At 45.0% G+C, this 72089-nt stretch overlaps 2 protein-coding genes across 5 annotated transcripts in view; one reads left to right on the top strand and one right to left on the bottom strand.

Annotated features, from left to right (window-relative positions):
• The first annotated feature begins 22270 nt into the window (after positions 1–22270).
• On the top strand, positions 22271–45672 carry LOC147021690 (nuclear factor erythroid 2-related factor 2-like). Of its 2 annotated transcripts, XM_085891930.1 has the most exons (3): positions 22271–22517; positions 34462–35259; positions 44368–45672. In XM_085891930.1, the coding sequence occupies exons 2-3, from the start codon at positions 34594–34596 to the stop codon at positions 44722–44724; spliced, it is 1023 nt and encodes a 340-aa protein (XP_085748056.1). In that variant the 5' UTR covers positions 22271–22517; positions 34462–34593; the 3' UTR covers positions 44725–45672. The 2 variants fall into 2 exon arrangements, with proteins under 2 accessions (XP_085748056.1, XP_085748055.1); XM_085891929.1 differs by lacking the exon at positions 22271–22517 and having other exon boundaries at positions 34418–35259.
• Positions 45673–56226: 10554 nt separating this feature from the next.
• LOC147021689 (heterogeneous nuclear ribonucleoprotein A3-like) overlaps positions 56227–72089 on the bottom strand; it is a 17445-nt gene continuing 1582 nt past the window's right edge. The window contains exons 4-12 of one of the 3 annotated variants that reach the window (XM_085891932.1): positions 69619–69829; positions 67923–68060; positions 67787–67837; positions 67648–67695; positions 67423–67542; positions 67146–67280; positions 66910–66980; positions 65283–65316; positions 56227–57062 (exon numbers count right to left, since the gene is read on the bottom strand). In XM_085891932.1, the coding sequence (XP_085748058.1) occupies positions 66925–66980; positions 67146–67280; positions 67423–67542; positions 67648–67695; positions 67787–67837; positions 67923–68060; positions 69619–69829 (759 nt within the window). In that variant the 3' untranslated portion in view covers positions 56227–57062; positions 65283–65316; positions 66910–66924. Of the gene's footprint in view, positions 57063–65282; positions 65317–66215; positions 66704–66909; positions 66981–67145; positions 67281–67422; positions 67543–67647; positions 67696–67786; positions 67838–67922; positions 68061–69618; positions 69830–72089 lie in introns of those variants that run through there. The other 2 variants (XM_085891931.1, XM_085891933.1) reach the window with 2 other exon arrangements.

Raw genomic sequence — 72089 nt, 5'->3', positions numbered from 1 at the left:
GGTTAAACCCCCCACCCGTGACTAGCTCCCAGTGTTGTTCCGAGAGGGTCACAACTGAATTGTCCGTCCGGTGGGCGACGTGCCACAATTCGAGTTATGTGGCCGTTCCCACGCCGGCGGGCGTGAATTCGCAACAATATATATATATATATATATATATATATATATATATATATATATATATATATATATATATATATATATATATATATATATATATATATATATATATTGTTGTGGTTACCAGATTCGCAAACCACCATTCAGGTCCCTTAGGTGAGGTATCTCGGCAAGTATATGTGGAGTTAGGCCCAAACCCGTTGTCTAGTGGGAATACATGTCATTTAAGCGTGCTGCGACTCTTCAGGATAGCCGTTTTTCTTTTGCTATCTTTATTTTGGACCAACCGCCATGATTACCACCACAACCACAACATCAACCACCAACCACAACGCCGCTTCACCACAACCGCCACGACCTTCCCGTCACACCTCGCAACCGTCGCATCGCCACCGTTCTTGCCCCGCTGTGGGTACCGGTGTTGGACTCGTGCAGGGCGCGCGCCGAACAGCGTGTACAAAATCACGGATTTTGTGCTTCAAAAACGGATCAAAAACGACACACGCCCACTTTTTGCCGTCCAATCGGTGAGCGAGGGGCGAATTGGCCCCGCCCCCAGGGCGATCGATATATGCAAATTTATGGATCAAAAAGCCTTCACGCCCACTTTTTCTCGGGCCAATGGGGAGCGAGGTGAAAGGTCAAAGGGAGGGGGTCAAAGGCGAAGCTACGGGGGGATAAAAGGACCGTGTTCGTCAGTCAGAAAAGGAGTAGGAGAGTCGGAGAGTCCAGAGGCGGAGAGGCGGAGAGTAGGAGAGTAGGAGAGTCGGAGAGTCCAGAGTCCAGAGGCGGAGAGTCCAGAGGCGGAGAGGCGGAGAGTAGGAGAGTCGGAAACAGAGAGTCAAGACTTCGCGGGCGGTGGAGCTGCTCGTCGTGTGCGTTGGAGTCGGAACGGAGGGGACGAGCTGTGGAAAGGCGGCGACACCAGACGAGGGGGTGCTCGCGTCGTGCAGGAAGCTGCACCCGAGGGAGGCCGACAGCGCGACCTGGCCGAGGTGGAGACGCTCGTCGCGGGATAATAAAGATCCTCTATACCCCGAGCATCAGCAACCCCCTCCTGTTTCCCCCCGTGCTGAGATAGTGCGACCAAGGGGGCCCCTTTCCCACCCCCTACCAGACACTGTCCGCGAGGCCCGCGGAGTTGAGGTGCCATCGCCGCTCCTCGTCTCATCACCAGACGGGTAGGCGCGACCCGGTCTCGTCCTCAGGCCCGCCTCATCCTTGAGGGTATTTCTTTTCCTTGGTTTTGGGTATGTGTTGTCGGCGCCGTCTGTGAAGTAGAATTGTATAAGTGTTGCCGTGTGCTCGGTAGTCGGTATGAGCTCTGCATTGTGTTTTCGCTTTTGTATTTGCTTTTTGTGTAAATTGCATTGTGTCTTTTCTGTGTGCTTTTGGTGGAATTGAATATGTGTGCTTCCCGTGTGCCGCGAATAAATGTGCTTTGTGTTGAACTGTTTCCCGCTTCGCTTCGTCATTTCTCTCATTGAATCCTCATCTTGCTTCACGTAAAGGGTTGGTAGTGGGCTGAATACGCCCGATAATTAATCGAACCGTCGAGGTCGACGATAACACCGCTCGGTTATTCTGATAGTACGGAACGGGTCGCTTAAGTGGCCCGTGTCCGAAGTCGACCTGCGGCGAGGTGCGATCGCCCGGTCTACCCTCCGCGTGGGTACTTAGGTAGGTCGAATTTGGCGAGCAACCCTATCCCACGCGGGGGCTGATTGGCTCGATCGTGGTGAGACCGAAAGGTCCACCCGTGACTGGTTCCCGGCGTTAGTCCGAGAGGGTCACGACTGGATTGTCCGTCCGGTGGGCGACGTGCCGCGATTCGAGTTACGTGGCCGTCAGCACGCCGGCGGGCGCGAATCCGCAACACTGGTGTGTCAGGTCGTGCGATACAAATTCATCGCCCTCCTCGCGGCACTGGTATCGGAGAACAGGAAAACGGGCTCTCCTGTCTCCGGCTAAATTCACGGGAATCGGTCCAGGGGTGAGAGAAGCGACCCCCGATTCCCTCCAAATTACGAGCGAGCGAAATTAACCCTTCACGAGAAGCAAGATGGCGTCTCAAGGCGAGCGGGAGCCGGGGGTATTAGAAATGGATGTAGAATGTGTAGAATCCATGGTCCAGGATGGAATCCCCGAGCAGGAAATGTTGATTGTGCAGGAACACGGACTCGCCCAACTGAACCCAGGGCCCGAGGTGGGTGCGGCAGCGGCCGCGGTGTATGACACCTCCCCCCCCCTCTCCACCAAGACCCTTCCCCAACCCCTGCCGAAACGGCTCACTCAAGCGCACCCGACATGGCCCAGCTATGCGCCATGCTGGCGGCAATGACAAATGAAATGAAAAACGAAATGAAAGGCATGAACAAACAAATGATCGAAAAATTGGATGCGAATACACAACAAATGAACGGAATGGAAACAAACATGAAGGAAGAAATGAAAAAGCTACGGGGTGAGACGCAGAACATGGGCCGATGCCTGCAGGCGGGCATGAAGGCCGTGACAACGGAAATAATAGTGGAGACAAGGGAGGTAAAGGGTGAAGAGTTGGCAGTGACGGTAGCCGGGAAGGGAACGATAGAGGAGAGACTGCACGGTGAGGACGGGGTAAGTGACGCACACACACACACGGAGGTAGTGGAGGACAACGGGGGTGAGCTCGCGGAGCGTGTAGAGACCCAGTGCGAGCACCTGGATGGCCTCCTCCAGGAACGAGGGGAGGGAGTATTCCCCCTTGAGGCGAGTCACGACCAGGTGAGTTCGGTCGTGCTTTGCGAGGTTGAGAGGACGGGTGCTGTGGACAGGTGCTTGGAGAGCTTGGGGGTATAGAGGCCCCGGAGACCCTTGTGGGGACACGAATCCCCAGTGTGGTTGTCCCTGTGTGTGTGGTGCAAGGTGTGAGTGCGTCCCCGTGTGTGGAAGCGACCCCGTGTGTGAGTGGTGAGGTGGCGATTGTGCCAGAGTACGTGCTTCCCAGCACGCCGTGTGTGGATGAGGCACCATGTGTGGAAGAGGCCGTTGTGTGAGTGAAACGGCCAGTATGAGTGAGGAACCGCGGGTGAGTGCCCCCGCGTGTGTGGATGAAACGGCCAGTGTGAGTGAGGCACCGCGGTTGAGTTCCCCCGCGTGTGTGAATGAGGCACGGAGTGTGGGTGAGGAACCGCGGGTGAGTGCCCCCGCGTGTGTGGATGAGGCACCGCGGTTGAGTGCCCCCGCGTGTGTGAGTAGTATGGTTTGTGTGAGTCGTGAGGCACGTGTGAGTGGTATGGGTTATGTAAGGAAGACCGTGTGTGTGAGAGAGCGGTATGTGAGGGAGATGTCGGTTGGCATGCGGGAGCACGCAGCCGCATCTCCCGGTGTGAATGTGATGGTGTGGACTGTGTGCGTCGTAACACGCAGGTGTGCGTGGGTTGAATGGCGACGACGGCGACATGGGAGGAACGAAAGCCGAGTAGCGGCTGTAGTTGTTTCGGGGACCGTGCCGGGTTCACCCAGCAGTGAGCACGAGGTCCGTGCTGTGCAACGCACGAGACCACCACGTGCTCGCTTGCGAGAGTGAAGTCCCGGTCCGGAAACGCACGCGGTGGATTTGCCGATCCCGCGGACGGACAAAGTTTAGGCAGGTAAATGGATTTGGACCGGACGGGTTCTCCACGCGATCGTGTGTGTTAAGCTCCAACGGGCAAAGCACATGTGTTCGCGTGGGGAACCCCTCGAGACGTGGGGCTTGTGTTTTTTTTTTGCGCACGGTGACGTCATGGCTGCACGTGTGGTTGGAATCCGGCAGGAGGGGTATCTCTGCCGGATGGTACCGTCCAAGGAGGGACGAGGAACACGTGCAGCTGCATGACGTCACGGGCAGGTGTAAAGTGCGCGAGCTCTGAGTTGCCGCGCAGGTGCTGCGCATGAAAAAAAAAAAAAAAAAGAAGCAAGCCTCACTTTCGGGTGCACAGGATTCCTGGGCAAGGGGTGGAAGACCCCCTTGACCTGGGCACAGGATGAAAACTAGTTAGGGGGAAGGGTTAGCTTAGTTAGACCGACTTCATGGGGCAGGGGTAAGTCCTCATGGAGTCCGTGGAATGGATTAGTTAGAGGGATTTAGATGAGATTTAGGTTGGGAAATAAAATGATTTATTTGGAGACAGTGACAGACTTGTGGATGTGTAGAGTTGACGTAGTTTAGCGACGTAGTGTTAAAAGGAACGTGCTACTAGTTTAAGGGACGACGTGGGAGCACGAGTTAGTTAGGGGATGTAGTTATTAGGATGGCAGAGTTCAGCGGTGAGTGTGTTGAAGAGTTGTTGGTGGGTTGTGAGGTGAGTACGTGTACATGTTGAGTGAGTGAGGCCAGCGGGTCTGTGTGAGTGGAGCGAATGGGGACTGCATGGTGCGATGAGTGATTGGGGGGAGGAGTGACTCCCGCCCAAGGGACCCCGGGGTCAGTATAAAGTGAGTTAGCTGGGTTAGTCAAATTGAAAAATGGAGGTCGTTTTGCTGTTGGTGGGAATGTAGGCTCGAAACCCATTTGGAGGGGTGCAGGAGCCCTGTTGACTGGCTTGGGAGCGTGGCTGCGAAAGGTGAGTATCGCTGAGTGGGTACCCCGGGCACCAGGCTAGTCGGCCGCGGTAGGCCATGGGCCCATGGGGGGCCGGGATAGAGTAGTGGGCACGGGTGCGCCTGCTTGGTGCGGGGGCCCGGGGCGCCATTAGCCGCGTGGGCAGTGTTGTGGGCACGGGTGACCCTCGGAAAGGGGCCCGGGAGGCCGGCCTGCCACGTGTGCGTTTCAGGGGAGGTGCCATGGGGGGCACTCCCCGGTGTTAGGGAGCTGGTAGGCTCGGAGGCAGTGTAGTGCCCGGGGGTGCCATAGCGGGAGAATCGGCAGAGGGTCGTGCCTGCCAAAGGGAGCCAGGTGTCCCAGCCAGGAGACCGTGTGAGGGCACGGAGAGAAAATTGGGGGGCGAGGCCCGAAATTGTGAGGACACCAACACAGGCGACGGGAATCTGGGTTATTAGAACCAATACTTTAAGCGAGAGGCGCTTGTTGAAAGCCCCGGGGTAGTTTAACAGTTAAATGGATAGGGTAGATTAGGAAATGTACCCCTCCGCACCATCCATCCCCTCGCTCTCGTTGTGGGCCGCTGGACCCACTTTGGTTATAGATCGCCGAACTCTGGGGAGGCCATTCTGAGGCTTCGTTGGGCCTCGACACAGGACGTTAGCTCTCCCTTGTTCCCCTCCGGGAAGGGAACGTAGGGGTTGGGAGTAGGCTAGGTGACAGGATAGGTTAGCCGAACAAGGACGATAAAGGGGGTTAGGGGACGATTTATAGTGGGGGAGTAAAAATAAAAACAACAAAAAAATAAGTTGGGGCTAAATTGGTTTTTCACAAATTAAGGGAGTGGGTATGTACAGTGACAGGCAAAGGCGATAGGTTGGGAGGGAGAGAGGTAGGTTGGTCCGAGCCCGCCTTCCAAGTGGCCAGCACCACCGCACTCCCTCCACCAACTTCCACTGACGGCAAAAGCTGGCCAGCTTCATCTGCTGGCTGCGTTGCTGCAAGGCAGAGGCCGGCCAACTTCATCGGCAGCTGTTGTTTTGCTGCAAGGCCCGTGCCGGCTGGATCGTCTGCAGCTGCTGTGCTGCAAGGCCTGTGCCGGCCCACTTCATCTGCCGGCTGGCTGTTTTTCTTCAAGGCCTGTGCCGGCCAGTTCATCTGCCGGCTGTATTTGCCTGCAGCGGCCTTCTTCTGCGGGCTGTGTTTGCCTGCTGCCTTTGCCATGCCATGCCCACTGCCCACGTTCACCAGCCCCGTTCAATTTTTGCTTTGCCCCCCCCTGTTCATTTCCATGTGCGCCAGGATCAAGGCAACAGTTTGCAAGCTGCGAGAACTGCCCCGTTGGCAGCTACAACACGGGCCTGCAGTGGCGGCCCGTGCACCGTGTTTGTGTTCATGCATCCATTCGTTGTGCTCATTGCGTGTGCCACTTGAGCTGGCACGGAGACTGCGTTTGTGCAGCCCATGCACCGTTGTGGTTCACTGCGTTCAGTTCAAAAGGGAAGGCCTTGGACTGCGTGTGAGCAGCCAGCCACGTTCCCTGTCACCTGCATTGTTTTGAGCCAGAGACTGCATGTGGGCAGCCTGGCTCCCTGCTAACTGCTTTCTTTTTGCAGAGTTCAATGATCCTGGGCCATGGTTTAGTATAAAATTTGTAAGTTAAGGTTAAGATGTACTGTAAATATGAGTGCGCCCCCGGCATGTATGTCTTAGCGCCGGCAATTTTATTTAAGTCGTCCGTGTGAGTGAGTTTGTTTAGGTAGTTACGCAGCCCTCAGGTTATTTATTTTGGGGACACGAATACCATAAATGTCGCACTCAGGGATCCGCAGGTAAAATGTACTAGGGGAAAACTACACATGATGGCACACGAAAATTTGACGACTCGGGACGAGTCTGTAAAAAGGGGAGGGGGTAGTGTTGTGGTTACCAGATTCGCAAACCACCATTCAGGTCCCTTAGGTGAGGTATCTCGGCAAGTATATGTGTAGTTAGGCCCAAACCCGTTGTCTAGTGGGAATACATGTCATTTAAGCGTGCTGCGACTCTTCAGGATAGCCGTTTTTCTTTTGCTATCTTTATTTTGGACCAACCGCCATGATTACCACCACAACCACAACATCAACCACCAACCACAACGCCGCTTCACCACAACCGCCACGACCTTCCCGTCACACCTCGCAACCGTCGCATCGCCACCGTTCTTGCCCCGCTGTGGGTACCGGTGTTGGACTCGTGCAGGGCGCGCGCCGAACAGCGTGTACAAAATCACGGATTTTGTGCTTCAAAAACGGATCAAAAACGACACACGCCCACTTTTTGCCGTCCAATCGGTGAGCGAGGGCGGGTGGCCCCGCCCCCAGGGCGATCGATATATGCAAATTTATGGATCAAAAAGCCTTCACGCCCACTTTTTCTCGGGCCAATGGGGAGCGAGGTGAAAGGTCAAAGGGAGGGGGTCAAAGGCGAAGCTACGGGGGGATAAAAGGACCGTGTTCGTCAGTCAGAAAAGGAGTAGGAGAGTCGGAGAGTCCAGAGGCGGAGAGGCGGAGAGTAGGAGAGTCGGAGAGTCCAGAGTCCAGAGGCGGAGAGTCCAGAGGCGGAGAGGCGGAGAGTAGGAGAGTCGGAAACAGAGAGTCAAGACTTCGCGGGCGGTGGAGCTGCTCGTCGTGTGCGTTGGAGTCGGAACGGAGGGGACGAGCTGTGGAAAGGCGGCGACACCAGACGAGGGGGTGCTCGCGTCGTGCAGGAAGCTGCACCCGAGGGAGGCCGACAGCGCGACCTGGCCGAGGTGGAGACGCTCGTCGCGGGATAATAAAGATCCTCTATACCCCGAGCATCAGCAACCCCCTCCTGTTTCCCCCCGCGCTGAGATAGTGCGACCAAGGGGGCCCCTTTCCCACCCCCTACCAGACACTGTCCGCGAGGCCCGCGGAGTTGAGGCGCCATCGCCGCTCCTCGTCTCATCACCAGACGGGTAGGCGCGACCCGGTCTCGGCCTCAGGCCCGCCTCATCCTTGAGGGTATTTCTTTTCCTTGGTTTTGGGTATGTGTTGTCGGCGCCGTCTGTGAAGTAGAATTGTATAAGTGTTGCCGTGTGCTCGGTAGTCGGTATGAGCTCTGCATTGTGTTTTCGCTTTTGTATTTGCTTTTTGTGTAAATTGCATTGTGTCTTTTCTGTGTGCTTTTGGTGGAATTGAATATGTGTGCTTCCCGTGTGCCGCGAATAAATGTGCTTTGTGTTGAACTGTTTCTCGCTTCGCTTCGTCATTTCTCTCATTGAATCCTCATCTTGCTTCACGTAAAGGGTTGGTAGTGGGCTGAATATGCCCGATAATTAATCGAACCGTCGAGGTCGACGATAACACCGCTCGGTTATTCTGATAGTACGGAACGGGTCGCTTAAGTGGCCCGTGTCCGAAGTCGACCTGCGGCGAGGTGCGATCGCCCGGTCTACCCTCCGCGTGGGTACTTAGGTAGGTCGAATTTGGCGAGCAACCCTATCCCACGCGGGGGCTGATTGGCTCGATCGCGGTGAGACCGAAAGGTCCACCCGTGACTGGTTCCCGGCGTTAGTCCGAGAGGGTCACGACTGGATTGTCCGTCCGGTGGGCGACGTGCCGCGATTCGAGTTACGTGGCCGTCAGCACGCCGGCGGGCGCGAATCCGCAACAATATATATATATATATATATATATATATATATATATATATATATATATATATATATATATATATACATATATATATATATATATATATATATATATATATATATATATATATGTCTATGTTTTACACATGTACTGCATTTAATAATTGCAAGATGAACAAACAAATCAGTTCTTGAAGAAACTAGAACAGCATTCAGTGCAGTGCATATCTATGCCAGTCTGAACTGTTTAGGTTTTGTATCCCACTGATATGCCAGATCTGCATCCGGACATAAACCAAAATCTAATCAGCTTGTTTTTGTCACACACCCAACCTGTCTCCCAAGTTTTGTCTGAATCGGTCCATAACATTTTAAGATATCGTGCTATATATCATTTTGGCCCTTTATCTCATTTGTGAAGAATCACTAAAAAATTTCTGGTGTCTGAATCCGGATCTTCACCAAAATCTAATCACACCCAACCTGTCAACCAAATCCGTCCTTCACGTTTTGTAAAGTTGTTCCATCAAGGGTTCCCGCTGAACCGACGTGTTTCTTTATCAATCCCGACGTTTTGTTTGGCTCCCGTTACAACTACTACGACTACTGCTGCTGCTGCTGTTTTCATGGCCCCAATTAATCCATCTTGTGAAGTCAGTGGTGGGGGAAGTTTGGCCCATGTCTTTCACGGACAAGGTGGTCAGGTCTGATGTTTGCGCAGGAATTTGCACAGGAATTCGTAATTTGGTGCGTGCCAACGATAACTCACCTACTCTTCAGAAAAGATACCGTGGGGTCTTGGATTATCCACCAGCTAATGCTGGCAGGACACTCCGTTTCACTTCCTTCCATTTTAGGATGAAACACCCTGTTCGTGATCGTCACCAATTGGACAGTTTATGGTTTGAATCGAACCTGAATGAGACAGCTCAACAAAGGTAAGTGCGTTACTTCTGAAACAACACAAAAAACGTCAGTGATCCATACATTGAGAGTGATGGTGTTATTTAGATATTTTTACCACCATAAAATAGACTTTGGGTGTGTAAATGCACAAAAGAACCGACATGGGGTTCTGGAAGCGAATGCGATTGGTGTGCAAATTAAAGCACAAGTTCTGAAAGGCAGATTTCACGTCATTTTCCACAGACGTGGTTCCTGGTATCTTGAGTCACACACACACCACAGAACGAACATGACGTCATCGCCAGTGGGTGAGACATTTGTTCGTTTTTGCTATTTTTCCTTGTAGACATTTATTTTTAACATGATAAAGTTCTCATTAAGGAGGTAACATGCGTGCAAGAAATGCAAGTGAAAAGTTATGAGTTATCTATGTATTATGTATCCAAATATGATGGCTTCCTGTGTTGTTCCAGGCATTCCCCTTGCCTTCCCTATCCTTACTCCTTCTTTACCCTATCTCCCACACTCCCAAGGCCTCCTTCAGATGTCCTAACCATACCAGACCCTCTTGTGTGCAGAATAAATAGAGGGCCCCTTGTAGACTCTGCTGGGAAAATAAAAATGGAGACAAATGAAATGTGGGTAATACGGAGGTGACATTCTCTTTGCTAAGGTGGATACATTGCCTTGTTTCCTTACTATCCCTTTTCACTATCCTGAGCCATTAATTCAGCCAAAAAAGTTGCTCCACTTATAATTCAATATCTGGACACGAGGAACTTGAGCCTTAACACGCAAAGTTGAAATATATTTCAACGAGTGTTGTTTTTAATTATAATTCCTTCGCCAAAGGCAGGTGGCTACACCTGTCTCCAAGAAAATTCCTCATTCCTCGTTATGTGTTCAGTGTCCTGCACGTCTGCACTCTCTGGGTGATTGGCAATTTACAATGAAAAATGAACACACACACACACACACACACACACACACACACACACACACACACACACACACACACACACACACACACCAAAGGGCAATCATTGATAATAAGGATGCCATGCTCACATTCAAGCTAATGATCCCATCGAGCGTGAGCACGCAGATTTGAATGAAAGTTTAAAAACAAAGTCTTGCGACCAGACATAGTTCTCAGGAACAAAAAGGAAAAGCCAGCATTAATGGTTGAGATATCAGTACCCAGCAATTTTGGCTTAAATAATGCAGAAATCAAGAAAATGACCAAATTCCAGAACCTCAAAAATGAGATCAAGAGATCTTGGAATTGAAGAGCATCGAAATTGCACATCAGTGATCATTGGAGCAACAGGAATAACAAAGAAGAACCTCACTGAGTGTCACTCACTCAGTGTCAGTCAAATCAGTGTCACTCACTGATTTTTTGAAAACCATCCCTGGGAATATTACCGCAAACGAACTACAATTGGGAATCTGGGGTTCGGTGATGATCCTGAAAAGAGTCCTCGGAACAAAACTCTGAGAACAACAAAGTTGAACAGCTTAGTCCATAAACTGTGGTACCTTACCGAAGCGGAGATGGATACTTTTGAGTCCTGAGAGGGAGGACTTTGTTCCATCTCCTCAAACCTGCAAATTGAGAGAACAACCAACGACACCTTCAAACCTTGAAAGAGGGCCACCCCATGGATCCCTTTTCATGACAAAGTGGCAAACTGACCGAGTTGGCAGGCTTGTCCCAACTTTGACAAGATGTCAGGTATTTATGCCTTGCAATACCTTATCTTCTTCAGAAGGATCTCTGACATGTATCACACGTGAAATACGTCACTTTCAAAATGAATGACGTATGAACGCTACATGAGACCTTTTTGCTTGCGCTGTGTGTGTTGACACCAACTCGCTTGGCTTCGAAGGGCACTTTTAACCTGCCGTGACAGGCACGAAATCTGTGATTAAAATCGCTTTTTAAACATAATTTTCAGCATTTACAGATAAACGAAAGTGGCAATTTCAAAATGGTTCATTATAATTGTTGTGTTCTTGAATGCAAATCGAACTCACGGGAATATATCAAATACGGGACGTATCCGTAGATGACAGGGGTCAGGTTTGTAACATTTCTTGTAAATACAATTAGCTGGCAGCAGTGTCGAGAATACACACACACACACACACACACACACACACACACACACACACACACACACACACACACACACACACACACACACACACACACACACACACACACACACACACACACACACACACCTCTCCTTTCACCAAGAGATGCAAAAATGTGGTACTAGCGCTGCCATCAAAGGTGGGGAAAGGTTATGTTTTCATCCCTGTCAGTTTCTCTGTTTGTCTGTCTGTCTGTCTGTCTGTGAACTGGATATCTCACAAAGTTGTGGACGGATTCAGACAAAATTTGGTGGACAGGTTGGATGTGTGACAAGGATAAATTCATTAGATTTTGATGAAGATTTGGATCTGGATAATGGAATTTTTAAAGTGATTGTTCACCATTAAGAGTTGGGGCCAAAAAATGATATTTCACTTGATATTTCAAAAAGTTGTGGAGGATTCGGACAAAACTTGGTGGATGAGTTGGTTAGGTAACAAGAATAAGCCAATTCCATTTTGGTTCAGGTCCGGATCCAGATCTGGCCTATCAGTGGGATACACAACGTAAACAGTTCAGCCTGGAGAAGGTATCCACTGAGTACCGTTCTAGTTACCCTCGCCAAAGACAAGGGGATTGCATTTGTGTTTGTTTGTCTATCTGTTTGTTCACACAGAACTTTCGTGTTTTTCTCCACAACCGCTTGTCGGATTTAAACAATTTTCACCACAGGTACGACTACTCATGTAGAATGCTTTAATCATAAATATGACATCATAGGTCATTTGGTGTGGCAGTCATGTTGGAAAAACGGAAAATCTTTAGACCTCTGTATCCCTGAAACTGCACCAAGGAAAAAAATTGAAACTTGGCACACGGCAAGTACTCATCCATCCATCGGGACCATACTCTGTGCAGAGTATTGGTGCTGCTTAAGAAGTCACCTTGGCTATTATTGGGCACAATCCTGGATGGGTCGCCACTCCGACACAGTATACCAGCAAGCCGGCACTTGCCGACCTCAGAAAGATGACAGGCAGAGTCAAGCCCACCTGGTATTAATTCAACAGGCAGATGGGATTTGAACTCAGGATCCTCAGATCCCAAGCCCACCACTCTAACCATTAAGACAACACCAGACAAGTAAGTACTCATCATGGGGAATAAATGTGATTTTTAAAAATATCATAGGTGCCTTCATTTTGACGTCATAATTGCATATGTGAAACACTACATCCAATCAGTATGAAAATTTTTGAGGGTTATCCAGGGATAAAACGGTCCACAGAAAAAAAAAATGATGACGTCATCAGTCACGTGATTCTGCAGCCATTGTTCTTTTACTTTCAAAAATCTTCTCTGAAGTGGCTGAACAGATCAAGGCGAAACTTTATATGTATGACCACCTATCCATGAGGAACAAAAGGTTGACACATATGATGTCATAGGTCACATGATTTGGCAGCCATATTGGATTTACCATAAAACCTATAAAAATCTTTTCCAGAATGGCTGGAAAGATCGAGGGGAAACTTCACACAAATGGTCCCCAAGCCCTGGGTGTACAAGTTTGTTTTGAAATAATTGAAGGGTCACATGGTTTGGCAGCCTTATTGGATTGAAGAAAATATTAAATAATGTTTTCTCTGGAATCACTTAAGTAATCGACATGAAACGTCACAGTTATAATTTAGTAGTGATGAGGAATACGTGTCTTACATTTCAATCTAATCGAACGCATGGTCTGGCAGCCAGAATTATTTAATTTTTTGACCTGGGTTCTATATATATATATTTTTTTTAACTTTTTTTTTTTTTTTGGAATAAGACTCACTTGGCTGTGCCTGGATGGGTTTGAAGGAAGAGGAGAAGCAGTTGAAATCCGAGTCTTATCCAGGTTCCTCCTGATGACAATCTTTACTTTTTGCTTGTTTGGGTTCCTTCTGATCACTCCAATGCAGGACTATACCTATTTGGTCTTCCATTTGATCTGAATTGAATTTATTTTAATCCCATTCTAAACACTACACAAAACAAGTTCTGGCAATTACATAATTGTGAGATTTCATTTTCAAAGAATCAATCTCATGGAAAGTTTGCATTTTAATTAAACCATAAGTCAGTCAATTTCAATATAATGCAGTTAATGTGTATAATGGCAATACACAATCCTGTGTATATGCATGTATACGTTATCCATCCATCAGGACCATACTCTGTGCAGAACGTTGGTGCTGCCTAAGCAGTCTCCATGGCTGTTGGGCACAATCCTGCTGGGTCACCATTCCAACACAAGATAGCAGCAAGCTGGTACTTTTTGCCAACTTCAGAAGGATGATAAGCTGAGTCAGCCCCACTTGGTATTATATCAACAGCTGAGTGGGATTTGAACTCAGGATCCTAAGTTCCCAAGCCCACCACCTAACCATTAAATCAACACTAGACATATCTATAATATATATATATATATATATATATATATATATATATATATATATATATATATATATATATATATATATATATTTGATGAAAACTTCAAAATTTGTCACTTGGAGTTTCAGTGTGGTCCAGCAAGGCAAAATATAGATAGAGGATGTCACAAAAATACTTTTCCAGTGTACAGTGTGACCTAAAAACCATGTCACTTTGTGTAAAAATTTATTTTGTTGCATTTTATTGGACAAAAACATTACACGATGGTCCAGCAAGGTCAAATATGGTTACAGTATAATCAATTATTTTAATGTGTACAGTACAGTGTGTTCCAGAAGAAAGTATCACTTTGTGGAGCTATCACCACTTTAAAATTCTCACCGAAGGTAGGCCAACACTATTGTTTATACAACATTTGGAATAATTTGAATAAAGGTTACTTTTCCATTTGAATGAAGTTGTTTCAGAGATAATGAAACAAAATGATCAGTCATTGTCAGTTACTACAAAATTGTATTTTCCCAATTACTGTATATATGCGTTGAAATGTATATATCAGCCCTAACATTTGACTCTTTAAATTATTGAATGATACTGCAACTTTAACAGCCACAATTATTTCCACCTTATTGTGGGGTCGGCCAGAGAACGTTTTTGGCCCAATTCTTTCATGAACCGCTGTCCAGGCTGTCCTCCGGCTTAATGTCCATCCGATGGATGGCGCACGCGTTGATGCATTGTCTGCATGCGAAACAAGTTAATTGCAGGGTCGACATGATAACCCAGGCTCGACAACTCAAAGGGGAATGTGATCCATTTTACCTTGATCCTATCCTGCCAGCCCTTTTAAATGAATGCTTAGCCTTGCTTTATTTTTCTATTCCTTTGTTGGGCCTCAATTCTCGTTTAACAGATTCCATTTGACTGGTTTGATTGTTGTGGGGATAAAAGTTTTGTGATTATAACACTCCAAACGTGCAAAACATTTCCCATTTCAAGATACTCTGGGTTTGAATCTGAATTTTTCATGACGTTTTACGTGATTTCTTGTCAATTTGTGGACTCGTAAACAAATTCGTTTTTATTTTGGTATAATGTTTTTAATAATGTTTTAATATAATGTTTGAAAATAATGTTTTTAATGCTGAACTCCAAGAAAATCTATCTATTTCTATCCGAATGTCAACATTTCACACGTATTAGTTATAATGTATCTTATAAGATATTTAAATGTGGTGTTACACGATTAAATATTAATTGTAATTATATCATATTCCTTTGCCAGTTTTAAAAGAAATTGCAACACACTGAACAGTTAATCAATGTTTTATTCTGAGAATCTGTTCGTTTCCTGCTTCCCTCTTACCAGAAAAGGTCTGATGGCAAGTGTGGCCTTTGGACGGATCGTGTCCCCTCCCTGTTCAATTCCCCGTAAAAGTGGTAGCTGAGACGCATGGAGGTTTTTGCAGTGTTCCCATGGAAGTATTCATTTGTCTCTCAACTTCACGTTGTCCTTTTGGGTAGAGGGTCTTGGTAACGCTTTTTGGAGGTCTTTGTTGCTGATCTTGAAGTCCGACGCGATGTGAAGTCTGGTAAGATGTCGTTTTCTGAAACCCACTATCAAGTTGTTAGTTTAGCATTGAACTTGTTGGGACTCAGAGTTGTAGTTGTCCAACTTGCACGTTAGTAACATCATGCAAGGGAAGAACATTTTGGAAAGCATTCAAAGTATGCACAATGACTGTGCGAGGAAGTTTGTTTCAGATGACCGAGAATCGTATATACCCTATACTTGTTAAAGGTACACACACTCGCCTCTAATCTACGTAGTCTGGGTTTGAATCCCGACCCAGCTATAAACTGTCATCCCGGTGTTTCACAGGCAGGGTGATTCGTCAATGCATGTGCCGTCCCTCGGATGGACGTTAAACTGGAGTCCTGTATGCCGGCATTAATTAGTGAATATCAAGGATCCCACTGTGTCCTTCCCGAAGACGAGGTGAGCTATCACGGGCACCCTTGAACAAATTCCAAATTCCTGCCCAAACCTATAGAAGACACAGTATCAGTGGCACAGCCGTGCCCTCAGCCAATGTTGCCACCTGACAGCCTTGCGCTGCATTACGAACAAAGACAAAACATATAGACTGTTGAAAATACTTCATGATTTTGTCTGCGTTTTGTTTGATATCTGATGGATGCCGAATGTATAATTAAAGCCATGTTACATTCATTAACTCAGCTTTGATAGAACAGCCTCATTGGCATTCCCATCTGAGTTCATAGTTCCTGATGCAGGGATTCAATATACGTATAAATAACTCGTTCTGTATTGATGTCCATTATCTCCGAAAGTCCTTGTAAGGCGTGTAAAAGTACACAAATTCTTGTTCTACATGTAAAATATGTACAAATGTTTTCCATGAACTTTCGAGACGAGGAAATTTTTTTACAATTTCTTAGATAAATGCTACATTTTTAAGATTACCAAGAAATAATTAATGTATAATGTAATTATGAGGAGTGGAATGTATTATTTCCATCACAGGTGAGTTGTGCAGCCTGCAATCTTTATAAATATCTGAAGTATTGTAGTTGTCCTAACCTGCCACACTTACCGAAAATCTGGGACGGAGTGGTGGTTTTGCTTTACCTTTGCCCCGATGCCCCGTTTAGAGTTTGAAACAAGAGAACTTGTCAAATAATTTTGTCCTCTCCAGACTTTCAAAGATAAAAGTAAATTTTATTTGATATATTTTTCATTGAAATTAATTAGTACATGTTAGGGGTTAGTACAACATAATTAGTCATGTTATTGTTATTTGTAATCTCAGCCTCTTTTTCCTAAGAAGAGAACGCCCTGTGGCAGTTGAGGGAGGGTTCTGGAACTTCATTCATGATGCTACACCAAGAGCAGGACAACCTTTGCTCAGGAGAAGGCAGTTACACGCCTCCATTTTCTACCTCTCAAGCAGCATCCATTTCTCATCCAAAGATCAAAGCTCTGGCTACTCTGCCCATTATGATGGACACACTTGTGGATCCCCAAAGAAATGAACTGCAAGAAGGATGGTTGCAAGATATCCCTTTTAGTTCGATATCAAAGGTGAGAGTACTGGATATGCTTGAACCATTTGACAATTTTCTGCAACAACAAGTTTTATCAGTTGAATTTTAAAAAAGTATCTTTTGAGAAATGTTTTTTTTTTGTGAATAAAGTGTTTCTTGTAGATATACACTGCTCGGATTAATGAAAAGATAATCAGAAGTTAAAATATTACAGTTATGGCAATGCATAACCACTGTTATTATCCCCACACTTTCAAAAATCCAAAAAAAAAAATGGGAGATATTTTAATTTGTTCCGTCAATCCGTCTGTCTGTCTGTCTGTCTGTCTATCCGTCCATCCGTCTGTCTGTCCGTCTGTCCGTCATGCTATCTCCTTCTAAACGGTTGTGCAGAAAATTCACCAAGTGTGGTAGTTATGATCACCACAGGGCAAGAAGGTGCGAGAGCATACGAAAATATGCAAAACACAACTTTTGAAACTTATGAAATGGTGTGTGAATGTGAAATGAGTGTTTGTGTGTGTGTGTGTGTGTGTGTGTGTGTGTGTGTGTGTGTGTGTGTGTGTGTGTGTGTGTGTGTGTGTGTGTGTGTGTGTGTGTGTGTGTGTTTCCGCTCGCTCAGTTCTGCTCGCCCTCCTGTGGCAGTCGACTGCATGAAATCTGTCATTCAAATCATCTCTTAAACATCATTTTCAGCATTTAGAGTTAGATGAAAGTGGCAATTTCAAAATGGTGAACCCTAATTGTTGTGTTCCTGAATGCAAATCAAACTCACGGAAATACAGGAATATGAGAAATATCCGTGGATGAGAGGTGTCGAGTTCGTAACATTTCCTATTTGTACATTATAGCGGTGGCTGTGGATATAACTAACACACACAAACACACACAAACACACACAAACAAACACACACACACACACACACACAAACACACACTTCAACACCTGGGAGGGCTCTGTTGCAACTTCTGAAACCCACATAAGGAGATAACAACCAACAACACCCACACAACACGTGCACACAATGGAGGTGGAGGGGGTTTGAGTACGGATACCTCCCCTGTGAGCGATTCCGAGCGATGACAAGCTATTAAGAAAACCAATGAGGAGAGTGTGAGCAAGCAGACACACAACCCTGGCATCAAGCTTCTTGACATGACTCCTTTGAGTGCCATCAGTGACTCCTGTCAAGCAGATGAGGTCTTATGACCTCTTGGGGGAAAGCAATGTGGCTGGCTGCAACAGAAATATGCCAAACAATGACAATCAGTCACAGAAAATGAGTAAAAGGACAAAGACCCCTCGTACGCATGTGCGTAAGTCTGTGTGGCCACACCGAGCATCCGGAATGTTTGCTGAAAAGAATCATGACGACTGCAGCTTCTCCAGTGAGGAAGGAGATGCCTGCCTCATGTCAGGACAGTGCTCTACACCAAAGCTAAAAGCTAAACTGGTGTCACCTGTTCTACAATCAACAGCTACTAAGTTCCAGACGAATCATAGAAGATTAATAACCAGAGCTGGAGCTTAGAGGAGAAGGAAATCATCCTCCACTGCAAAGTGTATTCTGCACATGAAACATGGGGGATTAATTGGTAAAGGACAAAGATTCATGAACCAATTGAAACGAACAAAGCTGGCAGCCAAGGCCAAAAGAGTTTCACTAAAACAAAAAATCACTGTCGTCGCTTCACTGATCCAAAGATACTCGACCCAGGAAAGAGTAAAATAAATAACTGACACAGCAAGACAGCGAGGAATTGAAGATATAAATCAGATGACTCAAGAAGAGCAAATCAGTATCAAAAAGAAAATCTGGACAAAGAAGGAAAAATGGACGTTACGATGGGTAATGGAATACACCAGATGGAAAGGCATGAGGAAAGAAAGTGAAAATACCTGGGAACAGATTATAATCTGAAGACTATGCCCTGATAAAGGCAATTTTAATAGGGAAACATATTCACAGAAGAGGAACTCAGAATAAGAGATAAACAAACTGACGAGACAATAAGAAATGACTGGTCACCTATAAATGGCAACCTCCCACGAATGCCACAATGGAATGACGGGACATATGTCTGGGATGAGATTCCCAGAGTATAAACTCCCAAAGAAAAGGAACAACCAACAGAACTTACTCGGACTACACAGAAGATAGAACAAGAGAGGAAAACAGAAACAGATGAGATTTCAAATTTAACCACAATAACAGAAACAGAAATTGGGCAACAGACTGGAGAATTGAATCAAGAAACAAAACTGAAAACCCCACAACAGGACCGGAGAATGACAAAAGGAAACACTGCAGCAGCCCCCCCCCCCCCCCAAGAGAAAGATCAACTTGAATTTACCAACTCAGATCAAATAGCACCTTTGCAAACAAAACAAATAAGAGCAACAAGGATAGATCACAATGAGGAGGAAAATAATGGACAACAGAATGAAGAATAGGAAGAGGAGGTTGACAATGAACAGCTGGCTCGAAGATGAACTGGCTCATAAAATCTAGGAAATTAAATTAATATCACCAAAGCAAAGACCACATCTTAACCATATAAACAACAATAAACTGTTGAAAATGCAACTTAGGAGAATAAACCAAGCAGTCATGACAAGATGATCCCGTCAAGTGTGGACATTGCAAACAAAGCATTGTGTCTGGACATGGTGTTCAAACACAAAAAAAGAAAGGTCAGTGTTGTTGATCGAGGTTTCAATTCCAAATGACTTTGGACTAACTGCTACAGAAACCAGGAAAATGACCAAATACCAGGATTTGAAAAATGAGATCAAGAGGATATAGAAATTGAAGAAAGCTGAAATTGTACCTGTGATAGTTGGAGCTACAGGAATGAGAAAGAAAACCCTGACTTGAGTATTTAAAAATCATTCCTGGGAATACCAACACAAACTAGCTACAAGTGGAGGCTCTCAGAGTTCAGTGAAGATTTTGAAAAGAGCCCTTGGAACGAGGCTGTAAGACTGAAACTTCACAGTTTGGTTCATGAATCATGATCCTTTACCAAAAATAGGAGGTGGAGATTTTGAATTCTGGGAAAACTCCCTCCCACCTCCTGAAACCCACAAATTGAGATAACAACCTTATAGGTGGATACTTGGAGACCTGGTAGGTCTCGGTTCCATCTCCCGGAACCAAACAAGCAATATATTTATAACAGCCCTCACAGCTCCCGTATCTCCCACCTCCCAACATGATTGATGGTACATTATAATTTTAAACTTGCCCTCTCTATCTATGCACTAGCCCCAGATATGTCCTTCCCATCGGTGTGCAGAAGAGCCCAATGCAGATACACAGTCCATTCACTGGTAGTGACCCGTCGGGGGATTGTGTAACGCATGCCCATCCACTCTGGCCTTTCACTGATCCATATGCTCGGGAGTTTGCAGTACAGCAGCTGTCTGTTCGTTGAGCTGAGAAAGTTCTCCAAATCTTTCGTAGTGCAGAGGCACAGCCCGTTCTCTCAGGTACTTTTCCAAGTATTTTTGGCTTCTTGCAGAAGCTTTGTGAGCCATTTCAGGGAACAATCCTTATCCTGGACACATGGTATACTTTATTTCAGCCCGAACTCTTCAGATTCCTGGGGGTTTCTGCACATGCACACCGAGCATGCACACATGCACAACATGCACATGCACACATGCAAAACGTTTTTTTTTTTTTTTTAGAAACTTTGTGTATGCAATCAACATTGTGGAATGCATGAAATATGTAATGATTTAAAAATATATATATATTTTGAGACTCGGTTCATGCCCCAGGGGGTGGGACTTGGGTCACAGGGGAGAAAACAAAAGATTTGTTAAACTCGAAATTTGATATTGGGTCATTCCTGGTGGAACTTTTTGCGTTGCTCTTTCTGCCTTGCTTTAAGTGGGAAGCGTCGGGATTTGTGATGTCTTCGCTGTGCTTAATTTATGGGAAGAGTCCATTTTGACTTCGAGCCCAGCGGATATGTGAAAGTGAAGAAAGTGAAAGAAAGAAAGGATATGTCAAGCATCAAATTTGGCACACAGTCAGGGCATGTCCAAAGGAAGATTTTTTTTAGCTATAAAGCCATCTCAGATTTTTTTTTTTTCTTCTGTGAGGAAATGGCTGACATTTTTCAAATGGCCCCAATTCCATTGTTATTCTTCACTGTAATTTAGTAGATTACAAAGAGTTAAGGCATCAAAAATGGATTTCGTTGCATTTTCCACTTTATTAACACTCATACTGCTCATGCCTGGTGTTGGCTTAATGGTTCGGGTGGTGGGTTTTGTAGCCTAGGGTTCTGAGTTCAAATCCTGCTCATCTGTTGAATCAACACCAGGTGGGGTTAACTCGGCCTGTCATCCATCTGAGGTCAGCAAAATGAGTGCCAGCATGCTGGTATCCTGTGTCGGAGTGGCGATTCCAGGATTGTGCCCGATAGCCAAGGAGACTGCTTCAGCAGCACCAACGCTCTACACAGACAATGGTTCCAATCTCCTCCTCATACTGCTGAACAGAGATGACATAATAAATGATGTTAAAGGTCTATTTGATTTTTAAGGAGCCAAGAATGTTATTTTTCACTGGAAGATTGTGTGCATGGGAAAGGCAATGAAAATTGCAAACAAAATCATGTGTTTCCCATCCTACATATTGTTTTAGCTTTCATGTATCAGGTTGAAGTAGCACATTCTCCACCACAACCACACAATGCAGTGCACTGGAGAGCTTCGTTGAAGCATTTCCATTGTCCCCTGTATCCATTCTTGCAGCTGCATCACAGGAGTTTGCAATAAGACTTCAGTAGCTTCTGGGGGAGTTGTCCATCAGATGTCTCATCCACATTTGTTTTGTTTCTCCTTCCACTCCTACTCACTTGGACGTGGAAGCTTGAGAGTAGCAATCATCATTCGAGTCCAGGATGACAGCTGACTCAGGCACCGACAGGTTGCTTGCCGGTGACTTGATTTTCGGCCATTCAAGATCATAGCCACAGTCGGAAAAGTGATTTTACGTGACTCCTTTTGGCACTGCTTATCAAATGAGCCACTGAATCTCGTTTTAATTTTACACATGTCTCCATGGACAATTTTTGCAGCACTGGTGAGATTAACATGATCACTGTCTACATCATGCTCACATGCTTTTTCTAGAGCAGAGGCCACATCATAGCCTTGATTGTGGGCTGTCATGTCAAGAAAGTAGGTGAGGATTTGATTCTGCAGCTTGGTTGAGTGGACACACCCAGTAATTTCAGTTCCAAGTTATTTTGGTCTGTTGCTGTATAGGCTTACCAGGTGTGTCATTTTGAAACCAGGTGCCACAAGATTGTCCATATGGGCTTCTCCAATATCGGACACCAGTCCAGGAAATGCAATGCCACAGTTAAGCATTGACATCAGATTCTTTAGGTGACTTTCACACGTTCTGTTATACAAAGAGACCGAGCAGTTGATATGGGCTTGGCCTCTTGTGCAATCAAGTCACCAGTACTCAGTTTTGCGAGCAGAGGCTTATCTTGTAACTTGAAAGTTGATGCTTCATGGAATGAGTCTCCAGCTGCCAATTCGTCACAAAAACAGGTTGCAGCAGAACATGGACCTTTACCAACGCTCTTTCGAGTGTACTTCTTGAAAATGGCATCACTGTCTTCAGCAGGTGATTTTTCTCTTCTCTGCCCATTGCAGTTTGGTTGTGTTAAACTACAGTCTGCATGAATCGTGATATCTGGCCTTGTGTTGCTGAAATGTTGCCTCCATGCACACACAATCATCCAGTCGTGACAACTGTATTGTTTTTGGCAAGCAATCAATCTTACCGGAATCTATGAGATTGTTAGCTATTGTTGATTGTTAGCTCTTGTAACCTGCTCCCGCTCTACCACATCTTGAATTAGCTAGACATTGGAGTATTTCTGATGTGTCCTCCTGACAGAGAGCATTTCTCCCAGTCTGTGTGACACTGAGTAGAACCCTGACATCCCAGGCTGCTGAGGATCCACCACCTTGTCTGAATGAAGATTATAGAATGCTGCATGCAGATAACAAGAAGATGGTTTAAACGGCACTGTTATCTCCAATCATGTGATAGGACACACAAAATAAAACAAGTCGAGGTACATCCAAAGTACACTGCCCCCATGCCAAATAAATAAATAACAAATCCTCCAGCGAGTGACATTTCCGGAGGTGCCCTCGGCGCCCCGCGATGCAGCCGTGCAGCACATGGACATGGAATTGGGAACATTGTACAATAATAGATTGATTAATTGCATAATTAAAAGAAATAAATAATAATCGTAAAATAATTAATTCATCCATCAATTGGCTCACAGCATACCTAAACCACCACTGTTTCATCTGAATCTGTAACTTTTTGCAAATGAAGTAATTAATCGATCAATTGATTAATCAACAAATCAAAAATACCCTTTGGTGCCCGGCGATGACTTCGTGCAGCGCTTGGAGATGGAATAGCAAGGGATGGTGTACAACAAACAGAAAAACAGTTGTCTAAATGCTCTGGTCCGTCATTCAAACAGTTTTGTAATTTGTCTCAACTTTATCACTGCATATTATGGCATTTTGTGACTTTTCATGAACATAGTGGGGAGGATTAGTTAACTGGCAAAAGGGTCATTATGGAAATATTTTCGATGATAATGCATTTTGTTTCACTCCGTAGCCATCGAAGCACTTTTGGAGAGCTATGTAAGGATCTGGAAGAATAATCTGGTATCAAAATATTTACGATAAGCAGAATATCATGCAGCAATTTTTGCTCATTTTTGGATCTCTTCCCCCTGACCAATCGATGAAGTTTCTAGATATTACATTTCTAATTGCTTCATCATATTCCTCACATCTACACAAACATTTCAAACCATCGTGGGCCCTAATAAACCGAGTATTGATGAAACTATCCACAGTGTACACCTGTAATTTAATCGCAATAAACTAATTAGTGGCCATCTTGGAAAATGGCTGATACTGTTGTTATAGGTGAAAAGTTGATTTGAGGCACGCTCTACAAGCCTGTCAAATTTGATGCTTGTATCATTAAAGTCACAATACCCCCAAAATTTGTCACATGTCTGCAATGCTATTGATTTTCATGCAAAACAAGTGTTGTGAACGCAATAAGATCATGTGCTTCATTTAAATGCCACTGCTGAAGATTTTTCAAACCTAAAGGTATCAGAGAGGTATCAGTATAATCATTGTTGTTATCAGTATAATCTGATATATAAATCTGATATATATCAATATAAAGGTATCAGTATAATCATTGTTGTTGAAAAGTCCCAGTGAACTGAGACAAGTGAGGAAGAGGTCATAAATACAAAATAAGAAGAGTATTTGTCACAAAATATTTTACAAGGGAATCTATCTCACAAATGCTCGTTTGTAAGGGATTTGATTCTATTATATTTGGATAGTATTTTTTTTTTTAATGTCACTACCTTTTCAGAAGCAGGATTTTGATGTGGAATGACACTACACATAGATAAGACAAGGCAGTGCAGGCAGCTTACCTCTTCTTTGAAGGCCATCTGTGAGTCGATTGCATTTTTACTGGAAATCTGAGAGGAGCATGACGATTTTGGTGAGAGAAATTCGTTGTTTTTGTGAGAAGGATAGAATCTAAATCCTCAATACTGCTGCCTCGAGTCAAATTAAAACCTACAATCTTTGGGATCCTAAAAATGAGTTTGGAGCAATTTCATTCATTGTATGATGCGATTTTCCACGATCTAATCTCACGCACTAATTCAAGTGCATAACAGAAATATAATTTGAGTTTGGAGGATCGGATGAAATGGACTAAATAACTCGATCTGGAGTGAAATCTCAAAAATGTTAAGAAATCATCTATGTTTAGTGTTTTTTTGCTATTACCGATTCGCTTGCTATTGCTTGACAAGCCAGCCGTTCCTTATAAACCATTTACTTGGAGTGCTTGCCTGAGTGCTGAAGCCACTTGCCGAGTGCCCCACAGTCGATAGCGGTGCAGTTTGTGTCCCGATCGGGATGTACAGTCAGAAGTTGCTTCAAGGCAGAGGAACATATGGGTAGATTTGGATCTGTAAAGTGACTCTCCGTGGTTGTGTGTGCATGCCTGCATGCTTGGTTACGTGCACCGCGGTGGCAAAGTTTCATCCCGTATGATGATGATGGGTGGTGGAGGTTTTAACTTTTAACCTCAGCAGTGTAGGAGCGATCACATTTTCCTTTGTCCTCGTGACTGTTTCTAAAGAAAGTGGTTATTTTATATGACTCGGTGTGCTTTACAAAGGGTACATGGTTTCTTGTTGTGAGTTTCAAAGCAAAATATAGATGATAACACCCGATTTCCGAGCCGTTTGCTGTATTAACGTGTTTTCTGAATTAAAGAGCCAAATTTTTCCCACCCGTAATACAAAGCTGTTTCTAAATATTAATGTTTATGCACACCCCCCTGAAACATCTTTCATGCAATGTTGTTTTTAAAATTTGTTTATTGAAATTCCGACAAAACAAGGGTGAAAGATGCTCAAGGTTTTTGGGTTGTATTGTTACGAATCTGGAAGCCTTGTGCACACAGACAGACAGCCGTCCCCTATAGCTCAGTTATATCGGTAAGTGTGTGTTTTAGTTAGGGTCCCATCCCTTCTTTAATGGGTATTTAAATGTTCATGCGCTGCGGAGCACATCATCCAAAAAAACACATGCACATCCAAAAATCTTCGACAACAACATTAGCATCACCCTCACCTTCACCTCGCTCTGGCCGACGCCATGGCCCCCGTGGTGGGCGGAGTTCAAGGAGGAGCCTCGCGGCGGCTCTCGCCCAATCAGGGAGATGCGAACGAGTTCCTGGGCGGTCGTCCAATGACCACATCCCACGCAGGATAATGTTCCGCTGCCTGTTTGGAGGGCGGTCCGCCGGACGGCTGTCATGCCCCCCCCCCGGTCCAATCAACGGCCTTGGCGCCCGTTTTAGTCAATGACAGGGCGACGACCGCATTTTGCGTGCCAAAACCGTCCAGTGAGGGAGAGCGGTGAGGGAGGAGGAGTCCCCTCCCCCCCCTGGACAAGGGTGAATAAGGTTGCGGCGCGATCCAAAAGGGAGAGAGTTTTGGTTGTCGGGACAAGCGCTGAATGGAGCTCTCGACTCTGCTCGCGTCTCGCTGGCGCCTGGTTCTTCTGACCGCATTGCGACGCTGGTCTGGGTAGCTCGTCTCGTCGAAGACTGCACGAGCTGGGAAGGTCCATGTCCTGGGTGTGTGTGTGTGTGTGTGTGTGTGTGTGTGTGTGTGTGTGTGTGTGTGTGTGTGTGTGTGTGTGTGTGTGTGTGTCTAGGGCCTGTCTGTAAGTAGGAATTGGATAAGTGCCTTCGCTGTACATTATTTGCCTTGCTTTAGTCCGTTTAACTCTGCTCTTATGTGTTCCTTCCCCACCCATTGTAAATAAATATCCATGTGTTAAATGTATCAGCTCGTTTTTATGTTTTCTTCATTGGTTTAACACGGTGCATGTTGGGAGAATTAAAGAAGGCCGTTGTTGCCATAGTGGTGTGCATTTGGGACCGACGGAAGCTCGGTGACTATCCGCTCGGGTCCCGCACGGGTCGAGCACGCATAAGGCTCGTCCCGTACGAGTGCCGTCGAGGGTGTGAATACTCGGTAGCTCGCCACGTGGGTCTCGAGGTATTTTGAAGTTTGGCAAAAAACCCTGTACCACGTGGTGGAATTATTGACGATTCACTGTCTGGTAAGGGACCCGTACCCTTGGAGTTTTCCGGCTGTTCGGTAGAGTCGACCTTACTGCTCCACCAAGTGGTCGTGCTCGCAGCCAATACCCGGCCCGCAACAGCATACAGGATGCACTGCACATGGTTATAACATTAACTCCAATCTGCTAATTCCCCAAAAATTGCTGATATCCGCTAAGCACTAATATATTATATTATCTTTGCAAATAAAAGGCAGTGTGTGTGTGTGTGTGTGTGTGTGTGTGTGTGTGTGTGTGTGTGTGTGTGTGTGTGTGTGTGTGTGTGTGTGTGTGTGTGTGTGTGTGTGTGTGTGTGTGTGTGTGTGTGTGTGTGTGTGTGTGTGTGTGTGTGTGTCCTCCATAACTCCAAAACCATAAATCCTCGTAGCCTGAAACTTTGCATGCATACCAAGAAAATTCCAAGGAAGTGCAAGAGTGAAATTGGGTGTTTGGGTGAATTAAAACACCCTCTTTGAACATAATCAACAGCCTGATTTATTTATATCCTTCATCAGACTATCCTCGGCCACCTCTCTTTCTGCGTCTTGAGGCGTTTCCTGGGAAACCTCGCTGGGATTTGAAGCCGCCATGTTTTTTGGCCTGCTCAACCATGCCTTGACTTGGAACAGTCACAACGATTTCTGAAGGAGAAAGTTTTTTTTCACTTTCCTCACTTATATTGAATGCCTGTTCATCCGTAGCTACGAATCGTTGTATACATCGCTTTTGTAAGTACTATAGTTTTCAAATTAGGAGCTTGGAGCGATTTCATGCATTATATGATGCGATTTTCCACGATGTTCTGTCATTGTCCAATTAAAGTATATCATCGAAATACAATTTCGTCTGGCCTAAATAAGTGTTGAAATCTGTTGTGAAATCTGATACACCTATCTGTTGTCTTATAATAAGCCAATACACCTATTTACTTGAATAAGAAAGGTGATGTTCCTCCTCCATAAATACACGAGAAAATGTGAAATTTCCAATGCATTAAACTTATCCTTTCTACTGTTTGGAGAATTATATTGAGTGAACAAAAAATTGAGGAACATAACAAAATTAACCAGCTTCATTGAGCGACATGATTAAATTCATTCACTGCACGACCTTGCGCTCTGTCCCCCCAGAGGGACTGCCTATCAATTGCATCTGCCAGATCAGTGAGTAGTTCGTGCTCCGTCACCCTGAGCGAGTTGTTCGTGCTCCGTCACCCTGAACAAGTTGTTTGTGCTCCATCACCCTGAGCGAGTGGTTCGTGCTCCGTCACCCTGAGCGAGTGGTTCCTGCTCCGACACCCTGAGTGAGTGGTTTGTGCTCCATCACCCTGAGCAAATGGTTCATGCTCCCTCACCCTCAGCGAGAGGTTTGTGCTCCGTCACCCTGAGCGAGTGGTTCATGCTATATCACCCTGAGCGAGTGGTTCGTGCTCCATCACCCTGACCGAGTGGTTTGTGCTCCGTCACCTTGAGCGAGTGGTTCCTGCTCCATCACCCTGAGCGAATGGTTCATGCTCCATCACCCTGAGCAAATGGTTCGTGCTCCCTCTCCCTCATTGAGAGGTTTGTGCTCCGTCACCCTGAGCGAGTGGTTCATGCTATATCACCCTGAGCGAGTGGTTCGTGCTCCATCACCCTGACCGAGTGGTTTGTGCTCCGTCACCTTGAGCGAGTGGTTCCTGCTCCGTCACCCTGAGCGAGTGGTTCATGCTTTGTCATCCTGAGTGAGTGGTTCGTGTGCCATCACTCTGAGCAGGTGGTCCGTCACCCTGAGCGAGTGGTTCGTGCTCCATCACCCTGAGCGAGTGGTCCGTGCTCCGTTACCCTGAGCGAGTGGTTCGTGTTCCGTCACCCTGAGCGAGTGGTTCCTGCTCCGTCACCCTGAGCGAGTGGTTCGTGGTCTGTCATCCTGAGCGAGTGGTTCGTGCTCCGTCACTCTGAGCGAGTGGTTCGTGCTCTGTCACCCTGAGCGAGTGGTTCGTGCTCTGTCACCATGAGCGAGTGGTTCGTGCTCCGTCACCCTGAGCGAGTGGTTCGTGCTCTGTCACCCTGAGCGAGTGGTCCGTAACCCTGAGCGAGTGGTTCGTGGTCTGTCATCCTGAGCGAGTGGTTCGTGCTCCATCACTCTGAGCGAGTGGTCCGTGCTCCATCACCCTGAGCGAGTGGTTCATGCTCTGTCACCTTGAGTGAGTGGTTTGTGCTCTGTCACCTTGAGTGAGTGGTTCGTGCTCCCTCACCCTGAGCGAATTGTTCCTCCTCGCTTTCCCCCCTCCCCCTTCCTCGATCTCCCCCCCCTTTCCACGCTTCCCCCCTTTCCTTGCTCCCTACCCCTTTCCTCACTCTCCTCCCCCCTTTCCTCACCCCTTATTCGCCACCTCGGCCCTTACTTGCTCCCCTCCCCTCCCATCCTCCTTGATATTCCCATCAGCAAAGCAACAGGTTGTATTTGCATGTGATGTAGTAATGTGGACAGAGGCGATGTCGCGATGTCGAAGAGTGCCCTTCTAGTATCAGTATATTACCGACTTTGTGGGGTCTTTTTCTGGAACTTGGGCTTTGAGATACATCAGTATGCAAAATTTTAACTTTCTTGCCCACCTAAAAAAACTAAACATAGAAACAGTTACACCCCCTGTGACATCCTATTTCTTTCTCTCTTTGGTTTTGCTCACCACTTTTATACAATTATTACCTCCACCACTGAAGGTGAAGGAATGAAGGAGGTTGTTTTCACCCCTTTCTGTTTGTTTGTGTACAGGATATCTCAAAAAGTTGTGCACAGATCCGGATGAAATTTTGTGGACAGGTTTGGTGTGTGACAAGGACGAACTGATTAGATTTTGATGAAGATCTGGATCCGACTTCAGGAATTTTTAAAGTGATTCTTCACCATTGAGAGATCGGGCCAAAAACGATATATAGCACATCTCAAAAAGTTGTGGACGGATGAGGATGGAAGTTGGTGGACAAGTTGGGTGTGTGACAAGGAAAAATTGATTAGATTTTAGTGAAGATTCGAATCCAGATCCAACTACTATAATTTTTTAAGTGATTATTCACCATTGAGAGATAGGGCTAAAAACGATGTAGTACTGGAAAGCATGATATTTAGAAAATGTAATGGGTCCGATATGTTCTCGTGGATCAGGCATTACGTGGTGGAGGTATGCACTCTACCGAGTGGTCTTGTTGTTTCTGCCTGGGGTAGTGGGGTTTCTGCTTCAACATCGTCCTTTCCCATAAGTTACATTTAACATATCCACTTGTAAAAGTATTTTAAGTGTTCTCTGGTGAAATATGCCTGATGTTGGCTTGATGGTTAGGGTGGCGTGCTTTAGATCCTCGGGTCCTGAGTTCAAATCCTGCTCGGCTGTTGAATTAATACCAGGTGGAGTTAACTCGGCCTGTCATCCTTCTGAGGTCGGCAAAATGAGTGCTAGCATGCTGGTATCCTATGTCGGAATGGTGACCCATCCAGCATTGTGCTCAATAGCCAAGGAGACTGCTAAGGCAGCACCAATGCTCTGCACAGAGTATGGTCCCAATCTCCTCTCCTCCTCCTGGTGATATCATAGTTAGGATTTGGTTCTTTCACCTTCTTGGCCAGGAAGATGTAGTTGGCTGACAAGATGGTGCAAAGGTAGTGAACTAACTTTTTCAGTGTGTAGCCAACATTCAATTCCAGTTCCAACTATAAACTGTTGGATTGGTGCTTAACAGACATCACAAAATGTGCCCTCAATCAGATGGATGGACCAGCTGCAGGCATTCGTTGGTGGATGTTAAGTGTCCTATGGTGCCTTTCAATGAAGATTAGGCACTTCATTGTTGAAGTACCCCATCTTTTTAACCCTGAACAAATTCCAAATTTTCTGCCTGAATATCAACTGCAGTCGAATGTCAGACCTAACTAGGTGGTTTGTAGAAAATTTGAGCCAACCACTCCGCCCCCCCACCCCCACCCCCAATAACACCATGACCAACCTCACAATGTTGGTTTAATTGTGACCATATGAGACTTATAAAGTGTTTTGTTTACTGTTGAGATGAATGGGCCATTAAATTTGAATCAATCAACTATTCAATGTAAAAAGTCGTGTAAGAGATCTCTGTAAAGACAACAACCCTGAAATGTGAGCTCAGCATTTGAAGCATCAGTCTTGGACATGCGTTTCTTCCTGGCACCATCAGCTCAAAATGCAGAGCTGGCCCAGGCAACCCTGGTACGTATATGTGTTTGTATGTTATGAAAGAGTTGTGCCATTTTCAGTGCAAACGTTTTGCAGAAAAACGTCAATAAACATTATTACGTAAGCCATTATTGCAACGTCATTCCAAACACAATTTTGTAAATCCAAAATTTGATTCTGAGTGAGCAGTATCGAGACACAGGTCCTACCTACATCACTACACAGCATTCTCTGGTGGTGGTTTGAACTAAAGTGGAATCTCTGGACAATAGGTGGATTCCCAAAGATTGTCAGTGTCCCATCAGCGGTGGGTTGGTGGACTCTATTTTTTAAAAGTTTACATCAGGCTTTCCTTCTTCAACCTTCTCATACCCTCTGGGCTCCTGAAGCTATCGCAGATTGCACGCATTCTTAGAAATGCCCATCTTCTCACCACCCCCAAATTCCAGACCGGTTGCTCACTTTCATTCATTCCTCCCCTTATTATCCCAAGTGAGGAATCATCTCCCCGTGTTAGTCTCATCCTCCTCACTTCAGTATTTCAAATGTGCTGTGCATCACATCATGTGCTCACCATGCATATTCATGATATCTTCTAAACACGTACTAATTCTTCCCCATTCTGCTCTGCACGATTGTTTCTTGGATTTATGTTACATCCCAGTCCTCCTTGAGTATGGTCATCCCACACACACCCCTTGATAGTTTGTGAACCTGCAGTCTTTTGTCATTCATCTTCTCCATGATGAACCTCCACCACCATTTTAGTTGTTGAGAACAAAAATGTTAAAAAATACGAGCAAAAAAAAAGACCAAAAAAAAAGGTGAAAGAATACTAATAATAACAAGTTATTATAACAAAATTATTAATTTGACTTCTCCATGTTCTCAAAATAAAGCTTTGTTGAAAATTTCATGACAAATGCTCAGGGGTATTTAAAACAGACACACAGGGGTGAAAGCATTGAAAATGGAACATAATGTACTCGTATGTATGCAGTTACATTATTTTTCTATCTCACCTTTCTCTAATAAGGTGAGACTCTAATTTCGCAAACTTTGTTGCGAAGGTTATGTTTTGATCGCTGTGTATTTATTTATTAATTTGTGAATATGTGTGTTGTTTGTTTGTTTGTTATTCGCACAACTCCAAAAGTATTGAACTGAATCGCAGCAAATTTGGTGGGATGATTGGTTATTATCCGAGGACCATTTGATTAGATTTTGGGAGCGATCGGGTCAAAGGTCAAGGTCAAGGCCATGAAAAGGTCAAAATCGTCTTTTTACCATAGCGCGGTCAATTTGTATCCAATTTGCATGTAACTAATGCCAAAATGTTCAGAATTCAATGCCCCATCTTGTGATATGTGACATGACACAATGACGTAATAACCCTTATTAGCGGTTGGGAGTCAAAGGTCAGGGGGGGGTCACGACATTGCAAAATGTGCGGTTTTAGTCATAACACGGTCAATTCTTATCCGATTTGCATGAAACCAACACCAAAATGTTGACTGTTCTGTTCCCCACACTCTAATACCAATTACAAAATTAAGAGTACAAAGGTCAAGGTCGAGGTCATGAAAAGGTCAAAATCGTCATTTTGCCATAGTGCGGTCGATTTTTATCCAATTTGCATGGAACCAATGCCAAAATGTTGTGAATTCAATGCCCAATCTTGTGATATACGATATGACCAGGAAATTTAATGTTTTTAAGCCATCATAACATATGAGATGGCAGATGTGGTATGGGATTAAATACCCTCACAATCAACGGTTTCTGGGGGGGGGGGGTGGGGGGTGGGGGGCAAAATGTAGCGTTGGCGAAGGTATGCGCTCTTCTGAGTGCCCGTTCTCGTTCACTCATAAAAATGATCCATATTTCCACATTCATGCAAAATGGTGGAATTTCTGACTTCCTCCCTATACCCTCCACATTTGATACACAAGTTCCTTCTCCTTTCCCCTTACTTCCACTACTCCATTCTTTCCATTTTTCTCACCACACCTCTCCTTTATTTCTCCATCTCTTCTTTCCCACCCTCAAGCCATATATATATATATATATATATATATATATATATATATATATATATATATATATATATATATATATATATATATATATATATATATATATATATATATTGTATGGAAGGTCTCCAATGGTGGTAGTGTTACATCTGCCAGGTCGGCCCAGTTGCCCGGTCCGAATGCCGACAAAGCCTGGTGTTGGCTGAAGATCTTATGATGTTAAGTTTGAGCCCCTGTCTACCGTTGAATTAGCACCAGGTGGGGTTGACTCTGCCTGTTCTCCTTCCGAGGTCGGTGAAATGAGTACCGGTAGCACCGCATCAGCGGCACAGCCACACCCCCAGAAAAATGATACAACCAGCATCCACAGGCTGCACACGACAGCTGATCCTGATGAACCGCATCAAAGCGGTCATGAGAGCCAACTGATTTGGTCGTTGCGAGCTGGATTACGAGCTTGTTTGCCCCGATATCTAGCTCCAATGGAACTACCGAGTCAATCGATGTGTCACGCTGATCGGTGCCATGCGTCTCTTTATACTAATTAGCAACCAAGTGCAATCGCTAGATGCTGGTATGATGTTGTCCTGGGCTCTAACTGCCCAAACCAAATCTGTCCAAGACATTTGAATCACCCAGACACGAAGTGATTTTATAAAGTGTATTTGAAACACATGGGGCAGGAATACACAGCGAAGCAGAACAGTAATAATTAAAGGAACTCTCCACCCACAAATGCACCCCGAGCCAATGAACAAAGGACGAGCCTTAATTACCATAAACCGTCAGCTCTCATTCACTCCTCAGCAGATGGACAATGTACAGATGTCACAAGATTGAATACAGGACGGAGGCTGCCGCATCTGTCAGGACGCAGCAATTCCAAAGTGGCGACATGAACTTGGCATGAACAGTCCCCGGCTGCAGACCGGACCTGACTTGAGGGGTGTATGGATGCAGTCTGCAGGGTGGAGGCATGGCTGTTCTGCTGCAGCAGCCAAGGGTCACTTTAGGAAGACCCCCGATGCAGTGTGCTTGCAGCTTCGCCCTTAAGCTCCATGAGCATCTGGCTCTGTACGTATATGACACGCCCTTTTAACCATGATGCACTTAGCCCCTCTCCCCTCGACCACTATTGGTCAGCAGCTCAGTCTGGGGGTGGGATGGAAGGGACACCACCCCTTCATCCTACGCTTTGACGTGCTTCACTTGATGGCAGCTTTCCCATCTCAACTCAGTGCATAATGGCCTATTATATCTTTTAAAGGCTAGAAAAGACAGATTACGAAGGGAAGAACAGCAAAATGGGAATGAAGGGATGGCGGTTTTACACACAAAAACGGGGGGGGAGGGGTAAGGGGAAGGAAGACAGCATCTTTCAACACATTTTATATTCACAATTAAATTATGCCAAGCTACTGCAAAGAAAGCATTCCCACAGCATTATGTTGTGAATTTATCTCATGAAAGACAATATATGATCTATAACAGGTATAGATACAAATATGAGACAGATGTACTTAACAATATTTTGAACAAATCATCAGTGTGCACTTCCTCCAAACCCCAATTTACCTTCCATATTTTAGGAAAGTATGTCACTTGTCATTTGTTTCTCTCAACAGAACAACGAAATTTATCAGCTGCCATTTTCATGGAACAACACATCAATACATGGCAGTGAAACCACTCCAAGCAGGAGCCAATCACAGAGCAATGGACCGACACCCCAGTTGGGTTTGGCACTTCATTCCAACATGGCAAACAATGTGGAAGAGAGCACATCGAATGAGTTTGTGACTCACAGACGAGTATGTGACCCATTCTACTTCAGCAACAACAGAGAAACAGCCTTTGATGACTCATGTTGTACCATTAATCCCACATGCCTTGACCTTGACACATATGGGTCGCAAAGTCAAATGCACTCCGCAACCCAAATCAATTTTAACGAGGTAACCTCAGCTCCAGAACAGCCAGCTATGTCAAAAGGGACATCTTACATTTTGTCACAGCTTTTGGATGAACTGTCAAATGGCTCTTACAGGTATGACGATAAACTGCCAACACAGGTTGAAACAGCGAGAGCAGATGTCGACGCGAATCCTCAATCCATCTTCTGGGAGGCAAGTAACAGTGACAATCGACCAACTTCACTAACATATGAGGAGCACCAAAATCTCACTTTGCCAAAATTTTCTCAGCAATTCACTGTGAACAAGAGCTGCCAAGGACAAGAAAGAACGAACTTGCAGGAAGCAAGAATCAAGTTGGATGAAAACGCTTTCCGGCCAAGCAGAGATGTCAACAAAGCTCAAGCTCTGCACATCCCATTCTCCGTGGAAGAGATTGTTAACCAGCCTGTGGAAACCTTCATGGAACTTCTGTCCAAGCATTATCTGTCTGAAGCCCAGCTCAGCTTGGTATGTATTTAATTACCTCTGTCACTGAAGGTGAAGGAGGTGATGTTTTCACCCCTCTGTTTGTGTGCAGGATATTTCAAAAAGTTGTTGACGGATTCGGACGAAACTTGGTGGACAGGTTGGGTGCGTGGCAAGGACGAATTGATTCGATTTTGGTGAAGAACCGAATCTGATCTGGATACGAGTATTATTTAAATTTAAAAGTGATTCTTCACCATTGAGAGAAAAGGCCAAAAACGATGTACAGCATGATATCTCAAAAATGCATTGAGCCCGATATGTTCTCGTGGATCAGGCATTGAGGCATATCTCAAAAAGTTATGGACAAGTCGGATGAAACTTGGTGGACAGCTTGGGTACATGACTATGAAGAATTGATTCGATTCGGAAATGGATTTGAAGATACGAATCCGGATTCAAGAATTATTTCATTTCTAAAGTAATTCTTCACCATTGAGAGATAGGGCCAAAATGATATATAGCATGATATTTCAAAAATGTATCGGGTCCAATGTGTTCTCGTGGATTAGGAATTACGTGGCAGAGGTATGCGCTCTACCGCGTGCCCTTCTAGTTTCATACACTGTAACGATGTACCTCGAGTTATTTGATGGATTGATATGCAGATTATCCTGGTATGAAACTCATTAATCAGGATTTTAAAAGCTTTCCTGCAGAATGACACAAAAGAGGTTCAGCTGTACACTTCTTCAGGTCTTCAAGTATAAGTTTAATTCTGTATTTACACAACAGGATACCTCCTTGCTTTGAATTAAATAATACATCATGCATCCACAGCCCTGAAGGTTGTTTTGCCAAGAACAGAATATAGTTTATTGCTTTATGGATGATAACATAAAACATAATACGACGTAGTATGTGCATGTTAAAAATAAAGTAAGAATAAGACATTAGCCGGCAAAGCGAAAAGCGGGGTTGAGCGATTGGTCACGTACACGCGTACAGACGTGTCTGCATTTTAAAAATTCCCTTTTCTATGGAACTACTTGTCGAATTGACGCTAAATTTTCACCATCGGTGCAACTGCACTACACATGTGGAATGTTTTGATAATTATGACGTCATATGTCACGTGGCATGGTAGCCATGTTCAAAAAAAAAAGAAGGAAAAACACTGGACCTCTGTATCTCAAGCCGCTCCATGGGAATAATTGAAACGAGGCACGTCTACTCCCCGTGGGGAATAAGTGTGACTTTCTTTTGATGTCATCTCTGAAACGGCTGAACATATTGAGGAGAAACTTTACAAGTATGACCGCCTATTCATGAGGAACAAAAATTTCCCCACCTCTGTCACATGGTTTGGCAGCCATATTGGATTTACCCGAAAACCTTAAAAAAAATCTCTAAAACGGCTGGACAGATAGAGGGGAAATTTCACACACCTTCCCCAAGCCTTGGGGATACCAGGGTATTCATGAATAATTGATGGGTCACATGGTTTAGCAGCCATATTGGATCGAAGGAAAATATATATTTTTAATTCTCTCTTGAACCACTGCATGAATTTATGTGAAACTTCAAAATTATGATCTAGTAGTGATTGGGAATACCTGTTATAAATTTCAACATGATCAGACACATCATCTGGCAGCCAGAATTATTTAATATTTTGAATCTGCATTCTTTTTAAAAAAAAGATTTAAACACCCACTTGGTTGCACCTGGATGGGTTTGAAGGAAGAGTAATAGCAGTTGAAATCAGTCCTATCCAAGTTCGTCCTGATGACTTCATCTTTGCTTTTTCAGGTTCCATCTGATAACTCTAATGCAAGACCAATTTTATTGGGAAATTGATTTTTTATTTTTTTTATTACAAATTTGCACCAGAAGAGTTGGCTCACACCAAATCATTATCAAGATTGTGCACAAAGTATTCTATGAATACTATCAAGTTAGAAATAATATTTTTATAATGAATTAATAAAACAAACACCAGTGGGATGATATGACCTTTTAGAGTGCTCGGACTTCATTCGAAATGAAAAAGATCCTGCGCGAGATGGAATGCATCACGAGCTAGAATCGCTCTGTCGAGCGCATCCCTCCGCCTGGCCGAACAATTTACATTTTGTATCCCACTGATAGGCCAGATGTGCATCCGGACCTTAACCAAATTTTAATCAGTTTGTTCTTGTGACATATTCAAATCATCCAAGTTTTACGATATTTTATCAGGGAGTTGCACAGAACAAAGGATGAATCCAATCGAGTTATACAAATATAAGCTTGATTATACTTATGTGTTGCAAAGTAGTAAATGGTACCCACTGCAATTTATCTACATACAGGGAGATTTATATTTATTTATTCAAGAACCGTAAATAATTCCCATACACCAAAAACTACATCAGTTAGGAACCTAATATTTTTCATAAATGTAGCCCAATTTTACCGACGTGACATGATCCTGAGAGCTATCAGGTCTCACGTGATACGTCACGTGACCCGGCAGTGGCGTTTCGTGGTTTTCACTGTCATGCCATGGTGCTCACTGTGGAAGAACGTGTGTTTCTCGAACATTCCATCACGAATGCATACCTTGGGGAATGTCAAAATGCATTTAAAAGTTGCTTTGGTGGTTGTAAAACCTTTGAAACCAATCAGGGATATGGAAACTGGTGAAGCAGTTCAGAGAAACAGTCTGCATGAAAGTTAAAAAGCACATGCGCCAGCCAAGTGTTGTTCCACAAGAGAAAGTGGAAGAAGTAAGGTCAGGTCAGGTATGGAAGCATGTGCCAGAACAGCACGTCGCTGCGTCCACTTTCCGCCAGATATCCCCCAGGCAGATGCCAGGCCCATCCCCATCTCCTTGAGATGCTGGTCAACCTGCTGCAACCACGAGGCACGTGGTCGGCCCATTGGCCTCCTCCACTCACGAGACTCCCTCGCTGAGAGAATCTGGTGAGCAGGATCAGCGTCAGGAAAACGAGCCACATGTCCATACAGCCGCAACTGACGCTCATGGACCATGCAGGTAACAAATCTCATCCGAGTGTGGGGGCCAGTACACACCCCTGACGAACTCCTGTAACAACTGGAAATAAGTCAGAGATGGTACCACCACACTTCACAGCACTCTCAGTACCAGAGTAGAGATCAGACATCAGATCGATCAGTTTTGGTGGCACCCCACGAAGACCAAGAATCCTCCAGAGGGCATCCCGATTCACTGAATCGAACGCTTTACAGAGATCAACATAGGCTGTAAGCAGCCCCTGCCAAGACTCTCGTCTGCGTTCGGTGAGGACACGAAGAGCAAGGATACGGTCAATCATTGACCTCTTCGGTGTAAAGCCTGTCTGCTCTGGACGCTGGTGCTCAAGCAGATGGTGGCGAACCCAATCAAGAATTATCCGAGCAAAGACCTTGCCCGGCACTGAGAGTAGCGTCACCGCTCGGTAGTTGTTGCAGTCTTGGCGATCACCCTTCCCTTTCCAGAGAGGGACAACAAGGCCCCTCTTCCAATCAGTTGGGATGATGCCTGTGTTCCAGGCAGAGCACAAAACTGCATGCAACGACACGAGTGCAGCATTTCCACCAGCCTTGAGAAGTTCAGCATGGATGCCACAGATCCCTGGAGCTTTACCCCGTTTCAACCGGTTCACCGCAGCCCGTGTTTCCACAAGCGAAGGTGGACCACAGTTGATTGGAGGGTCAGCAACTGGGATTGTAACACCCTTGACATCCAACTCGACAGCTGGGGGATCAGCCTGGTACAACTGCTCAAAGTAATCGGCCCAGCGGGCCTTCACTTCAGACTCCTCTGTCAAGAGCCGACCACTCTCTGCTATAACTGCAGTGCCCCGAGGGATGCGCTTGGATGAACGCAATGCGCGAATTCTCCTGTAAGCGGGACGAGAATCACCTGTCCACAGGTGATGCTCTACCCCCTCACAGATTCCTCGCACATAGGCCTCCTTGTCCACCCTTAGTGCACTTACGGTTTTATACCAATTACCATTGGGGTCAGCTTATTGGACACGGCTACAGCAAATCCTTGAGTATGGTAACCATCAGAGCGACCAGACCAATAGTAGGTGTAACCACCCACCATTATCTCGCCGCAATCCGGTCTCCGAACCTCAGGGAGTGCTGCAATACCGATGTCCAAATGCTTTGAGCTCAGATGATAACAGAGACAGGTGATCATCCTCTCTTAGGGATAGGACATTCCAGGCACCCACCCGAAGGGACCGCCTCAGGTTAACCCAAGGAGACCGCCGTCTGGTGGACGACACCTCAGCACCACTCCGACACACTCTCCCGCAATCTGACCCAGGGATGTTACCCCGTGGTTTCCCTCCTTTCATCAAAGATTGGAGGTCCCGAAGGCTTTGCCCCAATCCCGTCATCCGGTGAGCTGCCCTGCAAAGGGAAGCTGCACAGGAGGTACTCCCACGGAGTGGGTTTTCAGATTTTTTTGCGTTTTGCGGAATGAAGGGTTTTACGGTGGCCAAAGTGCAAATCCTGCCACCAACCTCCGAATAAAAAGTAACCCAACTGCAGGAGGACATCCGCAGACACAGTTGGACACAAGATATGGATGGCCGTTGGCTCACAAGGAGCTCCTCTGCCCTTTGAAGTCCGAAGGACCGAAGGAAGGAAGAAGTGCGGGAATGAATAGAAACGAGTCCGAAGAAATCTCTGAAATCCTTAGCACAAGCTCACTGCTCATATTCCAATGAACGGATGATGCTCAAAACACAAACTTTATCCCAACAAAACTCATACAGTGCACCAGTTATTGGAGCCAGATAGAGAGGAACGTGTAGCCTCCTGTGAGGGTCTCCAGCGGATGGAAAGAGAACAAGACAACGTTTTGGATACTCTGTTTTTTTTAACAGATGAAGCATAGTTTCATCTTTCTGGGCATGTAAATTCACAAAACACTCGTTTTATGGTGAAGCTAACAACCTTATGTAATGCATGAAAAGCCATTACATTCCACAAAGATTGGTGTTTGGTGTGCTGTACGTTGGCAAAGAATTACTGGCCTAATTTTATTCTCAGAAACAGTAAATTGAGAATGTTACATCAACATAATCCATTAATTTATTGGGCACCTCACAGAAGACTAAATCAACCAAGGATGGTTTCAGCAAGATGGTGGCACGAGTCACACTTCACGATACAGCATGAACGAACATGGGTTACTCTTCGGTGAGCATACAGTGTCCAAGTCATTGTAACCACCTCGATCCCCAGATCTTACGTCGCCAGATTTATTTTTGTGGAGATACTTGAAGGATTATAGTGTACGAGACAAATCTACTCACTCTCGGTGAATTAAAAGCAATAATCAGTGACACAATCAGCAATATTCCACAAGAAATGTTACACGGTGTTGGACATCATGCTGCAAAGGATGAATTTGTGCCTGTAATGTGGTAGTGTTACATTTCATGTAGCATGCACTTCATTTGAGGTAATCAATTGTGTGGATCATGTCATGCGTTTCCATTGAAGCAAAATATTAGGTTGCTAATTGATTTAGTTTTTAGTAAATGGGAATTATTTAAGGTTCTCGAATATGTGCATGAGTCAAAATTGGGTGTTTGCGTTAATTAAAACACCCCTTAATAACGGCCTTATCAGGTGCATCCTCGGATACCACACTCCCTCAACGGGGTCTTAAAGGCACATGCGTCCTCGGTCACCTCGGTGGGGTCTGAAGCCACTATGCTTTTTGGCCGAGTCAGACATGCCTCAACATGGAACAGGCCGCAACGATTTATTCACGATAAAGTGTTGTTTTCACTTTCTTCCCTCGTTTTATTGAATGCCTGGTCATCATAGCTACGAATCGCTTGGGACAATGCTTATAAACGCCTGGACACACCAGCGTTTGTGGCTTTTTTCATTTTTCTCCGCACATGCCATGACCAAGAATATCTTAAGCTTGGCCACATTGCAAAATTTAGGCTCCAGAATTGAACTTAACAGCAGTAATAACTGCTTACAAAAAAAAGAAGTGGTGTTCATTCATCAAATTTGGACAGAACTATCACTTGTCAAGCCCGCCTCCTGAACAATTTAATTGGAGTGCTTGCTTGAGTGCTAAAGCCACTTGTCGAGTGCCCTACAATCGATGGCGGTAGTTCATGTAGTTGCTACAAAGTATTATATTTGGATGTGTAATTTTTAGGGACTCGCCATGGGTGTGTGTGTGTGTGTAAAGCCTGCATACTTGGTTACAGGTTTTGGCAAAGTTTCATCCCAGACCTTGGAAGTTTAAATTTTGAATCTCAGCAGCATATGAGCGATCACGTTTTCCTTTGTCTGCGTGACTTTATAAAGCAATTGGTTATTTTATATGATTCAGTCTTCTTTACAAAGGTTACACGGTTTCTCTTTGTGAGGTTCAAAGCAAAATATTGTTACAGATCTGGAAACCATATGCATTCAACATACAGATGTCCCAAAAGTCAGTTATGTCGTTAAGTATGTGTGTAGTCAGATCCCCTTCCTTTTGTCTAGTGGGAGAATCAAAGGCGTGCGTTGAGATTCCTTTTAGTTAGGTTATTACATCCTGCAAGCCATCTAACAACCATCCCATCTCCCATCACGATCCACCGCCAACCGGCTGCCTTCTCGCACCCTGACGTGCCAAAGCGGAATCTCGCGGTTCCAGTTTCTCAACTTCCACAAACGTTGTAACTCTTTCACGAGGACGTTCGCAACATTGATACTGTTGCTCGACAAGTATGAACCCGCGTGGAAGAGTGGGTGGGGTTTCCCGGCAGGGCCGAAATCCTGCCCACAAAGAGCGAACCCATAGGAGCCTGGCCAATCAGGGCGGGAAGTGACGTTTGTTCAAGCGAGCCCCACCCCGTTGAGGGAGGTCCATATTTTCCCGAGCACTCTCTGAGGCGGGGGTTGTTACGAAGGTTGTTCTGAGGTTTTTGACAGGGTTGTGGTGGTTGAGAGTCAAGTGAGGAAGAAGGGTCTTGGAGGAAGTTATCCACGGGTTTCTGACAAGGTTTTGGATAGGGCTCTGAGGGTTGTTGTTGAGCGTGCAGTTCTTTTGAAGCGGAGGGTTGAGCAGAAGGTCGTGAAGGCGGCGAACGTGTCCCTGCTGGCCCTCTAGAAGGAAAGGAAAGAGCGACCCCGACACCCCTCCGTGGACCCCACTATTCACCACCCGAGCTCCGCCTTGAACGAGTCCCACACGTGCGACTGGGGACCAAACCAACGACAATTGTCAGGTGCCGCACCACAGACCACCCCCTTCCTCTGATGGTCAGGTACCCAGCTGGACTCTGACCCCCCCAGCTCGTCTCTCTCCTCAGCTGCGAGGGTCCAATAAAGAACTCTGGGTTTATTTTCATGTGTTTTCAGTGTTTGTTTAAATTAAGTGTTTGTTTTTTAAGTGTTTTATTAACTGTTTAAGTGTGTTTGTTTTTGATCATCGTAAATAATACTTGCATATCCGCGCTTAGTCTTCCGTGTCTTTTTATTGTAAATAAACAATTATAGAAATGTCCCCGGTTAGTTTCCATCCCTTCTTGCATTGGTCCAGCATGGTTCGGATCTGAGTTTAGGCGGGGTTTTATCCCCAGTAATCGGACAATTCCAGCCGGGACATCCTGGGCAGGCCCACTCGACTGCATCCGAGCCGGAAAGGTGGGTGGCAGAGTGGTAGTCGATAGGTGTAATGTTACCACTGCCAGTAGAGTGAATCCGGTTCGGCCAGCCGTTCCGAGGGCCTGGATCCCCGGTAGCCGAGACCGCGTGGTTACTTAGGTACATTGGATCAAGACAAAATAACCCCATGCCACACGGTCGAGATATTGGCGTTCCATGGTCGGTTAAACGACCCGCTAGCTCGTGGAGTTATCAGAGCACGGCCTACAAGTCCGGGGAGTCTGATGGAGACGACGTAGCTTTACCCACTTAGTGGTCATTCTCGCCACCGCCCCACGGCAATATATTTGATAACATTCTATTTCCAAGCCGTTTGCCATATTAATGTTTTCTGAGTTATAGAGCCAAACGTTTTCCACCTGGCATACGACGATTGTGTGCGTGTTATTCATAAAGAAAATGATTCTCTGCTAATTCCCCTACCCCCCACCACTCTCTCTCTCTCTTTGTCCAATACTCACTCCACCCCCTCCTAATCCAGTGCAGCATCCTCCCACACTTCTCCCTCTCTCTTTCCATCTCCGAAAGTATCTGAACAGTGGTTATGCCCAGACGGACCTTCCCCTCTAACAGCCTTCCCTTCACCCTCCCACCACGTCTGTGACCCCTTTTATCAGGCTAACATTGGTTTTGTGTTTTTAAAGATAAACAATGATGGACAATTCAAACTTATCACAGTTGCTACTGATTCATACAACATTCCAACATTCAGTTATCCTCTCTCTTCACAATCTAAAACGATGTGCTTTGATGAGACAATTGTACCAATTATAAACCTTGTATTAATTACAGATAACTAACCCAATGTAAGCGAGTGACTCGTATCGGGGCATGTTTGAACACGTGACAGGTATTCAGAGCATAATCCACTGCATTCGCAAAACAATCGGTATGGACGGTTCATGCGGAAATTTGAGTGATGTACTCCGTCCTGCAATTTCTGTGTTGCAATCAGTACATAAAACTGCTGCATGAGTAACAAACTGCTGTTTGCGTTTCTCATCAGCCAATGACGTGAACATGGTAGAAACACTTTCTAGTGGACAGTTTTTTCCACACCAATTTGAAAGCGGATGTTCAGGGAAGAGTATATCACATAAGCACTCCACCTAAGTATAAGGTTCACCTCCCTCCCTTCCCCCCCCCCCTCATTGCATGTAAAGTACAAACAACCCCCCTCTTTTCACCCTTCCAAAATACTGGATCCATCTCAAGTGTGTGCAGTTGCCAGTTTGGTTATGCCACAACTTTAAAAGGCAATAAGACACCAGATTTCAAATCATCCAGGAAAAAATTTCTGATAATCCAAATAACAAAACCAGAAGAGATCTTCCTGACCCATCAGGTCTCTTGTTTTGATAGGACTTGAACATCCACCTATCTCATAAAATGTCCATGCTGGGAATCCTATGCCTGACACCAAGTTTGTATTCATCGCAGGTGAGGGACATTCGCCGGCGTGGCAGGAACAAGGCTGCAGCGCACAAGTGCCGCCGTCGACGCCTACAAGGCGTTGCGCAGCTGCACAAAGACCTTCTGACCCTCCGGGAGATGCGCGAGTACCTACAGGCTGAGGCACTGCACCTTCACCAGGCAGTGCTCAGCAGCACGCACCAATTGGAAGAACTGAGGATGCAGGTGATTACACTGGGCAGCAATCAAAGCCAACTCATTTCTTTGATAAATCCAATGGTGGATCCGCCCTTGGATGACCCAGACGGTTCGGGACAAACAAGCACGAGGCCACCCATTCGAAATCCCATACATTTGAAGGAAACATCGAGCTTATGTAGGTGACAACAAAACACCATTAACCCACCTTTCACAGTGAGACGATACTGCTTAAGGCTCAACTGGAGCATAGTTCACTCTTGTTTCTCAGGAAGAATGAGTGCTGTCAGAGCATCCATGACTGAAAAAGTACATACTCTCAAGTGTGCTCCCAACACTGAACCAACATGTGGGGCTCACAGAAGGCACAAAAACACCATTTAGGAAGCTGGCATTTAGGAATTAGGAATTATATTTCATTTAGGAATTATATTGAGGCTCCAGAACAAAATGGCCATAAAGGCTGAAATCCTGATTAGTCATTAAAAGCCTCTTGTTTCTTGTGATTAATAGGTGTGTCATGCTTTAATACAGTATGTATATTGCACTCAGCCTCCAAAGAACCCATGAATGTGCAATCACAAAAAAAAACTTCGAGCCAAGGGGCTCAAACCAGTCCCCTTTTAGTTGTGGGGTTTATGCCACTCCAATTTTAGCCCTGGCTGGTCCAGACACACCCCTTCGAGCCATGAGGGTCATGCCTTGTCACAATCCAAGAGGTAGAGCTTGTGCTGGTCCGCTTCAAAGAGAGTTCGGGCCAGTCCATTTCTAGCAATGGTGGGTAGAGAAATCTTTGCATGAAAACATTGGCAATTCTCACTTCAACGGACTTGACCGGTTAGCCCAGCACCAAAACAAACACCACACTCTCCAGCCAGGAGCCCAATGTAAACAGATTGGACACTGCACATGGTACTCATGTTTTAAGGGGTGTGACTAAGAAAAAGAAAGCAGAATGCACATATGGAGGGAGCACACAGATAATCCGAGATTAGACACCTGTTGATGTAACCGAGCTCACCACCCCATTGACCGACAAACCACGACAGCCAGTGAAGGGTTTGGGTCACCCTTGCACTGCCTATGATGGTCACTGCATTTACCACGTTGCTCTGGTTCAGTACCAGACTCAGGGGGTATTGTATGGGGAGAGTTGAAAGCTGTCACTACCCTCAGCTGCTGTACTGACATCAATGTTGCTTGCTGTACCAGCAACCATTTTAAAGACCTTTACTTGTTTTGACATGGACAACAAATTTGGAGAAAAGATTCCCAGAAGAATTTAAACTGTTTTGGGATGTTTACAATTGTGTAGAGTTAAACGATCAATTTAAGAGATCATGTTGTAATCACAAAAGCCTTCAAAGTAACTCAGAAATGGTTGCTACCTCGCCTAGTCTTGCTAAAAAAAAGTATCTGAAAACTAAAGGACAAAACAAATAAATAAATAAATTAAACCCAGAAAACCAAGAGAAATGTCTTGAAGAGTTAATGGATAGGCATCATTTACTGGACAACTCACAGCCTTGACAACTCTCATCTTGGAAGACCACATTTCACGAAAAAATCATATTAATTTCTGTTAAAAGAAAAAGTTTATAAATTATTTTGCAATTATGAGCATTCGAGGGCATCCGCAAAAGTAGTTGAATTTTCATTCTCGGCACAAAACAAAAGCCAATATGCCACATCATTTCAAACAGCACCATTGAAACGACTGAACATGCTCATAACAGTCCACATTAAAAGTTCCATGCAACATTTATTTATTTACACACGCATCAAAGTACAATGCTTTCAATCATTACTCAATTCATAACCTTCACAATAAACACATTATTTTGAGTTCCACAAGTTTAAATCGTTGGAAGATGCTTTTTGCTGCTGCTCAAAATATTTTGTGTTTTGGACTTGTCACACTTTCGTATATAAACGATCAAGGCTCATAGAGGAGCGATGACAGTGGGGAAAGGCAAGAAACTGGCATATCCTGGTCGTGAGGCAGTTGATTTCGAACGAGCATTCTCCTCCAAGAAATCAAATCCAACCGAAGGCAACCTCAGATCATTCAAAAAAAACAACCCCAACAAATGTGTCGACTGTCAGGAGAGCCAGAAAATAACATCGATCCAATCTCAAGAATGAGCTTTCAAAACTTGTCTCGCTCTAAAACTTGGTGACACCTTGTCAAGTCTCTCTGAAATGAGGGAAGGGATGGAAAGAGAACATGCACCAAATAGCACCATAGCCGACTCCACTCGTGAGAATACCAATTGCTTAATTCTGTTTGCTTCAAAGTTTTGTCCCCAACAATTCACACTGTACCCATCCTTCTCAGTCAGACCCAACTGCTCCAGGATTCTGTCTTTTGCAGTTAATATGGTGGAAAGGTTTCTGGCAACCCTCGACTGACTGCAACAGGACTGGACGGCATCAACTCGCATGTCCTAAAAACCTGCTCTCCTGCTCTTGCATGTCCTCTCTCTGCCCTTTTCATCCTGTCGTTTACAGGGTTATCCTCCATCTGCTTGGAAATCAGCCATCACCACAGCATAACATAAAAAAGGTGCAAAACCAGATCCCCTTCACGACAAAACAATTAGCTCACTTCCATCATAGCAGTTGATGTACAATCATTCCTTTTCTCCAACACTTACCTCAGATCAATTCGGATTCAGACCTCATCACTCTTACCTTGGAGATGCTGCTTCTATTCTCCCAGCAATGGATGGAGGCCCTCGATGCCAGACTTGAGACCAGGCCATCTTTCTGGACATATCTTGAGCTTTCAATCGTCTGGCATCCTACCTTTCTCTCCAAAATGCCTGCCAATGGAATCAAAGGCCAATTCCACTGTTGGATTACTGCCTTCCTCCACCTCCGCAGCTAATGTGGGGCTCTCAACGAAATCCTTTAATCTCCTCTCCCTGTCAAAACTTGAGTACTTCAAGACAGTGTTCTTCACCCCCCAATCTTATTCCTCATCTTCAATGATCTCTCAATCTCTGGAAAATCTTCTTCATCTCTTTGCTGACATCTCCACTCTCTGCCATGATATCTCATCCTTTTGATAGGGCACAGCCTCTTCACTCTCCTCAGACCTTGACAAAAGCACAAACTGGTCAAACTTGGAATGTCTTTCAATATGAAGAAAACCCACTCAGTCTCTCCAAAATGACCGCACCACAAACCCTTCCATCTACTCTATCAAAGAGGTTCAGCCACTCAAACTATTGGGTCTCACTCTCAGCAACTCTCTCTTGGGCAAGCCACATTTCAAAATTGGGCCCCCAAAGCTCGACTTGGCATCCTCCATCGTGCAAAGTCCTTTCTTGGCTCTGATCCACAGACAAGGTTTTCATCTGCAGCTTGATGGAGTACTGCTCTCTCTGGACTGGCTCCCTTGCCTCACATCTTGCACAGCTTGATGCTATTGAAACTCGGGCGGCACTTGGAAGAGTGCATACGTCCACCACGTAATGCCTGATCCACGAGAGCATATCTGGCCCAATACATTTTTGAAATATCATGCTAATACAGTATTATATTGTTTTTAGGTCCAATCTCTCAATAGTGAATAATCACTTTGAAAATTAAATAATTCTCATATCCAGATCCAGATTCAGATCTTCACCAAAATCAAATAAATTCGTCCTTGCCACACACCCAACCTGTCCACAAAGTTTTGTCCTAATCTGTCCACAATTTTTTGAGATATCCTGCACACAAACAGATAGACAGAAAGGGGTGAAAACATAACCTCTTCACCTTCGGTAGCAGAGGAAACAAAGGCCTTCAATATCATTTGAATCTCTCGCAATGAAGCAGTCTATGGGCCTCTCACCTCGCCATTGCCAACAGGTCGTGGTCTCTGTCTTCTTCTTCTGTCTCATTTCTGAAATTTCACCCTCTGCCCTCTCAGTGCTTTGTTCCCCACCCCCTCCAGGTATCTGCAGGATACACGTGGTCCACCAGCAACCCCCTCCTGGTGAAACTGCTTAAATCCAGAACCACTACCCACCTCCACTCATCTGTTGGGTGGTCGCTAGACTACCGTTATTCTCAGGTTTTCCGTCTGTCTGTATGTATGTAATGGAAAGCTCTGGAGGCCAGAGGAGTTAACCGATTTTGATGAAACTTGCCTGGTAGGTTCATACCAGGATCTAGCTGTATGCTTTTGAGCACCGTTGCTATGGACGCCACCACCGTTGTCTAGCAATGGGATTTGGAATTTTTGAAAAATCCTAAATAAAAAAAAAAAAAAAAAATCAAAATCGGCTTCCGCGCTTATATGTGCACTATAATCAACCTCTGTCAAAAATTTTCAGCCTGATCCATCAAAAACTGTATGACTAGTATGGAATTATATAGCGACCACCCATGTCGCCTATCGGCTTGTTTCTCCTTTTTCCCCCCCACCTGTGGAACAAACTTCCACACTGCAATCTCATTCTTCCCTCCAGGTCTTCAAGACAGCTGTTCACCACCATCAAGTCATCCACCTTCCAAAATCATGATCTTTTCTACGCATGTTAAATCACACCGCACCCCTCTTAAAAAAAAAGCATCCGTATTGTCCACCCTTTGCATTCTCTGCATCCCTTGTTTAACCTTCTCAGTTCACTTTCTCCCTCTGCCTTGCTGTTGGTGTTTCCCCTTTCTTCTGCTGTTCCCTTTGTGTTGTGTCGTGATTTGTACACAAGTCGAGAACGAGTATAAATTTTTTTATGAAACAAGAATTTGTGGAGAGCCGAGATTTTGAGAGTTACTGGAAGAAGGACTTTGAATTGGCAAGGAATAATCAGTGGCTTTGTGTGCCCAAATTAGATCAAAAATGAATTATGCCCAGCCGTGCTGAATTGTCGGTCGTCATATTTGTCGCTCATCAGATCTTGCCCAGGATTCAGTGTAGCTCATCTTTCAGGGCAAATGTGTCATTGATGACCATGAGTGGCATTCTAGCAAAACCCAGCCGACTTACCAACAATGAGGGAAGCAATTATCTATGCCAAAGCTGCTCTTGCATATGATGCCAATCCACAGATTCTATTTTTCAAATTCCAGACAATTTGATGACTCATTAACACCAATTATTACCACGTGGTGGTATTTGTTGTGGCATAAAAGGTACCATTTAGCACAAGACATATCTGGAGGTATGGTCCATTTTTCACCAACTAGTTAGCCAGGCCTGACATTCAATAAAACATGACAAGAGTACATCACTTTCTCTTCAAGGAGATCATTTTTGTTAATAATAAAACTTGCATCATGATGGACCACGTGCATCCTGCAGATGTTATGTGTGCATGACAACACCTCAAAGACAATGTGGGGATCCTGAATGTCCATCAACTTGCAGATAGGATACCCAGCTTATGGTCCACCCAAACAATGTTACATTTTACAATTTAATACTCTACTTCTGAATCACCAATTCAAGTTTATAAACAGGTGAGGAGTCAAAGCCAAATAAGACAGCTAAAAGGGAAGCAAAATTGATAAAATAAAATCAAAAATACTGTCCATGGAAGGCAGTGCTGACCACATTACCCCCTAATCAAAACAAATATATTCACATTTAATGTTGGAGGCTCTTCATTCGAGTAATTACTCTGATTATAAAAAGAAAAAACATTTACCTTGGAAGCTACCCATCAGTCAGCTGATGCACCTGAAGGATACCTTATTATCTATCATTCACTCATTTAACTGCTTCAAACTCATTGGCACATTTAATATGTCATAAGGGACATGCCAAGACAGTTGTGAACCAATATCACTTGACTTCCAGCAATTGTGCAGACTTAAATATCTATACCACCAAGACGTGTTCTCTGTCAGATTAGCAATCACAAGGGGAAACCAATCCCGCAGGGAAAGGCATGCCACCACACACACCGCACATCCAATACAAGGAGGAGAATGAGAACGGCACTCGGTAGTGCATACCTCCGCCAGGCTGAAGTTTGTTTTGTAGCCCATCGATAGGCCGAACTTGAACCAAAATCTCATCGGCTTGTTTTTGTCACCGACACAACTTACACACGCGCAAGCATGCACGTTCTCCCCCACCCCCCACTTTCTTCACTCATATTATCGAATGCCTGTTCTTCATAGCAACGAATCGCTGGGTATATTGCAATGCTTTGAAATGCCTGGAGACGCCAGCGTTCATGGCTTAGGAATAACCGAGAGAATCTCTTAAACTTAGCATTATACAAAATGTAAGCTCCAGATTTGAAAGTATCAGCAGTTCCGACTCCAAAAAAGGTGATTTGTCCAATTCGGACATTGCATGGGCATTTCCGGGTGCAGAGTTGGATCGACGGCAATTGGTAGTCTCTTGACAAGCCAGGAGTGCTTGATTGAGTACTTGAGCGACTTACCGTTCTTACACATTACACAAATTTATAGTGCGTGTCTCGATCGGGATGTACAGTCGACAGTTACTCCAAGGTAGAGGTATTTATACAGCACACACGGACGTGGTACATATGGGTAGATTTGGATCTGTACAGACTCTCCACGGGTGTGTGGACATGCCATGCCTGTTACAGGTGCCGTGGTGGCAAGCTTTCATCCCGAGTCTTATGGAGGTTCTGTCAGGTTTTCCTTTGTCCTCACGCCTGATTCCAAAGTATTTGGTTATCGGATTTGCTTTGCAAAGGTTGTTTCTCTTTGTGAGTTTCAAAGCAAAATATATTTGATAACAGCCAATTTCCAAGCCTGATGCAGTATTAACGTGTTTTCTAAATTACCGAGCCAATTTTTTTTCCCCACCCGTCACACACAGCTGTTTAAAAATAATATTTGTGAACATCTCCCTGAAACGTCGAAATAAATGTGACATTGTATTTTGGTGAAAGCTACTCAAGGTTTCGGGGTTGTATACAGTACTACTGTAGACGGTAATCACACCGATTCCAACCTGATGATTCCCGAAAAAATTCCTGATATCGTGTGTGTGTGTGTGTCTGTGTGTGTGTGTCTGCGTGTCTGCGTGTGTGTGTTCACAAAGCATAACATTCTTTCCGATGACTCCTCTACCCCCACCCTTCTCTCTGTCTCTGGACTGTTCCGGACGGTGGTCATCACCATATGTGTCTGGATGGTGGTTATGTCCGAGCTGCGTTTGTCTCCAGACAGCTTGACTCCGGACGTGTCTGGGCGGCATTCATAGTCTGACCGGGAGAAAATAAATAGATTTCAGACAATCTGTTTCCATCTTCACTGTTATTTGATGCAGAATCATTTTGAAGAGACGGTATGAATCGTAATTGGATGCTCCACCACACGTCTGCCTTCCCTCCCCATCACCCCCGTCCTTTGTCCCCCCCCCCCCAATCTCAGGGACGGGTGGTATTTCCTCTTAGTGGCCAAACATTATATATATATAAATATAAGTATTAGCCACTATCTCTCAATGATACAGAAACAATGAAGATTTAAAAAGTTATAGCATGCGGATCTTTACCAAAATGGAATCAAGATGTCCTTGTCACACACCCAACCTTTCCACCAAGTTTCATCCAAATCCATCCAGAAGAGAGATATCCTGCTCACAAACAAAAACATGGGTGAATACATTACCTCCACCCACCCAAGGTGGAGGAGGTTTGGGGGGGGGGAGATCAGGAACAGCTACAAAATAGTTGCAATATTGTCAGCAAAGTACGATAAAAATAAAAGGAAGACTAATTTTTGCAAAACATGAAACAAATCGAATACAAAGACAAGTGATGGAAGTTTTTGTTTTAACATAGCAATGGTAATTGTTGGAAGAGAACTTTTAATCAACAACAACTCAGCTGCAGAAATAATGTCTGGATGTCATGGTACTGTTTACAGAATTAAGATATGGCTGTAAATCACATTAACAAGGTTCCGTTATATTTTCTCAGGTTCTTTCAAACTAGTTTCATGGATTATTTTGTAGCATTTAGGTCAGCCCTTTTCAGTTTATATTCACCGTCCAATTTGCAAACCTTAGTTCGATGTCCAAGACAGTTGAGGCAACTTGCACTTTAAGACTTCCACTTCCATTTGTTGTAGCTTGTAAAGACTCCAATCACTTTCCGGTGAAGGTAATATAAATATAGAACAAAACTCCAATTTTGTACACATGCCCTTGACCATCAAACATGTTTGTTACGTTGTGTGGTGTGCTGTGTGCGTTTACTCAGAAAGGGGGACGATTTTGATGCAAAAATATCTGCCAATTGGTGGAAATCTGCAATATCTTTTCACCTATGATCCATGGACCTTTGTCCTATTATACGACTGGCAGTTTTTACATAAATGGATTTTGTATGTGAATTATTTACCGAATAAAGTACAAGCTGTATTGCAATAAAACCTAACATTCCATATAAAAAAAGGCAGGGAATCCCAGGATGGAACTGCACTCGTGTTAAGCAGCCGCTCCTCAGGGGGAGAGTCAGTAATCCACCCTTCCTCTGGCCGGGGGGGGGGGGGAGTCAGTAAAGCATTTGCACCTACATACTCCACCGCTACACCTCAGTCGATGAAAACCATTGCTTTTCAGTTTTATTATGAAGACTCGTTGAAGTACCCATCTTTAACAGATCTCCGTAGATACCATAAATGTTCTGTGATAGTTGCTTTATTTAATTAGTTTAACATAAAATTCAGGTCAGGTATGAGAGCATGTGCCAGAACAGCACGTCGTTGCGTCCACTTTCCGCCGGTACTCCAAGGGTCTCCGTCTAGCCTTCCCCCAGGCAGATGCCAGGCCCATCCCCATCTCCTTGAGATGCTGGTCAACCTGCTCAACCATGAGGCATGTGGTCGGCCCATTGGCCTCCTCCACTCACGAGACTCCCTCGCTGAGAGAATCTGGTGAGCAGGATCAGCGTCAGGAAAAAGAGCCACATGTCCATACAGCCGCAACTGACGCTCACGGACCATGCAGGGAACAAATCTCATCCGAGTCTCTCTCAGCAACCGCTCGCTGGACACAAAATCTGACCAGCGATGGCCAAGGATTCTCCAAAGAGACCTGGTACCAACGGAATTAAGTCTCCGTCTCAGATCCTTGGTCAGAGTCCAAGTCTCGCATCCATAGAGCAAGACTGGAAGCACCAAGGACCTGAAGACTCGGACTTTCGTCCTCCCGTACCGGAACCGGCAGCACCACACCCCTTGATCCAGTGAATCCATGACTCCCCAGGCCCGACCCAGACGTCTATTGACCTCTGACTCAGAGCCAGCAGAGACGTGAATATCACTGCCAAGGTAAGTGAATCTCTCCACGACCTCAACATCCTCACCACAAACAGGATAGCAGCATTCAAGATGTCATTGAAAGCCTGGATCTTAGTTTTGACCCAAGAAACCCGTAATCACAGCGGCTCCGACTCCTTATTCAGCACCTCGAGGGCCCCCAAAAGGATATCTAAAGTCTCCGCAAAGATGACTGCATCATCTGCGAAATCAAGGTCCGAGATCTTGACATTCCCAAATGATGCACCGCAGCTTGATCTTTCGGACATCCTCCCTAAAATCCAGTCCATACAAGTGCTGAAAAGTGTGGGGGCCAGTACACACCGCTGATGAACTCCAGTAACAACTGGAAATAAGTCAGAGATGGTACCACCACATTTCACAGCACTCTCAGTACCAGAGTAGAGTTCAGACATCAGATCGATCAGTTTTGGTGGCACCCCACGAAGACCAAGAATCCTCCAGAGGGCATCCCGATTCACTGAATCGAACGCTTTACAGAGATCAACATAGGCTGCAAGCAGCCCCTGCCAAAACTCTCGTCTGCGTTCTGTGAAGACACGAAGAGCAAGGATACGGTCAATCATTGACCTCTTCGGTGTAAAGCCTGTCTGCTCTGGATGCTGGTGCTCAAGCAGATGGTGGCGAACCCAATCAAGAATTATCCGAGCAAAGACCTTGCCCGGCACCGAGAGTAGCGTCACTGCTCGGTAGTTGTTGCAGTCTTGGCGATCAGCCTTCTCTTTCCAGAGAGGGACAACAAGGCCCCTCTTCCAATCAGTTGGGATGATGCCTGTGTTCCAGGCAGAGCACAAAATTGCATGCAACGACACGAGTGCAGCATTTCCACCAGCCTTGAGAAGTTCAGCATGGATGCCACAGATCCCTGGAGCTTTAACCAGTTTCAACCGGTTCACCGCAGCCCGTGTTTCCACAAGCGAAGGTGGACCACAGTTGATTGGAGGGTCAGCAACTGGGATTGTAACACCCTTGACATCCAACTCGACAGCTGGGGGATCAGCCTGGTACAACTGCTCAAAGTAATCGGCCCAGCGGGCCTTCACTTCAGACTCCTCTGTCAAGAGCCGACCACTCTCTGCTATAACTGCAGTGCTCCGAGGGATGGGCTTGGATGAACGCAATGCGCGAATTCCCCTGTAAGCGGGACGAGAATCACCTGTCCACAGGTGATGGCTCTACCCCCTCACAGATTCCTTGCACATAGGCCTCCTTGTCCACCCTTAGTGCACGTACAGTTTTACGCCTCAGCTCCCTAAACAGCTCAGCTCTGCCATTCAGCCTGGCCCTGTGACTCTGGTCAATGGTATCCAGGTCAACAAACAGGACCTGACAAACATTAAATTGTGTTCGCACAAATAACTTTACAAGCCAGTAGGCGACAAGGGATCCGCTAGGATCGAAGCGCTTGATACGATGCTTTTCATTCTGACCGATCCACCGACGAAGATTCATTGCCAAGACGTATTGGTTCACATACAATTGTTCCTCTGCCTGGCAAGATTTTTCCTATTGCGTATTTTGCCAACTGGCACTCGTCACAGGACTACCATTTGAAAAATAAAACCTAAATCAAAAATCGGCTCGAGTAAAATTTTCTAAATATCTCGAAGTGTTTAATTCCGAAGTCTCGTTTCTCCACATTCAAAACTGTAGGACAAGTATTGAAAATAGTGAACGTAGGGTGAGAAAAAGTATTTTTTCGACTTCTGCGGATTTCAGCCCCGACACCCTTGGTGATCGAATCTGGAAAAATGCGGCGGTTCAATTTTGTAGTAGTTATTAAACTCTATACATACACCGAATTTGAACGTTCCGCCGTCGACAGTTTCCGAGGTCAAGGTCACTTAACATATTCCCTGGTTCACCACCTTTCCGCATTCGGAGGGCTGCCATTCGGAAACTATGAGAGATGGAGGAGCGTTATGCTGTCGCGATAACTAGATGGGGATGCAAGGAATAGGCAGGAGTTGGTCCGGTCGCTCTACCCATCATAGAAGCTGCGCTACGTCAGTTACCGTTTGGGTTCTTAAAACGTGGTTTTTCAGCCGCTGCATAGCAACGGTTGGTTGCTTAGCAACGAAACTCAAACGCGCACACTCCCAGCCCATATGGCACCTGTTCGCCAAGTTTCATCAAAATCGGTTTGCTGGTTTGTGCTGTGGAGCCTCGCGTCTGACACACACACACACACACACACACACACACACACACACACACACACACACACACACACACACACACACACACACACACACACACACACACACACACACACACACACACACACACACACACACACACACACACACACACACACACACGCACGCACGGAAAACCCGACAATAACTGATATCTCGCGAATCCCAACAATTAAAATTACAGTTTAAGTTTCTCCCCAAAAAAGTCATGCACTTCGTCATCAAATTTTCAACAAAGCTTTATTACAAGAATATGAAGACAAATTAAGAATTTGGTCAAAAGGTAAAAGGTACTGTTTAGCACACCAAAGAAGAAGTCCGAATACAAAACGGACGCGCTTTGCATTTTCACATTTTATCTTTTTAATTTATAAAACAAAATGCAATCCCTGGAGTTTTGTCAACATATATACATGCATCATAGCTCCGTTATTGTGCATTGATTATCCAGCGCATCCAAAACAAAAAAGTAGCGGGAAGCAATTGGTTCATGTCTGTACGTCTGATCAGTTTATTGTGGAAGGAAAACTTATTTAAAACTCATGCCATTGTTTGAACATGAATCAGAAGACAAGTTAGATGTTTTACCATACTTTGGCTCTGAATTTGTTCCAATCATGCATGTGATGAGAGGAGAGATGAGAGAGGAGAGAGAATGTTTTCTCCGTCTGCCTTCCTGACAGTCAAGCAAAATTGAAAATCATTCCATACAGGAAACATTGTTTTTAATGACATCATAAAGCCACTTGGTCCACGCAGACTTTTCTGGCAGGCACGCGAAGTCTTGACAAGCCAGGAACCAATGTAAAGGCAGCACGAGAGAGCAGAAGGATGCACAAAGCGCCGTGACCACAACTCGTCCCTACCTCAATAAAAGGCCAAAGCAAGCAGGCAAAGTATTTGGATGTCTCTTTTGCCTAGCTCATCCTGTCAATGACCTTCCGAACCACGAGAACCGACGGGAGGAGATGGAACTGCCTGCAAGAGTCTGTATGCGTTTATCACGACTCCATACGAGCCTCCGCAGGTTGCTGGGCTGGACCACACGGCCATTCCTGCCTGTCAAAACACATAATATCCGACACTCCATATATCCCCATTTCCCTCACTTTAGATCTCCACAGGTCCACCTTGTCTATGTCAAGTGAGCCAGGGGTCATAACCATGCTCCACACTTACTTCTTCATCTTCCAAGCTCCTGTTCCCCATGAGGTTGCGGCACCAGTCATGCTTGTCCTAAGGTAATTAAGATTGGAGAAGGAAAATATATGTGCTCGGGGTAATTACTTTTCCTCTGTGCCTTTTGATTGGTGTATGTCATGGAATGCCGCTGTAAATACGTGCTCTATTGATTGTGATCTCCAAATGTCCTGTAAATTAGTGCCTTGGTTTGGAAAACTACACTTTCAAACCTGCTCGGTTGTCTTTTCCTTCATTGGTCCGATAAAATGTGTGCATAGCAGATAGACAGGACGTTCTACCCCACCAGTTTGCTCTGAAATAGCCAACTCCCACCTACGGTTTCGTTCGGCCGTATGTAATAAGTAGACAGGGTGTGGTGTCGAGAACGCAGTTATCTCAGGGTAACGAAACCACCAATGGGTAATGCTGAAGTTAAGGAGCAAGGACCCTACGAGGTTTGATGGCTTCAACTGGTGTCCGCGGTTGCTGAGCAACCCGTCTAGCACGGAATTATCCGTGTATAAATTTCGGGAACATCAGAGTGCTGGTACGCTCCGAACCAGGAAGTAAATTTTTTCTCTCTCTTCTCTTCTCTTTTTGTTTTTCCTTGCCACGACATTGCGAAAAGGTAAAATACGTTGGCTAATGTATGGCTTGTATGGCTTGCTCAGTATCCAGTGTGGTGTCAATAGACTTGTAACTATGTTGTTCGCCTGGAACTACTTGTAATAACTGATGGTTTATTACACGGACTGTTTCATTAAGTGGAGCCAGGATTGTTCTTTCAGAGCCACTGTATGTTTTTGTAATTAGGCGCTAAATTGGGATACACATGAGCCTCTAATTCTTCCATAGATGAAACTATTGTACCACAGTCATCGGGAATAGATATTACATCATTTGTGTTCGGGATTTCACCATTTCCAAGTTTGAGAAGTAATTGTGCGAAATTGCCAGCATCCAAATCACCATATAATTTGACCCTCATATTTGTTGTTAGATGGATAGTTTGTACAAATGTCCAGAGGTATGAAGATTATATACTGGCTTTCATTTCATCAGCTGGAGTGCCACGGGGTACTACAGGTAAAGTTTGGCTGAAATCGCCAGAAATAACCAGCGTAACTCCACCTATAGGCAGGTCTACTCCTCTTAAATCTCGCATAGTTCTATCTAATGCTTCGAATGCATCCTTCGGCGACATCGTACCTTCATCTCAAACTATGAGGTCGCAATTCTTCAGCACTTTTGCTGCTTCAGTTTGTTTGCCAATGCCACAAACCGGATATTCCATTGTAGCTAAGTCGAGAGGCAATTTGAAAGCAGAATGCGCTGTGCGGCCACCTGAAAGTAGTGTTGCGGCTATACCGGATGAAGCAACGGCTAATGCGATCTTTTTCTGGCTCCTCATCTTAGCAAGCAAAAGGTTGAGGACAAATGTTTTGCCAGTACCACCCAGGGCATCCAATAAAAATATCACACCACTTCCCTCTTGAACCGCTTCAGAAATCAATTGATATGCATTACTCTAATCCTGTACCAGAAATGGCTCATTGTCAGAAACAAACTTTGCGAAAGTATCTGTGTTGTAGATTGTTTCACGGAACCATTCTCTTTGATGGTAGCGCTTTCAGACCTATTAGAAGAGGGAAGTCCCCACTTAGTTAAATCTTTCCCGCTCATGTATAATACCAAATCTTCAATGTATATCAGAGCCTCATTGAACATATCTGGTGTGTACTGGATACGGTATAATATACATATGGTAATTTTTGCATAGGCCTATACACTATAAATAAAGGTTGGTCGACTTACGACCAAATCGACTTAAGATTGGTCGGTCGGAACCGATCGTGGTCGTAAGTCGACGACTACCTGTATGTACAATGAAATATGACTTGTGTTAATCATGCATTAAAAGAGGCGTTTGTTGATGTGAATAGGGCCTATGATAAGTGTGTCAAATGCATAAGTCATAATTCGGACACGGGAATTCGGAATTAACTGGATAACTATTTTTTCATTCTATTGCAAATGGCATTGGCCCTATGTCAATCGTCTGAACTTGAAAAATTAACGTTACGCAATCAGGTGATGACGTCATAATTCGGAAACCGGGAAGTCGGAAGTCATTGTCTTCAATTGACTGCAGCATTATTTTTTCATTCTATTGCAAATGGCATTGGCCCCATGTCAATCGGCTGAACTTGAAAAATTAACGCTACAAAATCAGGTGATGACGTCATAATTCGGAAGTACAATTCTTTTACATCGGGACACTCCCGGGTACATGTTCTGTCAGCATGTGAAGTTTGGTGAGGATCAGTCCAGTACTTTTCGCGTGCATATGTCACAGAGAAACACAGGCACACTTTCAACTTTATATATAGAGATTAATTAATCCCAAAGTTTGAATTTTCCCGAGGGAAACAGCTGTTTCCCAAGGGTTTGAAAGCTGTTTTTTCCCAAGGTTGGAATTAATCGTTGCGCTTGGTAGACATTTGTGAATACATTTACAGAGGGGAGATAGAGGGAGCGAGAGAGGGGGTGAGAGGAGGGAAAGAGAGGGGGGAGACGGAGGGGGGAGACGGAGGGGGAGACGGAGGGGGGAGACGGAGGGGGGGAGACGGAGGGGGGAGACGGAGGGGGGGAGACGGAGGGGGGAGACGGAGGGGGGGAGACGGAGGGGGGAGACGGAGGGGGGGAGACGGAGGGGGAGACGGAGGGGGAGACGGAGGGGGGAGACGGAGGGGGGAGACGGAGGGGGAGACGGAGGGGGGGAGACGGAGGGGGGAGACGGAGGGGGGAGACGGAGGGGGAGACGGAGGGGGAGACGGAGGGGGGAGACGGAGGGGGAGACGGAGGGGGAGACGGAGGGGGGAGACGGAGGGGGGAGACGGAGGGGGAGACGGAGGGGGGGAGACGGAGGGGGAGACGGAGGGGGGAGACGGAGGGGAGACGGAGGGGGAGACGGAGGGGGGAGACGGAGGGGGAGACGGAGGGGGAGACGGAGGGGGAGACGGAGGGGGGAGACAGAGGGGGAGACAGAGGGGGGGAGACAGAGGGGGGAGACAGAGGGGGAGACAGAGGGGGGAGACAGAGGGGGGAGACAGAGGGGGGAGACAGAGGGGGGAGACAGAGGGGGGAGACAGAGGGGGGGGAGACAGAGGGGGGAGACAGAGGGGGAGACAGAGGGGGGAGACAGAGGGGGGAGACAGAGGGGGGAGACAGAGGGGGGAGACAGAGGGGGAGACAGAGGGGGGAGACAGAGGGGGGAGACAGAGGGGGGAGACAGAGGGGGGAGACAGAGGGGGAGACAGAGGGGGAGACAGAGGGGGAGAGACAGAGGGGGAGACAGAGGGGGAGACAGAGGGGGGAGACAGAGGGGGGAGACAGAGGGGGAGACAGAGGGGGGAGACAGAGGGGGAGACAGAGGGGGAGACAGAGGGGGAGACAGAGGGGGAGACAGAGGGGGGGGAGACAGAGGGGGGAGACAGAGGGGGAGACAGAGGGGGGAGACAGAGGGGGGAGACAGAGGGGGGAGACAGAGGGGGGAGACAGAGGGGGGAGACAGAGGGGGGGAGACAGAGGGGGGAGACAGAGGGGGAGACAGAGGGGGGGAGACAGAGGGGGGAGACAGAGGGGGGAGACAGAGGGGGGAGACAGAGGGGGAGACAGAGGGGGAGACAGAGGGGGGGAGACAGAGGGGGGAGACAGAGGGGGAGACAGAGGGGGGAGACAGAGGGGGGGAGACAGAGGGGGAGACAGAGGGGGGAGACAGAGGGGGAGACAGAGGGGGGGAGACAGAGGGGGGAGACAGAGGGGGGGGAGACAGAGGGGGAGACAGAGGGGGGAGACAGAGGGGGGAGACAGAGGGGGGGAGACAGAGGGGGAGACAGAGGGGGAGACAGAGGGGGGAGACAGAGGGGGAGACAGAGGGGGGAGACAGAGGGGGAGACAGAGGGGGGAGACAGAGGGGGAGACAGAGGGGGGAGACAGAGGGGGGAGACAGAGGGGGGAGACAGAGGGGGAGACAGAGGGGGAGACAGAGGGGGGAGACAGAGGGGGGAGACAGAGGGGGGGAGACAGAGGGGGGGAGACAGAGGGGGGAGACAGAGGGGGAGACAGAGGGGGAGACAGAGGGGGAGACAGAGGGGGAGACAGAGGGGGGAGACAGAGGGGGGAGACAGAGGGGGGAGACAGAGGGGGGGAGACAGAGGGGGGGAGACAGAGGGGGGAGACAGAGGGGGGAGACAGAGGGGGGGAGACAGAGGGGGGAGACAGAGGGGGAGACAGGAGGGGAGAGAGGAGGGGGAGAGAGGAGGGAGTCACAATTATTCTTCTTCGTTTGATATGACGTCACAATTGATGCTGGGGACCTGATACTGCAGGCACGAAGCTGCATATACGGGCACCCACCTACGGGCCCACGCTAGTCTATCTACAATTCCAGGTGTGTGTGTGTGTGTGTGTGTGTGTGTGTGTGTGTGTGTGTGTGTGTGTGTGTGTGTGTGTGTGTGTGTGTGTGTGTGTGTGTGTGTGTGTGTGTGTGTGTGTGTGTGTGTGTGTGTGTGTGTGTGTGTGTGTGTGTGTGTGTGTGTGTGTGTGTGTGTGTGTGTGTGTGTGTGTGTGTGTGTGTGTCCGCCGTTTCTCGACAACCACTGGTCCGATCTAATTGAAACTTGCCAGGTATATTGCTGGGGAACTGTGGACGTGCCTTTAAGGTTTCATATTAATCGGACAAGCGGTTCCCAAGTTACGGCCATTTATGTCAACCAATGACAGGACACGGTGCTATGACATCACGAACGACGTCACAATTGTTGCTTTTTTTTCTTTTTTTTGCACGTACGGGCACGCACTAGAATTGAAAAATCATGCAACGTAGTAAAAGTTGCTTCAAATTAATCCAAAACGTCCAGGAAAATTGTAATTTTTTCAAAAAAAAAAAATATATATATATATATATATATATATATATATATATATATATATATATATATATATATATATATATATATATATATATATATATATATATATATATATATATATATATATATATATATTGCACATACTTGGTTTACCGGGGCAGTGAAGAAGCAACAGACTCCCACCTTATATATATTTTTTCTTCTTCTTTGCGGTTAATAAATATGCCGCGATATCTTTGCTGTTAAGAAATATGATGATTTTGGAATTTCAAAATACTTTCCATCGATATAATAGGCTGATGCGATCTGTTGGATCCTGGAAGGAGAAGTCCGACGTTCTTGCACACAGTTTGTGAGTTCGAGTGCTCATTTTCTTCACAACTTGAACAGACAGACTTGTCTTTGTCTGTTTTGCAAAGAACGACAGGAGAAGCTTTTGATACATCTGCTGAACCAACAAACTGAATCTCAATGGACGAAGTGAGATAACGCAGTCAGAATTGACTCTGGAGACTTGGAACCGGTACAGGTGGGTAATCGGCTCTGTAGATTTTAGGGTACGAATCCCGGTTCGAATGGAGGGAATAGATTCAAACCTGGTAATTGATTCTTTCGCCCAAGCCCAGTCATTGATAAACCCTTCAGATAAGCAATTGCATTTCCACAAAGCAACATGCCCACTGGCTCGGTATGATGTGGGTCACAATTTCATAAAGCAAGTATTAATTAACTAACAAAAGAAACTTCTGGAGATGGAATTAAGGTTGTATTTTTTACATTAGAATAAGACCTCCAGCTATATATATTCACGAGATCAGCAAGCACGTCAAAACATTGTTGGCATAGCCTCTCTCCTAGTTACGCTTAATATTCAATGTGAAGGCCAATCTTTTAGAAGGGCACCGTTCTTATCTCCACACTTTTTGAAAAAAATTAATAAAAAGGGGGGGGGGCGAGGGGATATTGTAATCGGCTCAGTCCGTCTATCTCAGGCCAGGTATGGGAGCATGTGCTGGAGCAGCACGTCGCTGCGTTCACTTTCTGCCGGTACTCCAGGGGCCTCTGTCTGGCCATTCCATTCCCCAGGCAGATGCCTGGCCCATCCCCATTTTGAAATGCCGATCAACCTGCTGCAACCATGAGGCATGTCGTTGGCCTACTGGCCTCAACTCACAAGGCTCCCTCGCTGAGAGAATATGATGAGCAGGATCAGCATCAAGAAAACGAGCCAGATGTCCATACAGCCGCAGCTGACACACTGAACATGCAGGTAACAAATCTCATTTTAGTCTCTTTCGGCAACCACTCGTTGGACACAAAGTCCGACCAGCGACAGCCAAGGATTCTCCGAAGAGACCTGGTACCAAAGGAATGAAGTCTCCATCTCAGATCCATGGTCAGATTCCAAGTTTTACATCTGTAGAGCGAGACTGGAAGCACCAAGGACCTGAAGACTTGGATTTTTGTCGACCTCCACAGGTACCGACAGCGGCACACCACATGATCCAGTGAATCCATGACTCCACAGGCCTGACGAAGACATCTATTGACCTCTGGCTCACAGCCAGCAGACATGAATATCACTGCCAAGGTAAGTGAATCTCTCCATGACCTCAACATCCTCACCACAAACAGGTGCAGACAATATAGCAGCATCAAGATGTCATTGAAAGCCTGCGTCTTAATTTCGACCCAGGAAACCCATAATCCCAGCAGCTCCGAATCCTCATTCAGCACCTCGAGGACCCCCAAAAGGATATCCAGTCTCCGCAAAGATGACTGCATCATCTGCGAAATCAAGGTCAGAGATCTTGACATTCCCAAATGATGCACCGCAGCTTGATCTCTCCAACATCCTCCCGAGAATCCAGTCCATACAAGCACTGAAAAGTGTGGGGGCTAGTACATATCCATGATGAACTCCAGTAACAACTGGGAATAAGTTGGAAATGGCATCACCACATCTCACAGCACTCTCAGTATCAGAGTGTAGTTCAGACATCAGACTGATTAGTTTTGGGAGCACCCCATGAAGAGGAAAAAAAAAACACAAATCCTGCAGAGGACATCCCAATTCACTGAATCGAACGCTTTGCGGAGATAAACATCAGCTGCAAGCAGCCCCTGCCGAAACTCTCATCTGTATTTGGTGAGGACCCGAAGGGCAAGGATACGGTCAATCATTGACCTCCTTGGTGTGAAGCCTGACTGCTCTGGGGACTGGTTCTACGCCTCACTAACTCCTCTGAAACATTTGTGGAGAAATTCACCAAACTTGTTCGTAAAAATCTCCATTTGGCATGAAGGTGCAAGTGCAGCATTATTTTTGGCCCCAACCTCAGGTGGGGGTCAAGATATCAGATACCAAAAAAATTCAATTACAGGCACATTTTGTCATAATACTTTGGATATGCAATCAACATTGGGGACACAAAATATGTTTAAAAAAATTAAATAAATACAAATAAACACATTTGGATTGAACCCCCAATTCATGCCCTGGGTCATAGACATCAAAATTGGGAGAAAAAAAAATTAATTTTAACTCTTTGATATTGGGTCATTCCTGGTTGAACTTTTTGCCATCTTCAAAATTTGCTTTTGGTGGGAAGCGTGGGGATTTGCGATGACGTGTCATCGACTTCACTCTAGTTTTTGGTAACTTAAGAAACTTACAGAATTTCATAAAACGACATCTTTTCAAACAATGCACATATAAAACACGACCTTCATTCCAAAATGTTCCCATTAACTGCATTTTGACATGGACTTTTGGACAAAAGGTTTATGTATTCAACTATGTGCAAATGACTGGTCAAGATGAATTGTGCCTGAGAATCGAGAAAGTTGGCATGTTTAATGAGTGTTATTGATAATGGAAAATTAATGTCAATAAAACTGTTTTTGCTGCAAAATTTGGATGGTACGCAAATACGGCATTTATTCCTCAACGCAATACTCAGTGCATTTAATGATTCCACACCTCTCTTAAACCAATAAACCAATTACAGACTTGCTCAGTAATTTTATACAAAAAAAAAATTCAGGTGAGTAAAGTACAAAAACATTTATTAACATAAAAAGATATTTACAATGTTCATCAAAATCAAAGAGCAGGATGTATAAACAGTCAGAAATCAACAAGCATGACTTCTTCACTTACCTGTCAAGAACAGGAACTTTCCTTTTCACAACACCTGTGAAAAATACGCAAATTAAAACCCACAACTTATAAAAGCAGCACGTCGCCATTTCTCCGATCTCTGCATCAAATTCTTCAAAATAAAAACTGCACGCAAAAAAAGTATTTACAGAAAACATACACTATGTTCTGTGCAAGTCTTACCTACACACTGCTCTGTCCTACTTGCAGTGTTTCAGGGCTGCCTGCCATGCCACTATCTGCAGCTACAGCCTTCTGTCGGTCTCCATCAAGCCGATGTCTGCCACTACGTGTCTGTGGCTATAGCTTCTCAGACGCCTGGCTGGGAAAGACTTCAACAAAACCGTACACCTGTCCCCAAACTGAGGATGCCCTCAACCCCCACCCCAACCTGACATAACAAAACGCACTCGGAAAACCTCCGCTGTGCCTCCAGTTCGTTGCCTTACAAATAACAAAACTAATTTAAAGTAGAGGTTTACAAAATGTGTAAAGTAAGAACTTTCAAATCAAAGTTGTTGGTTTTTTCCTCCACATCTAAAGGAAAGCCTCAAATAAATTCAGAATTGTTTTGATGTGCAACAAATTGAAAGATACACCAACATGCAATTAAAAGCCAAATGAAGAACAATGGGGGTGGGGTGGGGGGGGGGTGGGAGGAGTTTGGAGGGGTGGGGAAATAGCAGGCTACAAGTTCTGCACTATCAGTACTATTTCACCACCAGTGAAGTAAACTTGGCAGCAGGTAGTTCAACTGCACAGACTGTTTTGAGGCTTACACTAGCACAAGGGGCAAAACCACATTGGAAGCCTTTTGCTGTGTCCATTCCACAATCACAGGAGTGTGCTGAATCCAGTTCAACAAAACAAACTTGTTTTGGGCTCAACGTACCTAAATCGATCAAAGTTTAGTGAAAGACTGTATACAAAAAGCAGTGTTAAAAGAGGCGCCTTTAATTTCAAAATCATTCCAATACTACACCAATCTGACTTGCACACCACAATCAAAACAAACATGCCTACTGTTAAATAAAACGTTAATATTCATGATCAGGAAGTACAATGCCATAAAAAAAAATTCTAAAACAGCCCCTCCAAAAATAAAATAGTAAAAAAAAAAAAAAAAAAAAAAAAAAAGTTAAGGAAGCTACTTCTGGGACAACTAAATGGAATGCTCATTTTTACAAAACGGTTGCCATGATCAATGGCATTCTGCCATTAGCACATCTAAATATTCTGAGTTACATCACAATTCAAAATACAGGACAACAAGGCAGGCAGCAGCTAGAGAATCTCCTGTGGGGCAGCTGTGCCTGCCTGGAAGGAAAAGCTGGCACTGTCGAGCTGGTCTGACACTGCCAAGGGCATAAGTCTGGCTGTCCTGTCAATCCTGGCTCCTCCTGGGCTAATTACACTGAAGCCTGTTGGATATGGACATAAGGAGAAGAAAATGTAATGCTGCCATCACTTCATCTTAACTTGGTAGCACGAAAATATCAATACTTGCAGATAAAAAATAAATAAATAAAATAATAATATATATATAAAAAAAAAATTTACACCCTGAGGACGCTCACTACCAACAATTCACACGATGACAAAATTAAACCTTTAAGCACATATTCACCTTGAATCATGGCAACTAGTACCTTCCACGACCACCACCACCATAGCCACCACCACCACCATAGCCTCCACCTGTGGAAAAGCATGACATCAAAAATAAAAATTATTCCAAATACCAATTAAAAATAAAAACAAATACATTTATTTAACTGTTCGATATACAATATTATAAACCGATATCATTCTGCAAATTCATGGATAAATACATCAAGAATATAGATTATAAAAAGAACATACCACCGCCATAGGGGCCAGAATTGCGTCCACCATAGCCTCCAACACTTTTCATTGGCCCATAGTTAGACTGCTGATGGTTATAGTTGCCAAAGTCATTTCCACCATATCCTCCACCACCACCACCACCATATCCACCTGGTAAATACACCAACCAACTAAACCACAAAACACAAAAATACTGTGGGAAGGGAATATTTCAACCAGTTTCTGCCCCACCGATAGACTCCTGTATAATTCACAATAGATCAAACATCATTTTGTGTCGAGGAAAACTCACCACCATAGCCACCACCACTTCCACCACCACCCCCATAGTTATCATAACCACCACCACCATAGCCACCACCACCGCCTCCATAACCGCCACCACCGCCTCCATAACCGCCATATCCACCACCTGAATGTAGACAATGCGACCCTTCATAAGAGACGAAATTAAATTAAAGGGACAGTCACACCTTTAGACAACAATCAGCAACAACCAAAAATGAAGCAACCTTACCTCCACTGCCCCCGTACCCATTGTAGCCATCATATCCACCGCCATAACCTGCATGGTGTCAAACAATGGGATCAACAAGAAAACAGAGCATGGCAATAAGCAAAGATAAAAAACATATGTCCGCGCAACTCTCGTTTACCTCCACGGCCACCTCCTCGGCCTCCATAACCACCCATTCTGCCTCCAGGTCCTAGATAGAGAAAATTTGTTTTAATGCACAATCGTCCATGCAAGAAAACAATTAATGCAAATAAATTGAAATAAACATTACTTACCACCTCTCATTCCCATCCCACCACCACCTCCACCTCCACCTCCACCACCACCACCCCCACCAACAGCATTCATTTCTTGTCGAGAGAGTGCTTTTCTCACTTCAATTTTGTAGCCATTGACTGTATGATACTTTTGAACTAGGGAGGGGGGGGGGTGGGAGAGGAAACTTTACAAAAATTGTTCACAATATAACGATTTACAAGTATTGAACAGAAATTGGTGAATTGGGAATAAAATTTGGAATCTGAGAAATGCTATGCTCGACTCATCAATTCTGTAAATATGTTACCATTATATGCCTACTAATGTGTTTTACCGACATCAAATTACCTTCAAGTTGGCAAAAACGCCTAAAAAAGATTCACAATGTAATAAGAAGAAACTAGAAGGGCATTCTTTCACTGTCGCCAGAAGTGCCTCTGCTTAAACATGTACCAAGTTCGATTTACATCCCTGAACCCAAATTCAAAATAATTATGGCTGCCAGACCATGCGTCCGATCAGACTGAAATGATTTCACATCAATTGATGACGCAGTTCAAGATAATTTTTTTTTAAAGATTTTATTCAATCCAATATGGATGCTTCACCATGTGACCTATTAATTATTCGTGAACACCCTCGTATCCCCAAGGCTTGGGGAACATGTGAAGTTTCCCCTCGATCTGTAAAGCAGTTCTGGAGAAGATTTTTAAAAAACATTTATTCTTAAAAATAAAAAAGCTGCCAAATCATGTGACCTATGACATCATAGGTGGAGAACTTAATGGTCCCCATGGATAGGCGATCATGCCTCCAAAGTTTTGCCTCGACCTGTTCAGCCATTTTGGAGAAGAACTTTTACGTTAGAAACAATGTGGATGGCAAACCACGTAACAAGATATCAATTCCCCCCCCCACCCCCCCATACAATTTAGCCGCAGATGACACTCAAAATATTTCATACGAATCGGATAAAACATTTGACGTATGCAATTATGAAGTCATATTGAAGTGAATGACATCACAAAAAAATAATAATAAACACTCGTTTCTCAAGGGGAGTAACTTGACATGTGCCAAATTTAAATTTTTTCCATGGAGCATTTCAGAGATAGAGGTACAACGTTTTTCCTTTTTTTCCAACATGGCTGTCACACCACTTTGCATTGGACATCACAATCACCATTAAAACGTTCTGCATGAGAAGTCGATCGCACCTATGGTGAAAATTTTGTGTCAATGGGATAAGTAGTTGCAGAGAAAACAGAAAAAAATACAAACTAGAAGGGCACTCGGTAGAGCGCATTCTTCCACCACGTCATGCCTGATCCACGAGAATATATCAGGCCCGATACATTTTTGAAATATCCTGCTATACATCGGTTTTGCCTAATCTCTCAATGGTGAAGAATCACTTAAAAAATTATCAGATCCAGATCTTCGCCAAAATATAATCAGTTCATCCTTGCCACACACCCAACATGTCCACCGAGTTTTATTCAAATCCATCCACAACTTTTTGCGATATCCTGCACACAGACAAACAAACATAGACAAACAAAGACAAAGGGATGAAAGTGGAACCTCCTTTACCTTCGGTGGCGGAGGTAATTAGCCTGGTATTTATGTACGGACGGCCAACCCGAAAACAATGCCACCAGAGACTTCCTCAGCTGAGGCATTAAAAATAAAAACCCCCAAAACAGTTCTTACCAATTATCTTATCCACAGTGTCATGATCCATGAAGGTAACGAAGCCAAAGCCTCGCATCTTTCCCGTTTGCCGGTCAGTCATGACCTCAACACTCTCAACCTCTCCGAAGGTGTCAAAGTATTCACGAAGGTGTTGTTCATTTGTGCTTTCTTTTATACCACCAATGAACACCTTTTTCACTTTCAGGTGTGCACCTGGCTTTATAGAATCCTGAAAAGAAAAAGAACCAGAGTGGTGTCAAAGCCAGCCAATGCTCGCCTGTTTACACATTTATCGTTTTTAAGACTAGTCTAATAATATTTTTATAAAGCATTGCAGTGAAGTCTGATCCAAATAATTTTAAAGCAATATATGTATATTGTAATCAGTAAAAAAATAGTGTGGTAGATAAAAATATTAGAAAGGAAATAACTTGCACCAAAAATTTTAACATTTTCACGCTCAAGCTGACGCTCACGCCGGGGTATCGCTATAGCTCTCTGTTCTTCGAACAGGCGAGCTAAAAGCAGTTAAAGAAAGCAAACAGCCACAACAAATATATATATATATATATATATATATATATATATATATATATATATATATATATATATATATATATATATATATATATATATATATTCGATATCTTTTTGCCACCATCAAGAGTATAAACCACGACTAAACATTAAATGCAGATTTTTGTGTGCACACAGGGCTGGATTTAGGGATAGGCGACCCGGACAACCGGGAGTGCCAGGCCCGGCAGGGGGATGCTGGCTGCTGTGTTCCGGGTATGCCTGCCATGAAGCTACAAGGAAATTTGATGCAGGTGGCCATTCGGCCCATCATACCTGCACGACAGACACCAGATTAAACGAGACACACCTTGCACCACAATGACTTTTTAAACAAGGATGTGGGCAACGTCTATGAGCAGCAAATTTGATTGGTCATAACGATGTAAAATGCCGTAATATTTTGTCCAACAGTTGCAAAACTGGAGGTTTTGGAAAGTGTCAAAAAGGCTATTTGTGTTCTATAGTGCTCAAGTATACAACTCAGTTTAAACAAGAAAAAGAGCAATCAGACATTGCGGACCTTCACCAGGACATTTGTGGACTGGTGTGTTCAGCAATTAATGAGACATAATTAGAACTGCCACTTTAAAACTGCTCACAGTGATGACCGGGTACGAACATGTCCCGCTTTGATCGGACACGTGACCCATGACTTTTTATTGTGATTATTCAATTGAATTTGAAAAGGGATTAAAATAAATTCAATTCAAAACAAATGGAAGACCAAATAGGTACAGTGCGACCTTGGAGGAATCAGAAAGAACCTAAACAAGCAAAAAGCAAAGATGAAGTCATCAGGAGGAACCTGGATAGGATTCACATTTCAGCAGCTGCTCCTCTACCCTCAAACCCATCAAGGCACAGCCAAGTGAGCCTTATTAAAAACAACATAATAATAATCATAATAATCAAAAACAAATAAATAAATAAAAGAACCCATATCAAACTAGGGCACTCGGTGGACATACCTTCATCACATTATGCCTGATCCACGAGAACATATCGTGTCCAATACATGTTTGAAATATCATGCTATACAGTACAATATTGTTTTTGGCCCGATCTCAATGGTGAAGAAGCACTTTGAAAATTAAATAATTCTCGTATCCAGATCAGGATTTGGATCGTCACCGAAATCGAATCGATTCGTCCTTGCCGCACACCCAACATGTCCAAGTTTCGTCCGAATATTTTGAAGTTAAAAAAAAAAAAAAAAACTAATAAAATATTTTAATGGCTGTCAAATCGCATGACCGATGACATCATTTATTTATGTAGGCAATTATATCCTGAAATGACCTTTAAAAATTTTCACTCATCAGATGTAGCATTCTACATATGCAATAATGAAGTCATCAAAAAAATTCCCATGAGGAGTACTTGCCATGTGTCGAGTTTCAATTTTTTCCTTAGTGCTGTTTCAGAGATACAGAGGTCCAAAGATTTTTCCGTTTTCCCAACATGGCTGCAATACCATATGACCTAACACGGTCGTCATTTCAGCCTGGAAACACCGATCCCTTTGCAACCAAAATGATTCCCACTGCTTTCTAAATGCAAAATCTTTGTCCCAACACAATTCTTCCAATAGTGGGGCAACTTTGCATAACAATTGTGCATTTTGTGAGGAAAACACCAAATTTGGCACACGAGGAGCCTATCATATTATAAACAGATTTGGATATTGGGCCATATCAAAATTTTTGATGGCAGTGGAAAATGGCTGCCACAGCCATCAGCGGCTGAATTCACCACACCCAATCCCCCCCAACCACCTCCTCCATCCCCCCCAACCACCTCCTCCATCCCCCCCAACCACCTCCTCCATTCACCACACACCACCCCCCAACCACCTCGTCCATTCGCCACACACCATCCCCCCCAAAAACCTCCTCCATTCGCCACACACC

This window comes from Eptatretus burgeri, chromosome 8 (assembly GCF_056783735.1).
Source record: "Eptatretus burgeri isolate ZD-2024b chromosome 8, Ebu_testis_v1, whole genome shotgun sequence".
Taxonomy (NCBI): Eukaryota; Metazoa; Chordata; class Myxini; order Myxiniformes; family Myxinidae; genus Eptatretus; species Eptatretus burgeri.
This window is presented reverse-complemented; position numbering and strand designations above follow the sequence as displayed.

Excerpts from the sequence above, each read along its gene's own strand:
- LOC147021690 (XM_085891929.1), top strand. The coding sequence starts at position 34,432 with ATGTCACTTGTCATTTGTTTCTCTCAACAGAACAACGAAATTTATCAG. Across the intron at positions 35,260-44,367 it reads CTGAAGCCCAGCTCAGCTTG|GTGAGGGACATTCGCCGGCG; the intron begins GTATGTATTTAA and ends TATTCATCGCAG.